The 72,089-nt window shown below is 43.5% G+C and overlaps 1 long non-coding RNA gene across 1 annotated transcript; it reads left to right on the top strand.

Annotated features, from left to right (window-relative positions):
• The first annotated feature begins 4,452 nt into the window (after positions 1-4,452).
• Positions 4,453-51,607, top strand: LOC129838237 (uncharacterized). Its single transcript, XR_008756840.1, has 5 exons — positions 4,453-5,068; positions 6,065-6,163; positions 33,422-33,557; positions 37,784-43,706; positions 49,128-51,607. It is a non-coding gene; the product is annotated as an uncharacterized LOC129838237 (long non-coding RNA).
• Positions 51,608-72,089: the final 20,482 nt, after the last annotated feature.

Raw genomic sequence — 72,089 nt, forward strand, 5'->3', positions numbered from 1 at the left:
TCCCCACATCATAAGTCCTCTTTGTGGCATTGAGGCAATGGGAGAAGAAGGCGCAGGGATGTCACTTGAGGTCCAGGGCAGAACCCTGGGACAGGACAGCTCCCAATATGACATCCGAAGCATTGGCCTTCACCACGAACTGGCGGGACAGGTCAGGATGAACCAAGATGGGAGCTGTGGTGAAACGAGTCAGCAGCTGGGGACCACATGAATGGAACCTTGGGAGAAGTGAGTGCAGACAGTGGGGAAGCCAGTTTACTGTAACCCAGGATAAAGCAGCGATAAAAGTTGGCGAATCCCAGGAAACGTTTCAGCTACACCCTGGACGTAGGCTGGGGCCAATCCATCACCACTCACCTTCCCGGGATCCGTCTGTACACTCCCTGCAGCGATGATGTAACCCAGGAAGGGGATGGTGGAGCGATGGAATTCGCACTTCTCCGCTTTCACAAAAAGCTGGTTCTCCAGGAGGCGTTGGAGAACCTGTTGGACGTGAAGCATGTGTTCTTGGGCGGAGCTGGAGAAGACGAGGATGTTGTCGAGGTAGATGAAGACGAACCGGTTCAACATGTCGCGGAGAACATCATTAACCAGAGCCTGGAAAACAGCTGGGGCATTAGTAAGGAGAAATGACATGACCAGATACTCGTGACTGCTGGCCGTGTTGAAGGCAGTCTTCCAATTGTCCCATTCCCGTATCTGCACCAGGTGGTAGGCGTTCTGTAGGTCCAGCTTGGAGAACACGGTTGCCTCCTGGAGTGGCTCGAAGGCTGAGTAGATGAGTGGTAGCGGGTAGCGGTTCTTCACCGTGATGTCGTTGATGCCCCGGTAGTCAATGCACGGGCAAAGGGTTTTGTCCTTCTTCTCCACAAAGAAGAACCCTGCGCCAGCGGGGAAGGCAGAAGGATGGATGAACCCTGCTGCTAGAGAGTCCTCAATGTAGGTCTCCATAGCCTTGGTCTCCGGACCAGACAGAGTACAGTGGTCCCCGGGGCGGAGTGGTGCCTGGGAGAAGGTCAATCTCGCAGTCATAGGGTCGTGTGGCGGAAGCGAAGTGGCCCGGGCCTTACTGAACACCTCCAGGAGGTCCTGGTACTCTGTGGGAGAGGTCCGGGGCAACTTCTGAGCCCACAGGAAGACGTCCTGGGGCAGGCTGCGCCGACTTCAGACAATAGGCATGGCAGAATGGGCTCCAGCCCATAATGGCACCAGCAGTCCAGTCTATGATGGGATTGTGTCGCTGGAGCCAAGAGAATCCCAATACCACGTGAACCTGAGGAGACTTAATCAGCATAAATTGGATTGCCTCGCTGTGGTGCCCTGACACTCGTAGGTTGATGGGAGTGGTATTGTAAGTGACCCGGCCTATAGAGCACCCGTCCAGCACTCTAACGTCCATGGGAATGGAGAGGGGCTGAGTGGGGATGCCCAGCTCGGATGTCATGGTAGCATCCAAAAAACTCTCATCGGCCCCAGAGTTAATGAGTACCCGAAGAGATTTCGACTGGTTCCCCCACAGCAGGATGGCATGGAAAGGGGTGCAAGTAAGGAGACAGGAAAAGTTCTCCATAAGGCCCACCAGAGTACTCACCCCTTCTTGATGAGCCTGTTTTTTTAATGGGCAGGTAGCTACGAAATGTCCCATAGCCCCACAATATAGACAGCTCTAGCTGTAGAGTCAGCATAAGCGCTCAACCGGAGTCAATCTAGACATGCCCAGGTGCCTGGACTCCGAAGGAGGCGAGTCAGCAGCCCTCTGTGATTCCCTAGAGTACTCGGGTGACTTCGGGTTCACTCGGACATGTAGACTTCGGGTGTCTCCGGGATTCTTCGGAGGCGAGGTGGGAATCGAGGGTGAACGAGGGCGACAGGGCACAAATTCTCTCTCCCTCCTACGTTTACAAAGCTGACCATCGATCCGGATGGTCAAGGCTATGACGGAGTCAAGGTCCATGGGCAGCTCCCGGGCTTTAAGCTCATCTTTGACCACCTCCAATAATCTGTGGATTATAAGGAACATGTCGAACAATGCTTCCGGGTTCTAGGCACTCTCAGCCGCCAACATGCAAAAATCCACTGCGTAGTCTGCCACACTACGGGAGTTTTGATGTAGCTGGAGCAACTTACGAGCAGCCTTTCTCCCGGACAATGGAGAATCAAACACCTTCCGAACTTCCGCCATGAACTCCTCTAGACTGAGACAGATGGCGGACTGTTGCTCCCAAACCGCCGTAGCCTAGGCGAGTGCCCTCCCGGACATCAGCGTTATGATGTACACTATCCTCGAGCGGTCCGAGGGGAATGAAGAAGGCTGCAACTCGAAAATGAGGGAGCACTGGGAGAGAAAAGCCCGGCAGGTTCCGGAATCTCCAGCGTAGCGCTCCAGCAAGTCTTGAAATCCTGGTCATTGCGTTCTGCCAGGGTATGGAATCCCTCCATAAGACATTGCAGTAACACCTTATGTCGTCCAATGGTGGCTCCTTGCAGGGAGACAGTATTGTGGAGCTGGTCTAAGTCTGCTGGGTCTGTCAGGGCCAGTTCGTACTATCACGTTTTAGGGAAGACCCAGATGCAGACTGTGTCAAAGTAACAAAAGTTTAATACTAGAACAGGGGCAGGCAAAACGACAGGTCAAGGGCAGGCAGAGGTCAATAATCCAGTGTGGTGGGGCAAGGTACAGGATGGCAGGCAGGCAGAATGGTCAAAACTGGGAAAACTAGAAAACAGGAAATATAGAAAAGACAGGAGCATGGGGAAAAACGCTGGTAGGCTTGGCGAACAAAACTAACTGGCAACAGATAGAGAACACAGGTATAAATACACAGGGGATAATGAGGGGAGATGGGAGACACCTGGTGGGGGGTGGAGGCAAGCACAAAGACAGGTGAAACAGATCAGGGTGTGACAGTTTGGGATGAGTTGGACCGCAGAGTAAAGGAAAAGCAGCCAACAACTGCTCAGCATATGTGGGAACTCCTTCAAGACTGTTGGAAAAGCATTCCAGGTGAAACTGGTTGAGAGAATGTACATCTACTTGAAAATATATGTCAAGACCTGAAAGTGGTTGTATAGCAATGAACAACAACCAATTTTACAGAGCTTGAAGAATTTTCAAAAGGATAATGGGAAAATGTTGCACAATCCAGGTGTGGAAAGCTCTTAGAGACTTACTTCGAAAGACTCAGCTGTAATCGCTGCCAACGGTGCTTTTGCAAAGTATTGACTCAGGGGTGTGAATACTTATGTAAATGAGATATTTTTGTATTTCAATTTCAATAAATTTGCAAAAAAATCTTAAAACATGTTTTCACTTCGTCATTATGGGGCACTTTGTGTAGATGGGTGAGAAAAAAATAGTTTTAATCCATTTTGAATTCAGGTTGTACCACAACAAAATGCGGAATAAGTCAAGGGGTATGGATACTTTATGAAGGCAGTGAATCTCATAATAATCACCCACTGTCTCATAAATTGTAGTCAGATTTTTTGAGGGAGTGGCTGGAACTGGCTTCCATAGAATTTGGAATAAGTATGAGTAAAACTTTATGTAGGCCCTATCATATATTTTTTAGCATTCTAAAACCAAATACATTTATATAAACTTTTTTCCTGAACTGCGGGCCTATGGGAGCCCTGTTATCCAAATTAAATAACGGGAGCACTGTAGCCTATAGCCTGTAAAGTCACCCGAGTGTGTTATAGCCATAGGCTAATTATGGGGAAAAGTGTCTTCTAGTCTTGCACCATGATCCTTTACAATACCTTTAGTATACCACAAATTAGCTACCACTTATCTATAATTCCTATAAACATACAGTATAACAGAATACAATAGCTAAATCATATCTGTTGACATGGAATAATATAGCCAAATCAAATCCAGGCATGATATCACCTGACACTGAATGCATGGAGGAAGAAGAATAACTTTATTCCAGTTGACACAGGTAGGCTAAACAGGTGCATTGGGCCTAGGCCTATAGCCTACTCGTTTTTTTGGGTGCCTATTTGGCTAAGCAATTTCGGGAGAATAGGCTAGGCCTACATGCCTGGAAATTATTATGAAATTGTTATGATGGCCTACATTGACAGAATGTGTTTTAGACCTAGACCTATGCCTCTCATTTGCATTGAATTGAAACTGTCTCGGTAAAATGACCAAATATGCTGACAGTAGGCAAGGCTAGCCTATATGAACACGAGTCTCAAATCTATTCTCGTAAGTATACATTGACAGTTCAGGACTCAATTTAACACTTGGATAGGCCGAACGAATTCTGATTGCGTTATTGAAAGGCAATGTTTTCCATGTTTTCTTACGGAACAACTACACGTGTAATAAAAACGAGTGTAATAAATACATTAACAGGAGTAGCCTAAACGTGGTGCCTCGAGTTTTTCAGAGCAATATTAATTCGGATGCGTGTGCATTGTTGTTTGTTCGCAGTAGGCTAATGCTCCACACTAACGACTATCTCTTATCTTTTGTAAATATGTAATTGTAGTGGGCCTATGCTAGGTACAGTGTGTTTCATAGCTGAGATAGTGCAGCGAATCACATTTCACCTTAGCTGAACTTGTCAAATCTATTTGAGCTATAGCAGAGGGGAACACAGTGAGTCTGTCTGCTCTACTGATAGTCCGGCCCCGCCGCGGATGTGGCGAGCGAGGAAATGCTGGTAGCCTAGTCTTTATGAATATTTCTAAAAGAGCCGGCGAACGTAACACAGCTCTTTTTGCTATGGATGCTTCTTTGCCGAAGTTGACATAGGCCTACTTTGCTACACTGTTACAATGTATCGCCTCAAGAGCGCGGATCACTACGTAGCCTCGTCGTCTTTTCTCACACTCGCGTCATTGTTGCCGCGGTGCAGCGAGGACACGACAGTTACAGAGACAGACAAACACAGCGGTGACTGCTCGGGACTTGAACTTGAACTTCATTTTGAAATTGGCGTCGAGGTTAGTCTTCTTTTTCCCACAAGCAATACTCATTTTCCGTGATTCAATGACAAACTACGAGGAGAAATGAGGAAAACACAGATGTTTTGAAGACAATAAACTAAACGTAAGTTAACGTGCTCCATAAAAATACTAAATAAACCGCATTTATTGTAGGGAATAGCCGTTCCAAATCGTGTGTTATCTTGCCGGTGGATAGCATGTATTTTCAGTGGGGTGGATGACACGATTCAGAGACTGAGATGTTCTACAGTCGTAGGCAAGAATGAATTAAGTTTTCGCGGGTAGTTATTTCAACCGCAAACTTAAATCGCCCCCAAATTGTTTATGTTGATCATTACAATGACATAAAACAAAACAAACCAAGATCAATGTATAATGTATTTCTATTTTGATTAAAGGAGGATGATAGGCTATAGCCTTAAATTCACAATTGCAGTTAAATAAAGAAAGATGTCAGTTTTAGTGCATGGTTTATATGATACCTTTTCTCTTTGTTGTTCTTAACAGAGAGCTGAAATACAATGCTTATAGCCTTACCATCTCTACTAATCCACCATAAAGACGACACATCATTTTAAAATGTGCATTTGTGTCATTTGAACAACCGTGCATTTAAGAAAACAAATGTTATTTCGCCAATTTGAGCTGTTTATTCGTAAATTATCCGACTCTGGGGTCAGATTTGATTGTGTCGTTTTGTTTCCATGTGGTTTTCCCTCAAATATGTTTTAAAATGGATTATAGCCTATTATACTGTCATTGAAAAGTGATATTTGGGCATCAAGCCTCTATAGGTCTAAACCTTTTTTTTTTTATGAAAAAGGGAACTATTGAAAGTTGGGAGACAATTGCCTTCTTTGAGGAGTTGAAATGAGTTGGAGTTTTGGTATGATGTTGATAATAATCTCAGCAAAGCTTCCTGTGTGTATGTGGAAGAAAATGGCCTACTATAGCCTAAAATTATTTAGCTGTAAGTCATCCTCAGAATATTTTTACTATTTGCCTTTTTTTGCTGGTGATCATTTGTCATTTTCAGATGCAAAGATACAAGGGTGTTCCTGTTAAAGTGCTAAAATGTGCTGTGATTTCTGTGTTTCAGTGCTGGCTGCTCCACCTCCGACACTGAAGAAGTGGACATTTCAGATCAACAGAAAGTAAAAGAATTGAAGAATGCATATTATAGATGTTGTTATAACAGGTAGGTTTTATTTTTTTATTATGTAACTATTCAGTGACACAATAACAGTTTAAATCGTAATGAGGAACCTTCCAAAATATGATTTAAATGTACTGTAGTTTCTGTGTGAAACATATTGTAATATGATTCAGTGCATAATGCATTACATTTTAGATCTGCATTACAAATGAAAACATTGAGTGAAACTTGTATTTCTTATTTATAATGATTGTCAAGTAATGGTTATTAGTTCTATAGAGAATGAATAAGCTTATCATTTCTAAATCAAATATGCAGTGGGAAAACTTGTTCATGTGAAAAAGATCACATACTCTGTCTATATGCCCTGACCAATCTTCATCTATCTGAAAAGGCCCATGTTTAGAGACATTGATCCGAAATATCTCCTGTAAACGTGGCAGAAAATGTTGATTACGTCTTCATTTGAGCCTTGAGCCTTAAACCTTGTCAGTCACAGCACTGGGGTCGGTACTCAGAGTAGGCCCTACATGACAGGTTTACTCTCACAGCCAAAGCTGTCACCTGCACAATTCAACTGAGAGAGAGATGATGTATTTATGTATATATTTATATATACTGTATATATATTCTTTAAAGAATTATCAATATTTAGAACTATGCCCCATCTTAATTTACATTAACAGCTTCAAATCAAACATTTTCTAATTGACAGTATTAAGGGAGAGTTTTACTCTCTGACAACTCTTGGGAAATCAATCGGTCGCCCTGAGACTTTATTTCCATTTGTTTAATAGTTGTCTCTCACTGCTCTCCTGCTTCTGCCAAAGATAACATTCAATTTGCTCCTCCTGTCATTCGGTTGGCAAGCTTTTTTTTATTTTACACAATCAAAGTTATAAGTGTCATGGCCTGGGCCGGGCCGGTCGGGCCTAATAAGACAGTCGTAGGTTTTCTTTCTGCACATCTGGCTATTTTAGTGCTGCGTCTGCAACTGGAAGCTTATTTTGTTGCCTGGCCTAGTGCTCTGGTACTCTGGTGATGCCGAACCCAGCCTGTCAATCGCACTGAAGCGATGTTTCCCAAAATTCTGGGAGCCGCAGCAACGGATGACAGAAACTTGGCATTTGTCGCCGGCCACATTCTCTCCTCTCCTTGCTGCTCTCTGGAAAGAGGAGCAGACAGGGGCCAAGTATGTAACAGATCATCATGACCCTGTGACCCCTGATGGCTCAGGGTGATAGGCATCTTTAATGTGATATATTAATAACCAGTATATTGTACGTTTATAAAACACACTTGTGGCTATAAACAGGAAAGCCATTGTGCTCTGGGGAAAACGAGGCAACGAGGCAAACACAGGTGGCTGGAGACAATGGACAAGGGCTGGTTTCTCAGATCCTAAGCAGTAAAGAAAGAGAGAGAGCCTGTGGACTTGTGATTTGCATGACTTTGTCAGTGGCATGATTTACCCTCAGTTTACTCTAGAACAGAATAACAAAAAAAGTGCAGAAGTAGTTAGTTTCGACTTGTGACAGGAGTTTTAAATGTTACAAAGCCCCCTGTACCAGTGTGAAGCTAAAGTAGGGATAATCAAATCAAAATGTATTTGTCACATGCGCCGAATACAACAGGTGTAGACCTTACAGTAAACTGCTTACTTACAGGCTCTGACCAACAGTGCAAAAAAAGGTATTAAGTGAACAATTGGTAAGTAAAGAAATAAAAACAACAGTAAAAAAGAGAGTGAAAAATACAGTAGCAAGGCTATATACAGTAGCGAGGCTATATACAGGCACTGGTTAGTCGGGCTGATTGAGATAGTATGTACATGTAGATATGGTTAAAGTGACTATGCATATATGATAAACAGAGAGTAGCAGTAGCGTAAAAGAGGGGTTGGTGGGTGGTGGGACACAATGCAGATAGCCCGGTTAGCCAATGAGCGGGGGCACTGGTTGGTCGGGCCAATTTAATTTTATTTATTTATTTTACCGTTATTTTACCAGGTAAGTTGACTGAGAACACGTTCTCATTTGCAGCAACGACCTGGGGAATAGTTACAGGGGAGAGGAGGGGGATGAATAAGCCAATTGTAAACTGGGGATTATTAGGTGACCATGATGGTTTGAGGGCCAGATTGGGAATTTAGCCAGGACACCAGGGTTAACACCCCTACTCTTACGATAAGTGCCATGGGATCTTTAATGACCTCAGAGAGTCAGGACACCCGTTTAACGTCCCATCCGAAAGACGGCACCCTATACAGGGCAGTGTCCCCAATCACTGCCCTGGGGCATTGGGGTATTTTTTTAGACCAGAGGAAAGAGTGCCTCCTACTGGCCCTCCAACACCACTTCCAGCAGCATCTGGTCTCCCATCCAGGGACTGACCAGGACCAACCCTGCTTAGCTTCAGAAGCAAGCCAGCAGTGGTATGCAGGGTGGTATGCTGCTGGCAATTGAGGTAGTATGTACATGAATGTATAGTTAAAGTGACTATGCATACAGTGGGGCAAATAAGTATTTAGTCAGCCACCAATTGTGCAAGTTCTCCCACTTAAAAAGATGAGAGAGGCCTGTAAATTTCATCATAGATACACTTCAACTATGACAGACAAAATGAGAAAAAAAATCCAGAAAATCACATTGTAGGATTTTTAATGAATTTATTTGCAAATTATGGTGGAAAATAAGTATTTGGTCACCTACAAACAAGCAAGATTTCTGGCTCTCACAGACCTGTAACTTCTTCTTTAAGAGGCTCCTCTGTCCTCCACTCATTACCTGTATTAATGGCACCTGTTTGAACTTGTTATCAGTATAAAAGACACCTGTCCACAACCTCAAACAGTCACACTCCAAACTCCACTATGGCCAAGACCAAAGTGCTGTCAAAGGACACCAGAAACAAAATTGTAGACCTGCACCAGGCTGGGAAGACTGAATCTGCAATAGGTAAGCAGCTTGGTTTGAAGAAATCAACTGTGGGAGCAATTATTAGGAAATGGAAGACATACAAGACCACTGATAATCTCCCTCGATCTGGGGCTCCACGCAAGATCTGACCCCGTGGGTTCAAAATAATCACAAGAACGGTGAGCAAAAATCCCAGAATCACACGGGGGGACCTAGTGAATGACCTGCAGAGAGCTGGGACCAAAGTAACAAAGCCTACCATCAGTAACACACTACGCCGCCAGGGACTCAAATCCTGCAGTGCCAGACATGTCCCCCTGCTTAAGCCAGTACATGTCCAGGCCCGTCTGAAGTTTGCTAGAGAGCATTTGGATGATCCAGAAGAAGATTGGGAGAATGTCATATGGTCAGATGAAACCAAAATATAACTTTTTGGTAAAAACTCAACTCGTCGTGTTTGGAGGACAAAGAATGCTGAGTTGCATCCAAAGAACACCATACCTACTGTGAAGCATGGGGGTGGAAACATCATGCTTTGGGGCTGTTTTTCTGCAAAGGGACCAGGACGACTGATCCGTGTAAAGGAAAGAATGAATGGGGCCATGTATCGTGAGATTTTGAGTGAAAACCTCCTTCCATCAGCAAGGGCATTGAAGATGAAACATGGCTGGGTCTTTCAGCATGACAATGATCCCAAACACACCGCCTGGGCAATGAAGGAGTGGCTTCGTAAGAAGCATTTCAAGGTCCTGGAGTGGCCTAGACAGTCTCCAGATCTCAACCCCATAGAAAATCTTTGGAGGGAGTTGAAAGTCCGTGTTGCCCAGAAACAGCCCCAAAACATCACTGCTCTAGAGGAGATCTGCATGGAGGAATGGGCCAAAATACCAGCAACAGTGTGTGAAAACCTTGTGAAGACTTACAGAAAACGTTTGACCTCTGTCATTGCCAACAATGGGTATATAACAAAGTATTGAGATAAACTTTTGTTATTGACCAAATACTTATTTTCCACCATATTTTGCAAATAAATTCATTAAAAATCTTACAATGTGATTTTCTGGATTTTTTTTCTCATTTTGTCTGTCATAGTTGACGTGTACCTATGATGAAAATTACAGGCCTCTCTCATCTTTTTAAGTGGGAGAACTTGCACAATTGGTGTCTGACTAAATACTTCTTTGCCCCACTGTATATGATAAACAGAGAGTAGCAGCAGCGTAAAAGAGTGGTTGGGGGGGGGCACACAATACAAATAGTCTGGGTATCCATTTCATTTCTTGTTCAGGAGTCTTGTGGCTTGGGGGTAAAAACTTTTGAGAATCCTTTTTGTCCAAGACTTGGCACTCCGTACCGCTTGCCATGTGGTAGTAGAGAGAACTGTCTATGACTGGGGTCTTTGACAATTTTTAGGGCCTTCCTCTGACACCGCCTGGTGTAGAGGTCCTGGATGGCAGGCAACTTAGCCCCAGTGATGTACTGGGCCGTACGCACAACCATCTGTAGTGCCTTGCGGTCGGAGGCCGAGCAATTGCCGTTCAAGGCATTAATGCAACCAGTCAAGATGCTCTCGATGTTGCAGCTGTATAACCTTTTGTGGATCTGAGGACCCATGCCAAATCTTTTTAGTTTCCTGAGGGGGAATAGGCTTTGTCGGGCCCTCTTTACGACTGTCTTGGTGTGTTTGGAGCATTCTAGTTTGTTGGTGATGTGGACACCAAGGAACTTGAAGCTCTCAACCTGCTCCACTACAGCCCTGTCGATGAGAATTGGAGCGTGCTCGATCCTCCTTTTCCTGTAGTTCACAATCATCTCCTTAATCTTTGTTACGTTGAGGGATAGGTTGTTTTTCTGGCACCACCCGGCCAGGTCTCTGACCTGCTCCCTATAGGCTGTCTCGTCGTTGTCGGTGATCAGGCCTACACTGTTGTGTCGTCTGCGAACTTAAGGATGGTGTTGGAGTCGTGCCTGGCCATGCAGTCGTGGTTGAACAGGAAGTAAAGGGGGGGACTGAGCACGCACCCCTGAGGGGCTCCAGTGTTGAGGATGAGTGTGGCAGATGTGTTGCAACCTACCCTCACCACATGGGGGCGGCCCGTCAGGAAGAGCAGGATCCAGTTGCAGAGGGAGGTGTTTAGTCCCAGGATCCTTAGCTTAGTGATGAGCTTTGAGGGTACTATGGTGTTGAACGCTGAGCTGTAGTCAATGAATATCATTCTCACGTAGGTGTTCCTTTTGTCCAGGTGGGAAAGGGCAGTGTGGAGTGCAATAGAGATTCCATCATCTTTGGATCTGTTTGGGCAGTATGCAAATTGGAGTGGGTCTAGGGTTTCTGGGATAATGGTGTTGATATGAGCCATTACCAGCCTTTCAAAGCACTTCATGGCTACAGACGTGAGTGCTACGGGGCTGTAGTCATTTAGGCAGGTTGCCTTCGTGTTCTTGGGCACAGGGACTATGGTGGTCTGCTTGATAATGTTGGTATTACAGATTCAATCAGGGACATGTTGAAAATGTCAATGAAGACACCTGCCAGTTGGTCAGCACATGCCTGGAGCACACGTCCTGGTAATCCGTCTGGCCCCACAGCCTTGTAAATGTTGACCTGTTTAAAGGTCTTACTCACGTTGGCTACGGAGAGCGTGATCACACAGTCATCCGGAACAGCTGATTCTCTCATGCATGCCTCAGTGTTGCTTACCTCGAAACGAGCACAGAAGTGATTTAGCTCGTATGGTAGGCTCGTGTCACTGGGCAGCTCGCGGCTGTGCTTCCCTTTGTAGTCTGTAATAGTTTGCAAGCCCTGACACACAAGACGAGCGTTGGAGCCGGTGTAGTACGATTCAATCTTAGCCCTGTATTGACTCTTTGCCTGTTTGATGGTTCATCGGAGGGCATAGCAGGATTTCTTATAAGCTTCCAGGTTAGAGTCCCGCAGCTAGAAAGCGGCAGCTCTACCCTTTAGCTCAGTGCGAATGTTGCCTGTAATCTATGGCTTTTGGTTCGGGTATGTACGAACAGTCACTGTGGGGACGACGTCCTCGATGCACTTATTGATAAAGCCAGTGACTGATATGGTGTACTCCTCAATGCCATCGGAAGAATCTTGTAACATGTTCCAGTCTGTGATAGCAAAACAGTCCTGTAGTTTAGTATCTGCTTCACCTGACCACTTTTTTATAGACCAAGTCACTGGTGCTTCCTGCTTTAATTTTTGCTTGTAAGCAGGAATCAGGAGGATAGAATCTTGGTTGAATTTACCAAATGGAGGGCAAGGGAGAGCTTTGTACGCGTCTCTGTGTGTGGAGTACAGGTGATCTAGAATTGTTTTCCCTATGGTTGCACATTTAACATGTTGATAGAAAGGAGGTAGAACTGATTTAAGTTTCCCTGCATTAAAGTCTCCGGCCACTAGGAGCGTTGCCTCTGGGTGAGCGGTTTCCTGTTTGCTTATTTCCTTATACAGCTGACTGAGTGCGGTCTTAGTGCCAGCATCTGTCTGTGGTGGTAAATAAACAGCCACGAAAAGTATAGCTGAAAACTCTCTCTAGGCAAATAGTGTGGTCTGCATTTTATCACGAGATACTCTACTTCAGGCGAGCAAAATCTTGAGACTTCCTTAGATTTCGTGCACCAGCTCTTGTTTACAAATATGCACAGACCGCCCCTCCTCGTCTCGGAGTGTGCTGTTCTATCTTGCCGGTGCAGCGTATATCCCGCTAGCTGAATATCCATGTCATCATTCAGCCACAATTCCATGAAACATAAGATATTACAGTTTTTGATGTCCCGTTGGTAGGATATTCGTGATCGTACCTCGTGTAATTTATTGTCCAAATGATTGCACGTTGACGAGTAATATTGCCGGTAACGGCATTTTTCCCACTCGCCTTCTGCAAATCCTTACGATGCATCCCGCTCTGTGTCCTCTGTACCTGCGTCTCTTCCTCTTGCAAATAACTGGGATTTTGGCCTTGTCACGTGTTCGGAGAATGTCCTGTGTGTCCTGCTTGTTGAAGAACAAACCTTTGTCTAATCCGAGGTGAGTGATCGCTGTCCTGATATCCAGAAGCTATTTTCTGCCGTAAGATACGGTTGCAGAAACATTATGTGCAAAACAAGTTACAAATAAAGCGAAAAAAACACGTAATAGCACAATTGGTTGGGCGCCCGTAAAACTGCTGCCATTTGTTCTGGCGCCATTTTACGCCCAGACGCGGTAAAATATATAATATAGCTAGTGTAGTCTATGGAGATTATATTTCACTGTTCCCCTGGTAATACGATTTCCCTGTGACACGGCTTGTATTTGTAGTTAGCTGCAGTGTGTGTGTGTGTGCGCGCATGTGTGTGTACATGTGCGTGTGCATGCTTGTGTGTGTGCATGTGTAGCACATGGGGATGTGTGAAACTTACTCCTCAGCCTGAAGTGTCCCCACTTGTGCCAGAGAGTAGCTAGCTTTTCGTGTGGTGCCGACTGGTAAGACACTTCAGTAGGGTGGTCACATGTGCTAGCAAGGCAGAGGTCCCGAGTTCGCACCAGGTATGGGCCGAATTGGTAGGAAGTGGTACTCGCAAAGCAAGCACCGTGACGTCATTTTACACATGCTTCTACTCTACAGTATGTGTGCATACTGTCTATAATGTCTTTGCATGGAACACTTAAAGATGGAATCTACAGTAAGGGGAAACAGCGCCACTGGCCGACCCCACAGTTGTTATTATTTTAGTTGCCAAGCTGTGGTTGCCTGGCTACCCCAACGCCACGCCACTCACATTAGTTTCCTCTCCGCAATGAGTCTGGAGCGTTTTGTAGAATATCAAACACATTCTAACTATTATGATTGGTTCCAGGAACCGATGGGTTGGGCCAGAACCAGAACACCTGTGGGTAAAGCAGCACCCCTCATTTTGACGTCATAACAAACAACTTCAACGATGGCAGTCTCAGACTGAAGTATGTAGCAAACATAGAGCAGCGTGCAATTCTCTTTTATCGCACGTGCAATGCAGTGACTTCTTTGTTGTCGTAATATCGCAAACGGATTCCAGCTTTGACCTAATTTCTCAGGCGTTCGGTGAAGAGTTCAGGAAGTAGCGAGAGAGGGTAGGGAGAGAGAAAGAGATCCTTGGCATGTTAGTTTTCTTCCAGGGAGGGGGCGAGACACAGAAGGCCTGCCTCTGTCAACCAGTGTGACTGAGCTCTCTGCTCTCTCTCCGCTCTGTTCAGCTTTGGGTCGTATTTATAGTGGACACCGTAGCGAAAGGTTTTGCAACAGAAAACAAAAACAAGCGTTTCATTTTGAGTCAGTTTTCTTCTGTTTGGTGGCTAGTGAATATGACCCTGCTCTCTGCCTCTCTCTGCTCTCTCTCTGCTCTGGGTGTTTCCTCCTCCCAGCCTATAACAGGAAGCTCATGTTCAAGTTCATGTGAGGACAGGGAAAAGGGCTTTTCTTTCCACTGTGAATCATTTGGGAAAGAGAGGAGGAAGAAAAAGAAGAAAAACCCAAAGCCCTTGCTGCCTTGCACTGAATCAACCCTCTTGCAATCTGCCATGTTTTTCTCCTCTCCCCTATACTGCTTTATTGTCTATTTTGGCTGAGTTTGCTAAGTTTTTCTCACCCTATTCGTGCCAATATTTTTTTTTTATAGGATAGGACGTAGTGAGTGAGAGCAGAGTTGAGTTCCTGAGTTAAAAGCAGAGTTCATGAATCCTGTAAGCAAATTAAACAAATCTCTGTGGGGAGCTCCACAGGTTCTTCCGGTTTGGTTCTAAATTCCAGAGAGAACTTTGACCCATAGTTACACACTCTGGAAAAAACAACACGCTCTCTGCATGACTTTATACATGTTTGTGATATCTAGACTGTGTGGTCAATGTTTAGAGAATGTCTTTGTGCATATACAAAGACCTGTAAAATAAGGAATCTGACATGGATGAAAATCTGGCATGTGATAACACTATAGTACATGGAGGCGTACATTAAATACTCTGACATTTTTCGTTTTTCTCTCCAAGCCAGAGGTGGCTCAGCTTTGGAAACAGTGGAGATGAGGGATACAGTGCTAGAAATGTGTATAGTCAAATGCAGTAGGGTTTAGATGTTTTGATATTTTCCCTGTACATGGTATTTCTCAGCACAACATAGGCCTTTTATGGAGACAGACCAGACCACAAGGAAGACATACCCACTCCAGTGCTTTGCAGGTATACCAATATACCACCATGTATGCATTGAAGGTTGGCCACCTTCAACCTTCACCTTCAACCTTCAATGGACAAGACTGTCCATTCCCCGGTACTGAAGCAACTTTATAGCTTCAACATCAACTTCAGCTTCAGCGTTTCACTCCCCCCCCCCCCCCCCCTTTACTACTACAGAGTGTACAAAACATTAGGAACAACTGCCTAATATTGAGTTGCACCCCCTTTTGCCCTCAGAACAGCCTCATTTCGTCGGAGCATGGACTCTACAAGGTGTCGAAAGCGTTCCACGGGAAAGCTGGCCCATGTTGACGCCAATGCTTCCCACAGTTGTGCCAAGAGTGGTTTTTGACTTTCTCTGAATGTATCATTGGCATTTTGTACTTGGGAACCAAAGCTTAAGGGATTTCAGTTATGAGCTGCACACTGGAATTATATTAGAGGGAACAAAATGGGGTTTCGGTTGGACCCAGTTGAATGACATCAAGGACAAGTCAGTATATTATAACATTTATAATATGAAAGTGAGCATGCTCCTCTTGAAGGACAGACGAAAGTCAGTCATGGCATATTTTTTTTTAGGCTTTTGAGTCCCCATGAGTTCCCATCATCCATCTCTCTCTCCCTCTCTCCCTCTCTCCCTCTCTCCCTCTCTCCCTCTCTCCCTCTCTCCCTCTCTCCCTCTCTCCCTCTCTCCCTCTCTCCCTCCCTCCCTCCCTCCCTCTCAATTCAATTCAATGGGGCTTTATTGGTATGGGAAAAATATGTTTACATTGCCAAAGCAAGTAAAATAAACAATGAACAAAAGTGAGAAGAAACAAAACAATGTACAGTAAAATTTGCACTCATTAAGATTTCAAAAGGATAAAGAAGTTGCAAATGTTACATTATCAGCGTTGTACAGTGTTTTTAACAATATGTTAATAGTTGTAGCATGAAAAGTAGGGGAAGATAAGTAAACAGATAAAAATGGGATGTATTTAACAGTGTTGTTTGTGTTCCACCGGTTGCCCTGTTTTCATGACAACGGGTCACAAATCTTTCTGCTGTGATTTCACATTGTGTTATTTCGCTAAACACATATGGGAGTTTATCAATGTTTGATTTGTTTTCAAATTATTTTTGGGTCTGTGTGATCTGTGAGAAATACAGTGACAGCCTTATTCTAAAATGGATTAAATACTTCCCCCCCCCCCTCAGCAATCTACACACATTTTTAGAAAAATAAAATACATAAATACCTTATTTACAGAATAACTATTCAGACCCTTTGCTATGAGATTCAAAATTGAGCTCAGGTGCATCCTGTTTCCATTGATCATCCTTGAGATGTTTCAACAACTAGATTGGAGTCCACCTGTGGTAAATCCAATTGATTGGACATGATTTGGAAAGGCACACACCTGTCTATATAAGGTCCCACAGTTGACAGTGCATGTCAGAGCAAAAATCAAGCCACGAGGTCGAAGGAATTGTTCGTAGAGCTCCGAGACAAGATTGTGTCGAGGTACAAATCTGGGGAAGGGTACCAAAACATTTCTGCAGCATTGAAGAACCCCAAGAACACAGTGGTCTCTATCATTCTTAAATGGAAGAAGTTTGAAACCACCAAGACTTCCTAGAGCTGGCCGCCCGGCCAAACTGAGCAATCGGGGGGAGAAGGGCATTGGTCAGGAAGGTGACCAAGAACCCGATGGTCATTCTGACAGCGCTCTAGAGTTCCTCTGTGGAGATGGATGAACCTTCCAGAAGGACAATCATCTCTGCAGAACTCTACCAATTAGGCCTTTATGGTAGAGTGGCCAGACAGAAGCCACTCCTCAGTGAAAAGCACATGACAGCCTGCTTGGAGTTTGCCAAAAGGCACCTAAAGACTCTCAGATTATGAGAAACAAGATTATCTGGTCTGATGAAATCAAGATTAAACTCTTTGGCCTGAATGCCAAGCGTCACATCTGGAGGAAACCTGGCACCATCCCTACGGTGAAGCATGGTGGTGGCAGCATCACGCTGTGGAGATGTTTTTCAGCAGCAGGGACTGGGAGACTACTATGAACGGAGCGAAGTACAGAGAGATCCTTGATGAAAACCTGCTCCAGAGCACTTAGGACCTCAGACTGAGGCGACGGTTCACCTCCCAACAGGACAACGACCCTAAGCACAGCCAAGACAACGCAGGAGTGTCTTCGGGACAAGTCTCTGAATGTCCTTGAGTGGCCCAGCCAAAGCCCGGATTTCAACCTGATCGAACATCTCTGGAGAGACCTGAAAATAGCTGTGCAGCAACGCTCCCCATCCAACCTGACAGAGCTTGAGAGGATCTGCAGAGAGGAATGGGAGAAACTCCCCAAATACTGGTGTGCCAAGCTTGTAGCGTCATACCCAAGAAGACTCGAAGCTGTAATCGATGCCAAAGGTGCTTTAACAAAGTACTGAGTAAAGAGTCTGAATACTTAATATAAATGTGATATTTCAGTTTCTTTTTTCTTCATTTGCAAAAAATTATACAAACCTGTTTTTGCTTTGTAATTATTTTATGTTATTTTAATCTTTTTGTAACTAGGTAAGTCAGTTAAGAACAAATTCTTATTTACAATGATGGCCTACTCCGAACGACGCTGGGCCAATTGTGCGCCGCCCTACGGGACTCTCAATCAAGGCCGGTTGTGATACAGCCTGGAATCGAACCAGGGTCTGTAGTGACACCTCTATCAATGAGATACAGTGCCTTAGACCGCTGCGCCACTTGGGAGACCATTATGGGGTATTGACGAGGGGAAAAAACAATTTAATACATTTTAGACTAAGGCTGTAAAGTAACAAAATGTGGAAAAAGTCAAGAGGTCTGAATACTTTCCGAATGCACTGTATGTCTCTTTAATATGGTCATACCTTTGGCAGGAGGTAAGGAAGTGCAGCTCAGTTTCCACCTCATTTTGTGGGCAATGGGCGCATAGCCTTTCTTCTCTCGAGAGCCAGGTCTGCCTATGGCGGCCTCTCTCAATAACAAGGCTATGCTCACTGAGTCTCTACATCTTGCTCTCTCGCTCTGTATCACTCTCTCTCCCCTATTTCTTGTCCCTCTCTTCTTTCTGTCTGAGACTCAGTCCTTATCGCCTCATCATCCTTTTTCTCCTTTCTCCCCTCTCTCGCCCCCCTCCTTTTCTTTCTCTCCTCCTTCCTCTCTCCCCCCTTGATGGTTCTATCAGGGTCATGTGGCTGTTTGTTGCAGGTGTTCTACAGATGTGACTGACTCAGCACTACAGATCCCTGTCCATCATTAAATCCCTACTGCTGGAAATGTACACATCATCACAAATGTGTTGGAAATGAACATCATTGTATTAACATTGTATTGTAATTTATACACATTTTCATCAAGTTTATGTAGTAAATACATTTTCAGTTTTCAGTTTATTGCAAGTTTTTTGAAACTAGCAGTTTGCAAGTTTATTACAATTATATTGAACATTTATTTGAAGTTGAAAACAGTGGAAGTAAATGAATTACATCAAATTTAAACTCTGTTTGCTAACTAAGAGAGAGTTCCTTAGACAGACTTAGCTGGTCAGATGGGTGTGTGTATATATAAAGTCATGGAGGAGAATTAATGAAAGTGGATGGTTCCTCTGTTCGGTGCCAGACGGCTGGAGCTTGAGCTGGAGGAGTGAACCATGTGACTGTGAACCAGCTCCTGGGCGGCTAGGTGTGTGTCCCAAATAGCACTATATTCCCTATTTAGTGCACTACTTTTGACCAGAGCACTATGGGCCCTGGACAAAAGTAGTGCACTATAGGGAATAGGGTGCCATTTGGGATACAGCCTGGGCCTTTGAGTCCCCAGTCTGGAGCTGCACTGCGGGCCGGGCACCAGCGTTGCTGCTGCATTGTTGGCAGGCCCTCGTTTGAATAGGCCTTTAGTGTTTCTGTGTGAGCAAGTCAGCGCCATTTGCATTTGTTCCAGTCACAAAGGTTTACAGGTCAATAGGGACTGCCTGGAAGAAAACTAACATGCCAAGGAACTCGTTGGGACTCTTTATATTCTTTTTTTACCCTCTGTGGTGTGTTCAGGCATGGCTCTTCTGCCCTTATTTTGTGTGTGTATTCTTTTTGTGTGTGTGTGAGAGAATTTACATATTTAGTGACATTTGCAATACGGGAATGGGAAGGGGGCCCATGGTAATCCTGAAGCAGTATTTACAAAAGTTAAATTAACATACATTTTACAGTGTTCTGTTTGTATAAGAGGCATATGAGCAGAGGGAGGGGCTCTGTGCATGGACATGTATGTGTTGTGTAGATAAGCATCTTAATACGTTTACCTACCACCACCACACCCTCCGTGGTATATGTGGAACTATTGATGCTGTAAACCTCATTTCCTGAGCCTGCGATTATTGTTTTATTACAATTTATAGAATAACAGCAAACAATGGACTCATTCCTCCAAAATGGATTTGCCACAACATGATGAATGTTATTATGCTTATTAAAGACTAGGAGGAACTTATTACAAAACAATTAGCTCAAATATCACCACTGACATTTAGACTTTTTAGTATGTTATAGCAATATCCCAGCAAAGTATGTAGTGAGAACATTAGCCTACTGTTGATTTTGGAAGCACTATCTGTGAAATAGACGTATTTTTGAATATACAACCCTTTTGAGGATATTTTACTAGTATGAATTAGGGTTAGAGTCATTATATTTTAAACCAGGAATACAAAGCTTAATCCATATCCGTAAATTGTTCCTTATGTGTTTTATGTGTGGCCACAGGAAGGCTGTGTGTGTGTGTGTGTGTGTGTGTGTGTGTGTGTGTGTGTGTGTGTGTGTGTGTGTGTGTGTGTGTGTGTGTGTGTGTGTGTGTGTGTGTGTGTGTGTGTGTGTGTGTGTCTGTGTGTCTGTGTGTCTGTGTGTGTGTGTGTCTGTTTCTCTGTTTCTCTGTTTCTCCAGTCAGAGGGGTAGACAGACAGACGCAGACCTGGCATGCATCCCATGGCCGACCTGCGTTATGTGAAATACAGCACACAAAGGAGGCTCCTTTATCTGTATGCGCCCAACATAGGGGACCTTTTGTTGCAGGTGGCGCGCACATGACTGTTAGCGTCTTAACTCCTTTGAGCCGCCCCACCTCATTGAAAAGACGGTGTAGACTGGTGTGTATTCATGGATGACAAGGGAAGTAAAGAGAAAACAGCATACTAAATAATTAATCTTTCGTCTCTCTGTTTCATACATTTTCTTCAATTTGCAAGAGGCTGCATGTCTCACCGGAGAAAGCATCGGAGTGATCGAAACAGCGCCCCTCTGTATGTGTAGCGGATCTATCTGATGCTGTCTGGTCAGAAAAAGTATGACATTGTTGCCGCCCATAGCATTGAATGCAAGGGAAGCCAGCGAGCATTTGGCCTCCCTTGATTAAAAAAAAGTATAAAATATTAGCCAATCAGCTAAACTGAATGAGCTCAGATGTGAATGGTTCTGGTGCACCAAAAAAAGTGTCAAGGGAAGACAGTTTGGATTTGGCTTCAGACCAATCACATCACAAGCCAAACTTGAATTGTTGCATCTCGTGGTGTTGTTGTCTTCCGGTGGCTAGCTAGCTAGCTAAAATCATCCCTTTCCTAAATTAGCCATCAATGGAGATAGGGATTTGGACTTGTGGTTTTACCTAATTCTCCATACTGGCCAATTATTTTAATGTATATTCTAATCTAACCATAAATTCATACATTGTGCCCCTGGCCTGAGGAAATAGTATGGAAATAGTATGCTAATGTTAACTAATGTTATGCTAAGGTTTACTAGCTGGCCTGGCGTATCGTTGCCCATGAAAGGAAGTTAGGCTAGCGAGCAATTATTTTAGCCAGGTAGTATAGAACAACAAAAACTAAAAGTGTGTTCTGTATGACATAGTTATAGAACATTTAGGCATGAAAGAGTAGGATGAAGTTGGTGTTTCTCTGCAAGTAGGGTGAGTCACGCATGCACGCACACACACACGCACACGCGCGCTCACACACGCACATGCGCGCACGCACACGCACACACACGCACACACACACACACACACACACACACACACACACACACACACACACACACACACACACACACACACACACACACACACACACACACACACACACACACACACACACACACACACATCAGTACCATTGACAGCTACATCATATTTAGCTTACGTTGATAGGACTAAATCGTTTTTGGTATCTTTTAGTTGTCGCTGTATTAGACTAAGCATAGGTGATTAGATGATGTTGAAGTTGAAATGGTGCTGGAATAGTGGATCGAGCTCCTGTTTTCTTTGTGACTTGCGGTAACACTCTGTGGTTCTAAATAAATAGTTGTTTAATAGTTTGCTGCATGCAATATGTTTTGTGAACTTCACAGGAAAGATGTTGCTCTCCGGTTTTGTAATGAAACAAATGTGTTGTTGAATTTATTCTGCCACTGTGTCTGTCTTCTTATTGTCTCAGCCTTAGGCCTATATATCACGGTGTCAAGCCATTAACAGGTTATAGAGCAAACAGTGCAATTATCACAACACATAGGTTGTAATATGTCTTTTTTCCCCCTGGATTTTTACCAACGCACCGCTAGTGGGTATAGACTACAGTTACATCATCAAAACAAATCATTTATGTAGAAAGTTCATTAGGATACTAATTTAAAGCAAAAACCAAGACCGTTTATATCTTATGTTTGTAAAAACGTGCTGAGCTACAATCAGAATCATGACTCCAACAGTATAGCGTTCTCAAAAACAAAACAAAAATGCTATATCATTATGCACCACTTCAGTAGGGAACATTTACATTTGAACATAATAGCAAGTAAACAACAAAACAAAACTATTCATTGTAGGCTATTGACTGTTTAATTTGGGGTTAAATTGGATCAGTATTGATTACATTTAATCAGAAGAAATTAAACAAAAACATTTAAATATTTGTATATATTTTAAATGCATATGTACGTTTATCCATGTGAATTGTATGTATACATTACACATATACTGTACAATAGATACAGAGGACCAGGTGGAATAAGTGAGATACTACAGAAAATAAAATAAATTAATCCTATCGTTTAATGTTTTAGCCATTCTAATTACAGTGTTAATTTGCCTCAAGCTAAAAGTATAACTATTAGAATTGCTTATTGGCAGAAATGAGATGCTTGATTCCCATAGGGTGATCTCTCACTAAAATACAATTATAGACAAATAACTAATATACTACAGAACGACTAGATGGTGTCCACAGACACTTTGACCTATTTGCACTCTTTCGTTTTTCAATTTTAGGATATGCCCTTGACTAGCTAGGTAAGTCATGATAATATTACACACTTTTAAAGAAATGGCAATGCTATTATGAGCAACACATTCATTGTGCTTGGCTGTATTTGTCTTGACAAACAAATATCATCAACCCATTATATAGAAAGTGACATTGAATGTACGCTTTGAGTACATCAAATCTATATACTCTTGTTACAACATATTACTCTCTCAAATATGGTTTACCACAATCCCATTTATTTATAATCTATACCCTTGAAGAATACTTAGCTGGGTCTTCAAACCCACTTTAGCAGCCACATATACATAGATTGACTATATCATATAATATACAGTATGTACATAAAGGAGAGAAAAGTTTCCATTGAAATTTGAATAGGTATATGAATTAGAGCCCTACGCTTCGGATTTGGCTACCCCAGAACGTGGGTGTGGGTCGAGTTTATATCTATTGGCCTATTTGAAAAATGCTTCCTTCCTTCCTTCTTTGAGGGAATCAATGACATAACACAAGTTGGATTAAGTGGGATAAATTCAAGTTAGGATACAGTTACTAGCTTTCACCAATCCAGTCATTGCCTTAGTCATGATGTAAGATCAGTTATTACTTCAAGGAAAATATGAAGGAAGGAAGGAAGGAAGGAAAGGAAAGGAGGGAAATAAAGATGCATTTTTTAAATGAGTCAATAAGGGCCCATGTCTCTCTCTGAGCTCCCCTGGGTAGTTCTGGTGTGTAGTACTGGTCGGGGGCGTAAGGTGTGGAGGGCTCGACTGGGTCGATTCCTCTCCTCACAGGCCTGTCCTCGCCGGAAGAGCCATGACGTGGCACCTGCCAGAACCAACGGCCGGCATGAGTCTTTAAGAGGGACAACCGAGAGAACTTCTCCCCTAGACCCGCCAGACTGCCTTGCACACAATGTACTAAAAGAGGAAGAAATCATTGCTGTTTTTCTGGTGCTTTTGTCGAGACTCGAGGTTGACCGAGAGAAGATATAAGCCCAGTAAGAATTGCAGGTAACAAAGATATGGGTTTCTGGGTGTATGTTTTCAGATTGTACAAGACTGATTAGTTCAAATTAGTTAAATTTGATGGAAGTGGGTTAAAACAATTCCCTTGTGTGGAGTTCGTTACTGTTTCTGCTATAATTGACAATGTATTAGCTATCCCTTTCGGTTAATCACAGGTTCCAAATACTATGAGTAACAATATATAACAAATCATGAATCTCTCAAGTGTTTTACCTTGACACAAGTAATTCAGAGGTAGTTCAGATAGAAATATATGTATATTTTATTCAAATCTATATTTCTTATAATTTTTGCTATCTTACAATATTATGCTTGTATCAACATGAAATATGGACTCATGATAATGAGCAATTTCAACTTAGGTCCTCCATGAAGCATTACTAAAAAATCAAAGCTGCACATCTTTGATGTGATGGGTAAGGTTTTTATTTTGTTCATGTCCGTGAGATAGACAATTTGCTTTCCTAATTTAAAAACGAATACGAGTGTAAGTGTTTTGTGCTAATGAAACACTAACTGGAAAATAATGTAAAATGGTAGTCACATGGTTAAATTGGAAAGTATTGGCCGAGATCTAAGAGACGATCTGCGAGGAGACCAATAGTAATGTTGTTTGGATCAGTCTGCCTGGTTAAAGTGTGGCAGTCCTGTGCTGGACACTTTCTGTATTTCCAGCTCAGAGCAGTTCAGTTCTGTCCCAGCCTCTACCGTAGCAGCTGAGTGAGCTTTTAAAGGTGAGTTGTTTAATGATTATCAAAGAGAGAGGACTGAATCACAAAGAAGTTATACCTTTCACTTTTTGTACTTACCTTTTTTAGTATGAGGTTTTAGTCTCAAGCTATTGTTTTCTTTCAAGATCATTTATTTCTTATTGCTAAAATCGCCTTTAAGTCATTCACCATAGATTTTTTTCATCATCGTCCATTGTTTGATCTTCAAAGTACAAAAAATAAATAAAACAACAGACACAACATTATTTATTTTAACTTGTAGTGAACAAAACATAATGCAACTATTTGATATTAGAATTGTGTTGCTTAAAAGTGATAAAATAGTACAAATTATTATAGAATGTACGTATATGGTATTCCGGCACCATCAAAACTCTTTTGGTCAGTGTTCACAGATTTTCAATTTACTATAGTAATGTTCAGTAAAAAACGAAGAGCAGAAGTTGACTCATAAGTTCTTGAAAGTGACATAAAAAATAAAACAGCAGTTTAGAAGATTTTGAAACCAAATAATTGAAAAGAATGTAATGAATAACTCTAGCATCTATGTAAGACGCTATATCATTTTTCATTTGAGTTCATTTTGTAAAAACTGTCAAATATACTTTTTTATTTATGTTGTTTATTCTTCTTCACTTCAAATAGTGCTAACAAAATGTATGAATTATACGTTTTATTAAACCCATTTACACACGGATGCCATTTTCTTTTGTCTCCACCTACTTACAACTTCTTTAACATGTGTGTATATCACATGTTTGTATATACCTTTTAAGTTATAAAATACATGTCTAATCTTGCATAATTAAATACATTCAAATAATAAAGATGTATAATATGGTATACATTTTTGTTCCTAAATGGTAGTTTACGTAAGCTATAGTGTTGAAAATAAGCCATTTAAGGTAATACAGTTATATTTGCCTCAAACATATTTGTATCTTTCTAATATCATGATCAGACTTAGATTTTTTTTTTCTGAAACCAATAAATGTAAGACTTTGTTTTCTCACGTAGGAAAAACAACATTAGTTAATTAAAAGTTAGCACTTCACCCCTGGTATAACAAGGGTAGACATCAGATCAATTTCACTTCACATTACAGAATGTGTTAAGGAAAAACTTTTAACCATTCACATTTCATGCATCATTTTCTGATCTTAGATTTTTCTATCTAAATTAAACCAAAACATCTTAGGTTGTATCAACCAACATATAGAGTAAATACTACAGCATTTTGGATATTTTTAAGTACACAAATTCATTATTGCTAAAAGCTTTTGGCAAATGAATATATATATATAAATATGATTCATATAATATCGTATTTCTTTATTTTTTATTTTCTAATAACTTGAACAAATAATGTTATTTAATTTGGTAATGTATTTCTGGAGAACAGCATATCCTCTTAGGCTATATTTAATCATATTTTTCTCTCTAATTTACCTCTAGCTTATCAGCCATCTAAATCCATAGGTGCCCATTTACCTCTCCAATCTGAATGAGTTATACAATATGTTTATCCGTGAAATAATCTTATGTTAATCATTATTCGTATTTGATATGATTCACCAACGTTAGGAGTGGAATTCTTTCAAGCCTTCCCTCTTATCACTCTTGAGACATAATAAAATGAATAATTTGACCTTTAAAGCAATACATGTCTTCATTCATCCTTAGCCTCTTGAAAAAGCAATACTAAAGGCAACAAATATATATATGTTAAAATTGTCATATTCTAGTTTATTTTCTTTCATATATTGATGTAAAATATTTGCATTCTTCCCCAGACAACTATTTTACATTGATTGCAAATAATATAATTATTAATATGTTAGTTAGAACTATTTGCCATTGACAGAGTTAACCTTAACCCTACTCAAACATGAGGAAACTGTAGAAAACTGATGTTCAGAAAATACTTAACTTCGTCTTTGGTATATTTGGTATATTTATAAAAAAAGATATCAGGATAGACTTCTTTAGATCTCTTATCTGAATTTGTTTAGGTGAATCAGCAATCTGTTGCTACTTCACTAGTATCCATGTTGTCTCTGTCCTCCATTTTGATTTTTCAGTTCTGTGTTCCACCTGTTGATAACGAGACTGTTTATATCGATGCCTGAACACTTCATAATCATAACATTTTGGTTTTTAATTCTGTTTAATCTAATGCATTTACTTTATAACATAACATTTTCAATAAGAATACAATTGAATTGGTTATATACCTGCCAATATCAAGGCTGTATTCTCTGATGGCTTTCTGTTCTCTGAGGTATAACATTTGGCATCTAATAATAATCTAATAATACAATTCAATTGATTAGGGGAACATGTCAATACACAAAAAAATACAGTTCTTAAATTCATGTTTTACAAATCTTGAATTTGTAAACAGTTCAATCAATCAATCAATCAAATGTGTTTATAAAGCCCTTTTTACATCAGCCAATGTCACAAAGTGCTATACAGAAACAGTTGAAAATATCAGCCATGTAGGATCAGCAGTCACACCGGCAAAGCCCTCTCTAGCCTCTTGTAAGTGACCTGTCGCCCCTAAATGGCTGCCGGAGGTCAGGGAGGTTAACAGAGACTGATGTTACTAGTCCCCTGAGTGACATCCCTGAGGAGATGGGCCCCTTACGGCCCCTTAATCCCTATTAGTCCCCTGTGTTAGTGATCTTTACCTTCTCTGAGCCAACACCATGCTACCTTGTCAATGGGGCCTGGCCGGCTCCCGGCTTAACACTTCTGACCTCAGGGGTCTCGCCCTTTGTTCCCGTAGCAACATCGGGTGACCCCAGGGGTCAGGGGTGTAATCGAGAAGTTGTATGGACACGTGTGCTTGAGGGGCCCCACCATAGACCACCAAGTAGAGGTGGTGGTTGGCGGGCAGTACTTCTGTCTAGTCAGTACTTCTGTCTGGGTAGCAGAGAGAAAGTATCTCTACATTGTATGAGGTAAATAGAAAGGGACAGCACTCCAATAAATACTCTTCAGTTAAATACTCTTCAATAATTTCTTTATTCATTCATTGCACTGCATATATGCGATTCACAGCCCATTCTCTTATGGAATACGCCAGGAGATGCCCATTCTCAAGACCCCCGATTACGTTTGGACCTGGCGAATTGTGGAAGCTATACTGTCCGCTAGGTGCAACGTGAGCGCCTATTACATCTAGTAGACTTGCTTCTTGCTAGGGCGCTGTGGATGGGGATGGTGGATGGTGGATGGGCTCCGAGGGTTGTGTGCGGGAATTTATGCATAAACTTAAGTTTAACCTTATCCATAACCATTTGGAATGAATGCCTAAACGTACGTTTTAGTTTCACTTTTGAGGCGTTTGAATGACAGTTAAGATACGGCACCAAATGGCGAAATTAAAACGTCAAGCCATGGTGTAATTCTGTTACTGCAGTTACGCCACAGGTTGGCGTTTTTTTTGGAGATTGGGTTGGCGATTCAGCCTCAGTCTTCTTCAGCGTGTGGTGTCAATGAGATGAATACATGACATTTGTCATGGACAAGTATACAATAAAGGGTATGGTCTTCTTTACCCTACAAATGAATTTGATATATATTATACGTGACACAAAGCAGTGTACTATGTATTTCCAGTGTTATTGTTACAGGTATTGGGTAGCTTACATACCCTGCAGCATAACTCCCATTCTCCAACTGTTTGTAATTACTTTGCCTCAGTGTATTTATTTAATTGTTAACTAGACACTACAGCTAATAAAAAGACAACATTACCTCTGGGACCCCCCCCAAAAAATATTTTAGTACTTTGATGTAATTTAAGCTTTAAAGCTCCGTTTGGCTCTTTGCAAAATAATATGCACATTCTAGCTGTCAAGTACAGTAGGATAAACTAAGCCAGATATATTTGTTCTGGTAAAGTCAGTCCCCAATCACCATAATGCCATAATCTTTGAATTACATTTTTTCTTTATTTGTGTGTTTCAATATCATAGTTATTTTTGTGAACTTTGGATATGGTACCCAAAACTGCTGTATTTGTCACTAAAAGTTTTTGTTTGATATATCAGGTACGTATTACTTACTTGTTACAAAAATTCCCAACAGTCTTTTTACATTAAGTTATTCTTATGCTGTGAATCATTTTTTGTTTTGTTCTCTTATGAGTGTCTGTGGTGATTGAGGTGATGATTGAAGAAGCAGCCATTTTTTTTTGTCATTAAATATTTTCCCTTACGAGTTGCCAAGTCATACTCTCTGGATAGTTGGGCAACAATATGATTTGTAGATGTGTGGGAAAGGATAATATAGCCTTACTTGATTAGTATTTTTTTTAATAAACAAGGAACCTTATTTTGGCATGCTTTGACAGATAGTAAAGCTCATCCGATGACATGTAACTCCATCAGAATGCTGAATTCTGATGGAGTTACATGTCTGGTCACAATTGAACAAAAAAGCATGCACTGTTTATAGACAACAAATATTCATTGTTTTACTAAATTGCTTTGAAAGTATGTGCATGATGAAACACACAATACAGCTTTGATTTAGAAATCTACAGCTAGATGAAGTGCGTCAATAAAGTTCCGTGCTACAGCTGACGGTTGTACAACTCCTAAAGAAGGTGTCATAAAGTTGTTAATATTGGAGTTTGATCAATGGCAGACTTACACAGGCAACTCAGAGCTCTCTGAGAGGGGTGAGGCCTTAGAGAGGCTTCACAGTGTCAGGTCTTGGCAGCCTACCCCAAAGCAGAACTGTATCCTCGAATGAACTTTCCACAACAGCCCTGCCAAGTTTTTTGAATTCCTGCTACATGTAAAATTGTAAACAACAGAAGTCTCTCTTCAGACTAGAGTAGTGAAATGGGCCTGATAGTCAGAATGGAACAAAACGAATAAGTGACAAAGAGTATACTTTTGCTTATCTTAGTATTTGATCTATGTACTTTGTGCAATGCGGTTTTTAGTCTTGAGGAGTAGCGATTGGCTAAAGAGGTGGCGAGATGTGACGTAGTAGGTTTAACCTCATGTTTGTACTGTAGATGCCCCATCAGCTTTTTTCATAAGAAAACATGGGAGAAATATAGTTTAATTTAGCATATTCAACTGTACCGACTCCATCTTTAATGTTTCTCGACAACTCCTATGTAAACTGGATTACACGCGTTTCTGAATATGGAAATATTTATATTTTTATTATATACTGGGTCATTGCAGAATGGGTAGAGTTAATGCTGAGAGTAGCCCAGATTTTAGTTCTGGGCTGGAGTGTGTTCTGTCTCCGTCCCACCTCCATGGCAGGCGCGCACACACGCACACACACACACACACACACACACACACACACACACACACACACACACACACACACACACACACACACACACACACTGGGATAGAGCCAAAGCAGCCATGTTAGCTCCATCTTCTTTTTTAATCACCATTTAAATATATATATATACACAAGGAGAAAACCAGGAAAAAATAGATCCCAAACCTTCATTTTAATGCATGCAATCCTTCTTAATCTCATGCAGCTAATGTACCAAAAAGGAGAGAAATTAAATTGCTTAGCGCTCCACTTTTTCTCTCATTTGTGCTCCTGCTACTTCAAGGAGAAGGGAGAGCTTCTGGGAGCTCTTGGTTTTTAACGAACGCGAGGGGGACGGTAGCCTAAAGAGACAGGAAGTTGTTATAAAATAGCCTATCTGTCACAGGCGTCCAAAGACCCTTGCTGTGGTTGCAAGCAGCCAGGCCAGAGAAAGTGTAGTAGTGTGTGTGTGTGCTAGTAGGGTTTGGGGAAACTGGCAATAATGTTTCATATTTAGATGATCTGTTACATGAATGATATGCCACATATTTGCGTGCGGCAACAAGGACTATCTCTTTACAGAGGGATTAAGACATGGTTTGTATGATAGATACTTATGGTTCAGTGAGATGAGATGTGTGGGTATGCGCAAGTGTGTGTAGGATGTGATCATCAGGAGAGTCCATTTTTATCATGCACCCCTAAATCGAAGACACCCGTCCGCCTCTTACCCTCCCTGTGGATCGGATTTACTAGTGCAGCCATCTGCATCGTCACTTTGAATGTGAGGAGGATCTCGCGGTGCACTAAGCTTTGTGTGTGCGTGTGTATGTTGTGTGTGTATATAAATCACAGCCAATGCTTTACTGCTTCTCCAGCCTGCAGCCTCGGTGAAGCAGTCTCACCCTAGAGGCTTATCTGGGTTTCGACTCCTTGTCAAAATACTTGCAGGGGCCGAGCGCTTTTTTAACTAAACAAAGTGCCCAATGTGGGGTGGATAGGGAGTCGACACTGCTGCAGTCCCACTCTAAGTTGTCTGTAAAGGTGTTAATAAATGTTTTTTCATTGTGGTCAGCCTCAAACCTCCCCCCATTTTTATAAGAATGGACTCGTCCGTCTCTGAAAAGGCTCCAAAACGTGCCTTTTGTCAGAGCTGTAGCTGCATGGTTGTGGAACAGATTTAGTATGAAGTTTGTTTTAATCATGCTCTAGATGTGTGTAGGGCCCTGGGATGATGATTGGCGACTGTGTGTGTGTGCTATGGGAGTAGTTTGTCATTCTTCCACCCTATTGATCGTCTCTCTTGCTCTCACACAAGCGTTGTGTCGAACGTGTGATAAAAATGCGTCTTCTTCACTTACTTCGATGCGTCCCTATTTCATCATCAGCTGAGCTCCAGCTCCATCTCCATTTATTTCTCTCTCTCTCTCTCTCTCTCTCTCTCTCTCTCTCTCTCTCTCTCTCTCTCTCTCTCTCTCTCTCTCTCTCTCTCTCTCTCTCTCCTCTCTCTCTCTCTCTCTCTCTCTCTCTCTCTCTCTCTCTCTCTCTCCTCTCTCTCCTCCTCTCTCTCTCTCTCTCTCTCTCTCTCTCTCTCTCTCTCTCTCTCTCTCTCTCTCTCTCTCTCTCTCTCTCCTCTCTCTCTCTCTCTCTCTCTCTCTCTCTCTCTCTCTCTCTCTCTCTCTCTCTCTCTCTCTCTCTCTCTCTCTCTCTCTCTCTCTCTCTCTCTCTCTCTCTCTCTCTCTCTCTCTCTCTCTCTCTCTCTCTCTCTCTCTCTCTCTCTCTCTCTCTCTCTCTCTCTCTCTCTCTCTCTCTCTCTCTCTCTCTCTCTCTCTCTCTCTCTATCTTCATCCGCCTCACTCTCCCAGTCCCAGCCACATGCAAGAGGGAGACTAGCGATATGAAAAAAGGGAAAAGCGTCTGCTGCTATTTCTAAAGCTAGATCCTCCCCTTCAGAGCGACTGTGCCAGGAGGAGGAGTGCTTTTACTACTCTGGGGAGTTTAACCCTCTGCCTCTATCTCTCAGCTCTGCCTCTATCTCTCAGCTCTGCAAGCAAGTCCAGCTATTAAATACCCTGCAACAAGTAGCTTTTGGGCCTCCGCCGTTTGACTTTAGGTTTGGTTTCCCTTTTGAAAACGTTTGTGGACTTTTTTCCTGCAGCAGATTCCATACTTTTGTATATTATTTTGAGTTATTGTACATTGCGCTTGGATAATTGTGTTGGTAGCTACTGCTTTTAACGTACTCCACGGTGTGTTGTAATGCCTGTTCGCCATATCGTCCCTCTTTGGAAGATCAGGATGTGCTTCTTCATGCTGAAGATGAAGATGGCTGTCACGTTCCTGACCTGTTTTCTTTTGTCTTGTATTTATTTAGTTGGTCAGGGCGTGAGTTGGGTGGGTTTGTCTATGTGTGATTTTCTATGTTGGGATTTTGTGTTCGGCCTGGTATGATTCTCAATCAGGGGCAGCTGTCAATCGTTGTCCCTGATTGAGAATCATACTAAGGCAGCCGGGGTTTCACGTGTGTTTTGTGGGTGTTTGTATCTCGTGTCAGTGTTCGTGCCACACGGTACTGTTTTCGGTTTTGTCACGTTTGTTGTTTTTTTGTATTTGTAAGTGTTCAGTTTCGTTTTGATTAAATCAATATGAGCACTAACAACTCTGCCTTTTGGTCCGACCCTTACTCCTTCTCCTCATTCGAGGAGGAGGAATTAGACAGCCGTTACAATGGCTGTGTTTTCGGCGACCACTGTGCATCTGTGGTGGCAATAGCTCGTTTAGTGTTTTGTTACGTCGCTTTGCTTTTTCTGCCTATTTTGTTTCTCACGAAGAAAAAAAATCACACACACACATACTCCTAGACTTTTTCACCCCTCTTACCATTTATTTCCCCCTCTCCCTTTCTCTCCCAATTCCTCTTTCTTTCGTCCTTTCCAACTTTCTCTCTCTAGCTCTCCCAGTCTCTCTCTCTCCCTCTCTTCCTCTCCCCTTCCTGTGAAAGGGGAGTAGGAGGGCGGTGCAGCAGTGGCGGAGGGTTTTTTGGGACAGTTGCCAATTTCAAACAAAAGACATAAAAAGGCAATGAGTGAGAGGCCTCCAACGAAATAAAAAAACACAAGAAGTGATTTGTAGTGATCGTGTACTGTATGCGCGTCTGTGTGTGTGTGTGTGTACGTGCATGTGTGTGTGTGTGTGTGTGTGTGTGTGTGTGTGTGTGTGTGTGTGTGTGTGTGTGTGTGCAAAAACAAACTCTTGCAGGATTTCCTGAGCACCCGATTGAGTGAGCGAGCGGAGATTTAGAATTCTCTCTCTCACTGTCTTGTGGAGGCATTTGAGTTTCGGACTCGGAGGGAGGGGTGGTGGGTGAAAAGGGAAGGGGTCCTCCTTTTTGGTTGCTGTTGAATTATTCACATTCCTGGGCCAACCAACCCAAGGCAGAGACGGGACTGGCTGACTGGCTGTAGTTGCTGCTTTTAGCAATCATCCGACATGCAGCTTGTCTGTTTGCTAACATTCCTCATTCAAATACTTTTTAACTGCCAGACGGGGATGACCATGCGCCTCCCAGGCACGGACATGGCCTCTTGTGGCGCAGCCCGGTGATAGACCGAGACAGACTAAGGGGTGGCAGACAGGAAGACAGCCCAGATATGATTCACTTAGCTGGGGTAAAGGCAGCTCCCTGTCACCCTTCTCTGGTTCTCACCGGGAGTCTGAATCTAACTAACTAACTGGCTGACTGACTGTGGCTGCCCTCTGTCTTGTCCCTCTCTACAGGATAACTACATTATGGTTCTGGATCTACTACCCTGGTGGAAAATAAGGCCTGTCTGGATTTCAACATCCTGGATTTCTGCTGACTGTCTACTGTCTCTGACTGTGCTGCTGACTGTCTACCCATGTCCGATTTGAGGTAAGTGGTACATTTCTAAGTGTGCTTCCTTGCGTGAATGTGTGTAAACTAGTCTGTTTAAACCACACGTGGAAGTGCACATTATTTTAATATTGTTTATTTTTAGTTTAAGGATCTCAGACTCATGCAATGCAGAGATTGACTTCTCAATAATACACTATATAGATAAACATCAGTAACAATAACATACCACGTCCCCAAACAATCCAGCATTTTGATGTTGCCAATTTGTACTTCGCTGAAGAAACTGCCAATGTAGTTTCCGATGTAGTTATAGTTCCTGCTTCCCTCATGGCTGTGTTTGCAATGGTCAGTGTTTGGGGTCAAAAGCGGGGAACAGTTTTTGAGGGACCAGAGCTGAGTGTGTTTGCTGTAGTTTTGGGAGACATGCCAAAGCATGGTAGCTGGGCTGTGACTCTCTCCCAGAGTGGCTTTTCAGTTAACCACTGCAGCTAAGAGAAAGCCATCAGAACGTGTAAATCCAAAAGATTGTTGTCTTATTCTTAATTCAAGCGCTTACAGATATTGGTCGATTTTATTTTGTTTTTCATCCGTAAATGCGGAAGATAATCAAAACAGTCACATGACGGTTTAATTGTTTATATCAATGTCTTTTTATACTGTGCAAGTCAGTTTCCATTTTTCAACAAATGTTTAATTTAACTTTAATCGACAAACAATATATTATTTTATCAAGTGTATTTGCTCAAGTGGTCTGCCATGTGACACATTTAATATAGCAACATTTATATGTATAAAATTCGGTTTATATAATTTCTTAGAAAATATGTCCCTTTCAATGTTTTCTCCTATTAAATGGAAGAACAAATTCTGCTGTATGAGTATAGGCTTGAAAAAATAATAGGCCCAAAAATCCATCGATAGTAGTTGTGGTATGTCCAGTGTTGACGCAGATTCTGATAGACCTTCACCAATAGCAGGAGGGTATTTTGATTTAGCCAATAGCAGTTGACTTAGAAGTAGGTGAGTCATCACAGATAAAACACACGAGAACCAACATACATTAGATGTCCAATACTCTATTCTTCACCACATAACACTGGAACACTATAAGACTTACAGAACACCGAAATAGATTATGTTTAGGCCTATAACATTTAGCTTTCTTTAACAAATAGAAATGATCCTTCATACGGTAAGATACTAACTCTTATTTTATTATTGTAATGTAGCCCCTCGTAATAAATTGTTGTTTCAATGCCATTAAAAGCAATCATACATTGTCTCGGAATATACCATATTAAAAACTTTATCATAGGTGTTAACTATGGCAAGATGAGGGACAGTTTGTTGGACTAGAGAAGGGTGATGAAGATATGCACGTGTAGGCACAGGGCGTACCCCCTCTGTCTCAGGCTTTTAGAGGCCTAGTGGGAAGGAACGAGCCGAAACCTAGGATCGCAATGTGTTTCCAGAATGTTCTAGAATTTGGCGAGGTGTTCTAGAAACTGGTGAGGCATTCTAGAACGTGTTATAGTTGTCATTGTACCTTCACCATGACATATCATCCAACACCTAAATACAGGAATATGATTTTAGGCACGTGTCTACTGTAGCATTTCTTACTTCATTTCATCAGCGGGATGTATAGTTTCAGGGTATAGAAAGGAAAGATCGTAAAAGAGGACACAGTGGATCGGCCCTCCAATGTTAGTAATGGCTGGGTATTTATAGTTGTATTGAAGCGCACGTAAGCATAAGATACATTTCAGACATACTGAGCCCATTTCTGGGGTATGCCAAAGGGACTGCTTGTGTAAGCAGACACACACACACACACACACACACACACACACACACACACACACACACACACACACACACACACACACACACACACACACACATACTGTCACGTAGAGGCAGCAAACACCCAGACACACTCGATGCCATGTGCTCCACAATGGACCCTGGGTTTAACGATGAATGGAGTTCCCACGCCTCTGTAAAGGACAGGAGGGCACAAACCCCTCCTTTTAGCGTTCACATACACAAAAGCAAAATAAATTACACATTTACACGCAAACATACACACTATTTACACACACACACTTATACACTTACATGCGATCACACTCAAACACAAACACACTCCACACACTCAGAATGTGAAAGATGTGTAAGAAGAGACACTTAATGACCATATTCTGATTTTAGAACCCTACGTTTGTTAATAGTCATAAGCAAAATACAATTTAAACATGGACAGAGAGAATTTTGAAGATGTGATTGCGAGGTTGGGTAAGTGTTTGGGCGCACGTTTGTGTGTGAGAGAGAGAGGGACAGACGGAGGGAGGGAGAGAGAGCCAGAGGGAGGTAGAGAGGGGGAGAGGGAGAAATAAATGGTAATAAAGCTGGTTTTGTGGAGGGAATCTAAATGAAGCATTGAAACAAAAGATCTGTCTGCGCTTGGGTTTATGGGAAAATCGAACAGCTTATTCAAGTCCAAAGACTGTGTGTGTTTGTGTGTGTGTGTGTGTGTGTGTGTGTGTGTGTGTGTGTGTGTGTGTGTGTGTGTGTGTGTGTGTGTGTGTGTGTGTGTGTGTGTGTGTGTGTGTGTGTGTGTGTGTGTGTGTGTGTGTGTGTGTGTGTGACTGAGCCAATAATAATTGTTAAGTCCATTTTTGCATTATTTACATCAATATTTACATTATTCACAGTTATTTAGTTATGGGGGTTTGCATGAAAAAATGTCTTATCAATTGTAATGTTTGGGTCAAAATGACAAAAAGTATTGTACTTACAGTTGTTGCCATTATTACATTGGTATAAACATATCCAGACTTCAATCAGTATTTTAAAACAAATGGACATTTGCATGAAATTCTGGAAGTAAATATATTTTTTAAATTGAGCAATAAAAAAATTGTATAATATTATATTATAATATTATAATTTTGAAGTGTTAGCCTTTGCACATTTACGTTTACTTACTCACACATAGTTTACAATTGACTTGTTATAAACAAACTGTTTACACTTTACGACATAACTGTGTATTGTATTGGATGGTCAACATTTGATATAGGTGCAACATTTCAGGTGTGTGTGTGTGTGCATACACATTCCAGCTCTATCCTAATGAACTGTTAATTTATTAACATTTAGACGTTCTAATTTGAAGATGCAGAATATAAAAACAACTTTAGTGTGACAATTTTTTTAACATTTATTTGATCTTTATTTAACTAGGCAAGTCAGTTAAGAACAAATTCTGATTTACAATGTCGGCCTACACCGGCCAAACCCAGATGGCGCTGGGCCAATTGTGCGCCGCCCTATGGGACCAATCACAGCCGGTTGTGATACAGCCTGGATTTGAACCAGGGTGTCTGTAGTGATGCCTCAAGCACTGAGATGCAGTGCCTTAGACCTCTGCGCCACTCGGGAGTCTGAGTTAAACTCATTATATATAATTTAAACCATGCGTTTCTGGTTTGTTTAAAGACATTATGTTGACTTTTATACATCTATATAGATTTGTTTTATGTTTTCCTGCTATAGTGATCTAATAAAAGTTTTCCCCTGTAATTTTTACGATTAAAAATAACCTCAGTGATGAAGGTCATAGATAAGCAAATGAGGACATAAATCAGGATCCACCCGAAGGAAAGAGAGAATAACAGACATATTTCTATTCAAGTTTTAAATAGACATTTACAGCAATAACCCATACGATCTGTGAACTTCGGCATGTGGGCCAAAATAGCAATGCTCAATACAGAAAGTTATTTTATGGACAGAGACACCAGATAGAGAGTGAGCGTTTACTTTGCGCAACCGCTTGCATTTGATGCCACTCGGGCAAGTAACTGTCCAATACTGTAGTCCATTTTGGTACAGTATTCTGAGTCCTGATCACTTCAGCATATGGGAATTCAGTCTTAATTATACATTTGAGCAGAGGTTCAGGGAAAGCATAGGCCTGGGAGTGCTCCTGTACCAGTCAATGTGAAGTGAACTTGCACTGGGCAGACAAACTATATACAAACTATATGCCAGTTTTTACTAAATCAAACAGCAATAAATGTTCTCTGTATTTGACCTATGTTGCTCTTATTTAGTTGAATTTCTGTGCCAAGTTCTATTTGCTACATTACTGAAGCATTTGTTTCTGTGTTTGTGGTTTGCTTGACGGGCGTTATTGTACTTCCAGACTTTTAGATGAATTTAAGTTGTTTAAATGTGTTGTTTTATTTTTGCAGGCTGATTGGATCTGGGGGTGATGTATAGAGACAGAACAGACCCTGGATTAAAGGTGAAATTAGGTTTAATTTAAATATTCTTGGTTCTTAAGCTTATTAAGGTACTGTTTATATTGGTTTGGTATTCGGTTTGCTTTTCATTGTGTGATTTTCATTGTACACTAAGTAAAATCAATGGCACTATGTAGCTGTTGGGTTTAACCTGAAATGAAAAGCGTCTCGCCTCATTTTTCAGTAGCCTGCAGTTACACAAAGTTAGTCAAATGTTTATGATGCAGTTGTTTGCTTTGAATGCACCCTCGCACTCACAGTATAAGAGAAAAAATCTCATCTAGTAGACTGTGGTTACAGTAATGTTAGTGATATGTACAGTACAGTAAAAGCTGCTCATACTCTGAAGCCGCCAAAGAAATCAGTGAAAGAGGGAAAGTAAATCCAATACCTCAAAGGTCAGATGAAGATGAAGAGACAGTGGACTGCGGTTGGCTCCCTGAGAAGTGCAACCCACAGTGGGTTGGCACCCTGAACTACACAAAGTCCCTATTGTCAGTGGGTGCACTGCAAACAGCACTCAATAGACCTATAAGGCCTACGGCTCCAGTCCTGGGGTAAAAGCACCACCTGTTGGCCATTTGGTAATATACTGCAGATTGACTAGGCAAGTTCTAGAATCATGCTTGTGTGATGAGTAACCTTGCCTGAAACCTGTAGACTTATGCTCCCTTAGTGAATGCTCAGCCTTTAGCTCAGTGGGATAACATAGTCTTTTGGCCTGCTGGAGACCCAGGTTCAAACCCCGGCCATTCAATATTAGTGTCACATGTTCAAAACATTTCCACTAAAAATGGCCTGCCCTTCAGCGCCCCGATGAATGATGTCTGTGAAGGGAAGTTGATGATGTGCCATTCGAAATAGAACAATATTTTGTCTGTGAGTTTTGTGAGAGTGTCCTTTACCCTCAGTGGAGTTGTGAAGTTCAGCCATGGTTCAGCTCCTCTTCTCTACAATGGAGAATGAATCCGCTCCATTCATATAAAGCAAAATGAAAGCCACTGACTGTGCGGGACGTTTCACAAAGCTAGAGGCAGAGCCAGGGTATTGAAGTGGGACACCTACAGTTACACTTCCACGTGTTATTATAACCCTGTTAGTATAATATAATACACAGCTTCCTGGACACAGACCAAGCCTACTACTGAACTAAAAAGCATTCTCAATGGAGAATCTCTATTGAAAGATTTTTTGGGGTTCAGGACTGTGCTTAATGTGTCCAGGAAACGGAACCAATGTAACCAAATACAAATACATATTATAACCTATTAATATAATAGTACAACCCTATTCGTTAATATGGTCTCACCCATCCAGGTTGGAATAGGAGGATTAGCATTGAACTGACAGTGCATTGCTATGGAGGGATACACTGTGACTGTGCCCAGACAATGTAGAAACAGTGATGCAGTCTATTTACTTCAATTGCCATGTGGTTGTGTGTGTCCTAACATTAGATTGGCTAAAGAGGGCATCTCTGGACACTGGCTGAATGTGACAATGTGATTTCTCTTCTCAGTCAAAGCCCTGTGGTCAGTTACATTGATAACATATACACTGAGTGTGTATATGAAGAACACCTTCCTAATATTGAGTTGAGTTACACCCCCAACCCCCCTTTTGCCCTTCGAACAGCCTCAATTTGTCAGACATGGACTCTACAAGGTGTCTTAAGCGTTCCACAGGGATGCTGGCCCATGTTGACTCCAATGCTTCCCACAGTTGTCAAGTTTGCTGGATGTCCTTGCTGGATGTCCTTTAAGTGGTGGACCATTCTTGATACACACGGGAAACTGTTGAGTGTGAAAAACCCAGCAGCGTTGCAGTTCTTGACACAAACTGGTGCACCTGGCACCTACTACCATACTCCATTCAAAGACACTTAAATATTTTGTCTCGCCCATTCACCCTCTGAATGGCACATATACACAATCCATGTCTCAATTGTCTCAAGGCTTAAAAATCCTTATTTAACCTGTTTCCTCCCCTTCATTTACACTGATTGAAGTGGATTTAACAGGTGACATCATCAAGGGATCATAACTTTCACCTGGATTCACCTGCTCAGTCTATGTCATTTAAAGGTGATCTTAATGTTTTGTATACTCAGTGTACATTGATACAGACTGTTAAGATACATTGACACAAATAATTCAACTACACGCAACAATGTTTCACCCCCACTCCTGTGTAAAATGGGCCACGGTTTACATGACAAAGAGACATGGATCCGCGTAATGGGAATTGTTTCAGCAACACATCAGTCACTTATTCAAGTGATTTCGTTTTGATTTAAATAACCTATTCTCAGTGACTGGGAGTACTGGATTTCTGTGGCATTTATGTGATCCCCATCCTTCTATAAAGTAGCCACAAGCTGATGTGAGATAATGTTTGTGTGTGTGTGTGTGTGTGTGTGTGTGTGTGTGTGTGTGTGTGTGTGTGTGTGTGTGTGTGTGTGTGTGTAATTCGCGACTGTGCGTCAATCTCACTCCTCCTGAGGCCTGTGACTCACCTTTGTGGTTGTGACTCCCCCGTCTCCCCCATTCTGAGGTAAACCACAGTGCTGCCCACAGCCTATGTTACAGAGAAAACTCCCAGCGTTAACTACAACCTTTCACCTCTTGTCTCACCCCCTCCACAACCCCAACACTAAACCACCAGATGTAAAACCTCCCTACTTGAGTCACTTGATAGTCTCCTAATAGTAACTCTCTAATATGGCCTTGATTTGTCAGTGTTACCTTTATAAACCTTTATAATATAGACAAACTCTTGATTTGAGTCTTGGCTGTAACACACTTGCTTTTCGGCTTCACAGTGAAATCAACAACATAGAAAAAACAGAGATCCTAATGGCTCTAATATGTAATTATATGTAATCCTATGATTGAAAACATCAACAACATTTAATGTTAATTGTATTACATGTGCCAACATGTGAGGCTTGAGTAACTTAGTTGTGTGGAACAAATATATCTGACCCTGGTCTGATCTGCCTGGCTAAACTATAATCAAGGGTAGTTAATAATGTAGCAAGACAGCAACAACACAGCAGGTTTAATCCTAGCTGTCCACTCAAGTAGCTGTTGTTAACACACTCCTCTTTTGAGTCTTACAGATGGTGTGAACCTGAGATGGGTCAAGGAGGAACAGGAGTCAAAATATGAGGTTGACACATTGCATGCTTCTACACCTGCATTGCTTGCTGTTTGGGGTTTTAGGCTGGGTTTCTGTACAGCACTTTGTGACATCAGCTGATGTCAGAAGGGCTTTATAAATAAATGGGATTGATTGATTGCATGCAATTCACCTTTTCATGTCTGAGCTCTCACACGAGGATCACTTTTAAGGACCACTGGGACTGTTCGTCAGAGACAAACCAACTGTCCTTTGGTGTGAGGTAGTAGGTTGTATAGTTTTAGGGTCACACCCAAGCTGTTGGATGACTATACAACATACTGTCTTTCCTGAAGTGGCTGTAATATCATCACAGAGCAGACTCTCCACATGAAGAACCCTCGTCAAAAGCTGCAATGAAAATGTACCTTTCGTACCTACGTTATTACCATTATTACAATATTATTACATCATTGTATTATTAGTCATTTTATATTTGAACAGGAAATGAGATTTCACATTTTCTGGTTGGACTCCATCTCTAACCAACTAGTCAATCGGATTGTGACCGGTCGATGGTTCAAGGTGTTCGCACAGGGTGAGGTAGTAGGTTGTGTGGTTTCAGGGTTGTTATTTTGCCCCATCAGGAGTTAACTGTACAACCTACTGCCTTCCCTGAAGGGCAGCAACACAACGCGACGAGCATGGCCACAATGGAGCTCACTGTCTACTGTGCTGTTTTTGAAGTGGAGCGAAAAGTAAAGAAGGTAAGCTATCTCAAATCATTGCCTTGGTACTTTTTATTTATCTTAACTAGGCAAGTCAGCTAAGAAACAAATTCTTATTTTCAACGACAGCCTAGGAACAGTACATTAACTGCCTTGGTCGGGGGCAGAACAACAGATTTTCACCTTGTCAGCTCAGGGATTCGATCTCACAACCTTTTGGTTACTAGTCCAATGCTCTAACCACCTAGGCTACCTGCCACACAACATGTGCTAAACAGAGTATTTTATGTATTGGAATTTGCAAATAGGCCTATTGTTTATATACCTTAAATTTTGTAATAATGCGTACTGTACTAAAAGTCATAATAAAAAGTGAGTAGTCTTAGTCACATGTGTGTCGACTCCTTTTTGATGTCAAGAATTAGAAGTATATAGTTATGCATCTTCCTAGAAATACTGTATGCGGCCATTTCTTATCCTGGACATGAAGCCTGAAACATCTGCTGGGAGAATGGATCAATCGATACATAAAGAAGAATACATGTCAGGATACAAATAAATGTAAAACAAGATCAACATTTTGTAACGTTGTGTTTGAAATCTACAACGTTTGTGTCCCCACTCTCTTCCCAGCCAGATTCCATGTCATTTATAGCTTGTATGGGAAATAAAATATGCACACAGCCAGCCCGGACAGCCATTAGCCAGTGTATAGGGCAGACGGGCCCTCAGTCACAGATGCCCATGTCACTGCTCCAGAATTTATGACTGTCGGCTGGCATAGGCACACACAGTCCCAGACCGACAGAAGGAAACACGGCGGCAGGGGTAAAGGAGGGTTTGAAGACTGCATTTTCTATACAAGGAAACGACATCTCAAACAGCATTTTGAGCGATTTGTTCATTGACAATTGCATAGTTGAAAGGCTATTAATTAGGTAACAACACCAGGTGGCGCCATAGATCATTGTGTTTTCTGCAGCCAGGCAAGTTTTCTTTCCGTAATGATTTTACAGACCGAATGAAAATATATTTGTAGAGATATATAGAAGTAGATTCAGCCTTTGCAGCCCAAAAGAGCCACCATAAAGATATAGTCAGGAAGCAAACTGTGGGTGCTTTTTTGGAATGACCAGACTACACCAACAAGCAATGGTTGAGAGAAAGTTAAAACGTGGACAGTCACTTTAGCCTACTGTCTACTCCTGTTCACTTATAGTAGGGTAGACTTGCCATCGTACAAATGATATATTTAGTTTATGTCCACATCTCAGTGGTTTTCTGTATTTTTTTCTTTAAAACTTATTTTAAGATTGACTGCCAGAGATGACAGTGAATGATTTACAGTCTAAAAACATGTTGGCCTATTCATGGAACATTTGTAAATGTCATACAGACACTTCACATTCATACATACACTGACTCCTCTTTCATTTGCTATCATGTGTTGTATGTGGCTTGATGGCTACTTGGCCTTCATCTGTCATTGTGCTTTTAAATTGAACAAGACAAATTCCCTATTGTAATTATTTTCTATTCAATTGCATTTTGAACAGTGTTTTGCAATGCATTTAGTAGTTGGCGAAGGATTCTTTCTGTCATCTGGGGTTGATGAAACTGTAGGATAAATGAAAAGCTTTGGCATGGCTCTGTGGAGCTGGCCAGTGGGCATTCTCAAATCTCAATAATTTTGGTTTAACAACAGGCTTTTAATCAAATGGAAATCTCAACTGTGTGGACCTCTGATTTCACTGAGACCTCTGATTTCCTATTCGCTGAAACCACAGGTTTCGTCAGGAGGTGTGTGCTTCTCCGGAGCTGTATTACTACATCATTTCCGAAAGGGAGTGTGACGGTTTTGATAGAGGGTACAGTAGTTTTGACAGAGTCAGTGGTGAACAGCGCGGGCTTGTTTGTATCAAAGGGACTATATGCACCTGCCCCCTCCGATTTCACCTCTGACAGTCGTATTCAGCACGCTTTGCAACCATATGGTGACTTTGGATTGGACAGTCATTGTTGAGGTATAAACCCTCTCTCTTACTAAACAATGTTGTTATGTAATATTGTGATAACAGCCTATGCATTATATACTGTTTGGATGAAGGAATTAAAAAGGGCATGCTTTTAACCTCATTCTGATTGATTTAGATCAATATTTGCCTTTAGTATTGAGTTGAGTTCAATTGGAAAGTAGAGAAGGCAAAAATGAGAAACTTAATACAAACAATTGACTTTCCCTTTAAAAAGTATTTCTGTGTTCTGTGTTGTATAATTCCCCATCTAATAGGCTACAAAGGATCAGTTCTGCTTAAGATGTACATTTTGTCACATACACCGGAGAGGTGCAGTGAAATGTGTTGTTTTACAGGGTCAACCATAGTAGTATGGCGCCACTGGGGCAAATAAGGGTTAAGTGGATAACTGAGCCGACAAGATTTATAATCTTGTCGGCTCAGTTATTCAAACCAGCGACCTCTTGGTTAATGGCCAAACACTCTAACCGCTAGACTACCTGTCACCCTCTTAGAGTTGGGCATTTGGGTGGATTTCTGGTTACAATAACCTACATACAGTACAGTAGCCTAGGCTAACTATATTCCTATCCAAAGTTGGCCTAATGCAAATGGTATTTACTGTATAAAGCATGCATTCATACATTGTTCTCAGAAGGCCAGTAGTGTGACAGGAAACATTCCCAACCACTTCCTTTCGTACACCTGTTTTTCTCATAGTCTGGTAGCAGGCAGCCTTGCAGGCTCAATGTTTATGTTTTGAGTACAAGGCTACACAGACTTCTTTCTTAGGTGGAGCTAAGAGATGAAGGGGGTAAGTACGGTTACCGTATACAAGACTTGACCTAAAAGAAAGGTAATTGGTTTTAGCATACCTGATTCAGTTCATCTCGATCCTGATGACTATGAGCCAACCAAATGAGCTACACATGAACATGGTTCACATTATCCAGAGCAACTTACAGTAGTGAGTGCATATATTAACATATTTTTTTGAGAACTGGTCCCCCATGGGAATTGAACCCACAACCCTGGCGTTGCAAGCACCATGCTCTACCAACTGAGCTACACGTGAACATGGCTACCTTCTGTTAAAACAGGAATTGTGTACAGATCCTTGCGACATGGGGCAGTGCATTATCATGCTGAAACATGAGGTGATGGCGGCGGATGAATGGCACGACAATGGTCCTCAGGAACTCGCATTCAAATTGCCATCGATAAAATGCAATAGTCTTATGCCTGCTTATACCATAACCCCACCAACACCATGGGTCACTCTGTTCACAACATTGACATCAGTAAACCGCTCGCCCACACCACGCCATCTGCCCACTGAAGTCGGTTACAACACCAAACTGCAGTCAGGTCAAGACTCTAGTATTTGTGATGATTAGGGATCCCCATTAGCTGCTGCCATCACACATAAAACAAAACATAAAACAGTACAGCATATAACATTATTACCCCACTATATATCTACAATACAAAGTGCATAATACTACCATACAACAATATAATAATGTACGTGTGTGTAGAGTGTGGGTATTAGCGTGTGTCTGTACCCGTGTGTGTGTCTCTTCACAGACCCATAAGGTGTATTTTTATCTGTTATTTAAATCGGATTTTACTGCTTGCATCACTTGTCCACAGAAGTGATCCTCTCTAAGCTTTACAAGAATGTGGTTCTGAATATAGACCGCAACACCGCCCCCATTGGCATTTCTGTCTTTTCTATAGATGTTATAACCATGTATTGCTACCACTGTATAAAGGTATTATCTAATTTAGTTTCAGAGATAATCAGAATATAAATGTAATCTGTTACTAGCAAGTTATTGACTTCATGAACCTTGTTTCTAAGGCTAAGATGGGCTAATTTTAGCACTTTCCTGGGATGTTTGATTGGTTAGATTTTTTTACTGGGAAGCGTATCGTAAGTAGACATGCACATGTCATTTTTGTTTGAGCTGATAGTGCAGTTTCTGCTGCACACAGTGGACTTCCTACTAGGACACACCGCTTCAGTGCTAACCGTATATCTCTGGTTCATAGGCACATGATTACTGCATACAATAGCTGTAGAATCAACAGAGGCATTCAGAACAGTTAGATGGACATAAATTAGGTTACTTAGATTGTGTCTGCCAACACCCCAGGGATAATGTACATTTCCTGCAGCATTATCATAATTTAGCGACACAATTGTAGGGATTATCTGAGCTGGGCTTGGGTCAAAATAAGTCATTGTCTCAACGCAGCCTTGAAATGCGTGGACAAAGTCCAGGAGCCAAGATGATTTGGATGAACTCCATCAATCCTGTAGAGCATTTTCTGTTTCAAGAAGGTGTCAAAGTTACCTATAAAAGTGATTCCAAAAGAGCGAGGATGACAAGAATGGAAATGAGCTTCCCTTAGATAGTTTCTGACAGTTTGGGCAGAAATTATTCAGTTGTGCAAACCCACACTTTCATCAGCTGTCCGGGAGGCTGGTCTCAGAAGATCCCGCAGGTGAAGATGTGGAGGTCCTGGGCTGGTGTGGGTACACGTGGTCTGCGGTTGTGAGGCCAGTTGGACCTAAAATGACGTTGGAGGCAGCTTATGGTAGAGAAATGAACATTCTCTGGCAACAGCTCTGGGGGACATTCCTGCTGTCAACATGCCAATTGCATGCTCCCTCAAAACTTGAGATATCTGTGGCATTGTGTTGTGTGACAAAACTGCACATTTTAGAGTGACCTTTTATTGTCCCGCGCACAAGGTGCACCTGTGTAATGATCATGCTGTTTAATCAGCTTCTTGATATACCACACCTGTTATATGGATGGATTATCTTGGCAAAGGAGAAATGCTCACCGGCAGGGATGTATACACATTTGTGCACAAAATTTGAGAGAAATAAGCTTTTTTTACATATGGAACATTTCTGGGATCTTTTATTTCAGCTCATGAATCATGGGACCAACACTTCACATGGAGCGTTTCTATTTTTGTTCAGTGTAAATACCCTGGTGGGGTTAGGGGTCAGAGTAGACAAGTTTGAATAGCAAAACATAGAATAAGCACAGTAACAGGTCAGAGGTCGGAGAGGTTTTGAGGGCCTCACAACATGCTAACAGCTCCTTAACAGTCACTTGAGGCTGTAAATATCGATTATTAGAGAGATACAGTTGACCTGAAGTAGGACTTCTTGACAATATCTCTGATGGCCAGCTATACTGTATAGTACCATGATATCATCTGTTTGATATCATCAGTCTATGATGTAACTGTAAGAATATTTTGAAGATAAATACACAACACAGAGTTTGAGAGTTTAAGAGTTTGAGAGGACTAAAAACTAGAGTACTAATGGTCAATAGTGAATTGTAAGTAGGAGTTGGGTTTCAGATCAACATCTGTTCAGAATCTGTGGAATGTCACTCCTGAACTCAGAGAGGCGTGTTCTACGTGGGCCACGTTTTCATTGGTCTATACATTGAGTCCGGGGTGGGATACTTGTTATTTGGCCATTGTCCAAGTTGTACTGCAAAGACTTCTAATTGGTCAACCCTAGGCCAGGGTGGGGGGTTATCAGTGGCATCCTGTCTTTTGTTCTGGGTGAAAAGCTGAGGACAGGGAGACTGAACATCTGACTCTTGATTTTTCCTCTCTGAATAAACCTATTTTTTCTCCCCCTGATTTGCTTTGGAGTTTGTGTTATTGAAGAATAACATAAATTGCTAACATAACTGACCAACTTTTTAATTGACAGGATGTGTTTTGTACCTGACAGTAGAATGTAAAGTCAGGTCCAACATTGGCACCCTTGATAAAGATGCGCAAAAACGACTGTATGAATAAATAATAGAAATACTGAGCTACAGTGCATTCGGAAAGTATTCAGACCCCTTCAGACCCCTTCACACATTTTGTTACGTTACAGCCTTATTCTAAAATGGATTAAAATAGTTTTTTCCCCTCATCAATCAATCTAAACAAAGGGGGGAATAGTAGCCCAGACACATGATGAGCCTCATCGAGGCCGGTGGGGGGTCGAGACTACGGACAACACCGTACGACGCCGCCAGAGCATAAATCAAACCTAGTTGTAAACTCCCCTATGAGAACAGTGAGGAGCAGACAGGCCCCTATATGGGGATTATCTTAGAACACAGCTAAGATAGTACTGAGGTGTACCACACTGGTCGTAAAGGAAGTCCAGTGGACTTGTCCATCACCAAAACAAATGGCAACAATAATCATTCCTTGCCATGTTGGTTCAACTACAATACAACTAGTAAAATGCTCTAATCATGTGTTCCGGTAGTATAATATTTCAGAATAAATCGGTAGAATAACTGGTCCCTTCGAGCACCAGTACCAATACAAGCAACAATCAGTCCAGCTCAATCAGTAAGAAGGTTAGAGATCTAACCAATCAAATTACCCTTGACAATAGCGACATAGGAGTCAATCAGAGTGCAACATGTGGAAGGGAATCTCCAGTGCACTCTTCCAATGGTTAACACACATGTCACTAATAAATAGAATCCTCCATTCAGGAGGAAAACTATTAGAAGTCATTAACCATGATCACACCACGTATGACTGGTCCAATACTTAAAGAGTACTTCCGTCGTGAGGTTAGCTCCTCCATGGATAACATAGCTATGAAATATACTTCATACCTATCACCACTACAATAGTGGAAGACACAGTGACTTGTAGTAAAAACTACTACAGACTCCCTCGACACCAATTCTGACTGACCTCCAGGCATTGACCTGAAAATTATCTGACTGCGTCAGACTCATTCTGAACAAGTTGTAATCTGCCAGGATACTTGGTTTTCTTCCCTTGACATGCGCGCTTGTGTAAGCATAAACGCACACGCACAACGGAACATCCAATTAGGATTTATGCTCGGATCACTTAAGGGTCCGAGCAAAATACCAACCTTAGTAAAGTTGAACATTTACTTCTAAGCCTTTGACTCTACAGCACTCACCAGTTTTCTTCCCAGAAGTCCATAGGTCATGCCTGTAGACTGCCCAAAACTAGTGCCTTACAGCTGTAGACTTATCATATAGTTATCAACTTAGGATAGTGCCTAAGCAACACACAAAGTAGGAAAACCCCAGATATGGCATTAGAGACAATGCCATGATAGTCATTTTTTGCCAGAACATTGGACGTATATAGAATACAGTCCAATTAGATGATTTTTGTGTGAGAACTATAATTTGTATATCTTTTGTTTATGCTTCCATTCCTTTTCGGTTCAGTTCCTTTGACACTTAGGAATTGATAGAGCCATAAACAAAGTCTGCATACAACCATCACTTAGTGCAACAATGCCGCTCATTGGGGAATTAATGTAATTATATATATTTCATGAGTGTATGTGCATTGTTAACATCTGCCTAAGTTACTGTCCATATCTTCCAGTCTGGACGACGACCAGGCGACGGGTCCGGAACGGCGACCCCAAATCCGGACACCCACGGCCCATCCTTGTGGCAGCATACCCCGTTGTCAGAGAGCCTACAAAGGTAAACCACCAGAGGGGGGGACCGCAACGGCGATCACCAACCAGGACATCCCCTGGCCCTTCCTGGGGTACTTTGCAGCTTCCAGGGAACCTACCAAGGTAAACCACTAGAGGGGACCGCAATGGCGATCACCAACCGACATCAACTGCCCATTCTTGTGGTGGACTGCTACGCTCTCAGAGAAGCCTACCAAGTTCAACCACCAGAGGGGACTGCAACGATGATCTATAAACAGGACACCATGTGGTCATGACTTTATGTTGATTTGTAACTTGCACGACAAACAAGATCCAAACCACCAGGGGGGGTATGTCATGATGTTGCCCTCTTTGGGTACAGCAAGCCCCATCCTCCTCTCCCTGTCTCCTACACACAGGCTGCTGTGGTCAGAGAGAGGTCGTAAATTACTGGAGGAGATTATCTCCTCATGGCCACAGTATAGAGAGAGTGAGTTTCATAGAGAGAATAAAGGAATTTCTTCCACCTCACAGAACTGGAGAACCGAACGACATTTATGTTCTGGAGAAGGTATAAAAGATCGGTGAAGAATCCAGCTACGAACTGGTCCGTTTGGTACAATTTGGTGAAACTCATGGGAGACAATACGACCACGTTACCATAACGCTGTTTACATAATAGCCTCAGATATGAGGTTTACATCTAATTGTTGTATAAAATGAATGAGTGAGGATGATACTGTTTGTAAAATTGTGTAATGTGACTTTGGACTGTTTAATGAAGGAAACTCCAATTCCCTTTTGAGTTTAAATAAATCAGAGGACCGCCCATGAGCTCAGTTAGGGTCGGGCATCCTGGGACAGGCCCTTTTCTGCAACTCCCGAATAAAACCCCCACTTTGAGAATTTCTCAGCAGACCATGTTTCCCTCAATCATCGAGAGGACAAAGGTTGCAGACCAGCTTACCTCGATAATGAGACGGCCAAGGTTTGAGTAGATGGCTGAATCTTTTAACCATACCACTTGGTTAAACTCTTAGACTATCGATACCGACAGAATAAGAACAAGTCTTTGATATTAATTACTAGTCTGCAGCTAGGAATTCGGTATCATTGAACGCGAAGACCGACAACCGCCGAAACATCTATCCATAACAACATGAATGAATGTCATTCTGAACTATCCATTCTAACTACGACAGAGAGGGCGGACAAACTCTCCAACAGAAACAAACTTTTCAACAGAGACCCCGACGACATACTGAGGGTAAATATATGTATTGATTGCAATTGTTCCCGAATGAGTAAGCGTTCATGTGCAAAGGATTAGCATTTCAATTGTTATAATTATCAACTGTGTGTTGTCTTATCTCAGTCGACCCCAAACTTCCCTTTTGTACAACAAGCCGCCATGCCGGTTTAGCCCACTAGGGCACAGTCCCCTATCATTTCTTGTAACCATATTTACTTTGTTTGTTTGTGTGTGCACTTCTGTGATTGTTTAGTTAGTTAGTAAATAAATGATTTAAGACAATTGATGTATGGATGACTCATAGTGAAGACTGGGTTCGTGCAGATAACCAACAATTTAAGACGTTTGGAATGAGACGAACATGAGGTAAAGAAGAATTCATTAATCAGAAGACTATTGATCAGATATGAAAATATCTGAAAAGTTATATTAGGAAAATTATAACTTGGTAATCTGAATATTTTCCTTGGTGCCCCGACTTCCTAGTTAATTACAGTTACATGATTAATCAGTTTAATCGCGTAATAATAATTACAGAGATTCTCTTAATAAAAACTAAGTCTTCAGTTAATGATAGTAAAGACACGACAGTATGCTCTTTGACATTTGTCGTAGAGATAATGTTATTAAGAAAAGGTTAAAGTTATTGATTATATGATGAATTATTACATGTCTGGATTTCCTGAAACATAAATGAATTGAGCTAAACTGTTGTTGTGATCTGTGCTTTTTTAAGGTTATCATGGAAGGTGACGTCAGATCGTGTCTTAATGCATGTTAGGAATGATTTGACCACAAACAGTATGTGTGAATCTCAAAACCCTCCCTAAGGAAAGAACGACAAGGAGTGTGTCACGCCCTGACCGTAGAGAGCTGTTTATGCCTCTATTTTGGTTTGGTCAGGGTGTGATTTGGGTGGGCATTCTATGTTAATTTTCTATGTTTTGTATTTCTTTGTGTTTGGCCGGGTGTGGTTCTCAATCAGAGGCAGCTGTCTATCGTTGTCTCTGATTGAGAACCATACTTAGGTAACTTTTTCCCACATGGTTTTTGTGGGTAGTTATTTTCTGTTTAGTGTTTTGCACCTTACAGGACTGTTTCGGTTTCATTTATTCTCTTGCTATTTTGTTATAGTGTTCTGTTCTAATAAAAAAACATGAACACTTACCCCGCTGCGCTTTGGTCCGACTACTCTTCTTCAGATGACAAAATCCGTTACAGCGTAAAAGGAGAGACAGTGACTTTTACTACTTCTATCTGAGTCTGAGCAATAATCCGTGGCCGTAGTGCTGAGAGTGCGTGTGGAGTGAACGTGGAGAGAGAGAACGGCTCAGGTGAGAGACTCGTGTATTTCGGAGAAACGGAGGTATCTACTTGGATATTTAAAAACAGGCAAAAGTAAAATTTGGTGGTCTACACACTGCGAACTATTTAGACTAAGGATGCATTGACATACTGATCTTTCATTACCAGGCCACTCGTGACAGGACAACAGGGACAAAGGGGGGCTGTAATGAGAAGAGTTATTACCGGCACTAAATGGTCGTTTAAAAGTGTATGTTCTAACAGGGATGATGTGTGCTAAATTGAGGAGCTGGAATTCAAGTCCTGTACTCAACGTAAGCACTAAGGACTGTCATTCTAAATTTGGGTTGGATCATTTATAAAATGTTTTAGTTATGATTGGGATACAGCGAGAGAGAGATGCTACAGAACGGTGAGGGGTGGGGTTGCTGCTAAAATTTATTTGGCAGAGAGAGTCTCCGGAAACCTTATCTCTAAGTGTCATCCTAAAGGGAGGTGGTTTGTTAGGGTAATCACTGGATGATAGCTTGGGACAACCATGAAAGTGTTTTGTTCTCTTTTGTTTTACCATGTACTCCGAATTTTTATGTTAAATCGCATCAATGGGTGGTGCTAAGTTATTAAACATGTACTTTTTCTCTTTCCTTTTCAAGTCAATATGTTTTTAGGTTTCATCATTGTTCCAGATGAGGGACTGATGTATATTGACTAATTGATTTGAGAATATTTTAGAATGTTTATAACTGGAAATGCATTAGGAGTAGTGACTAGTGTGTTATGGGTTCGATTTAATGATAGAGGAGTATATAGAGACTGTATATTGTTACAGGAGATAGCTCATAGGAGAGGGAGGACAGCTAACTGTACACAATATGGGGATTTAACTGAACATTACACATACCCAAATCATGGTGAGAGTAGAAGAGATAGTGATGGCATTTCAGACACTATGGTAAACTTTCAGGAAATCTGTGACTCAGAGTTTTGTTCGGTTGGATATTTTCCCCAAATCATTAATATTTTTCCCAATTTCTAACAGTCAAATAAACATTTGACAGATTACATGCAGGAGTTATTCTTACGGCAATCGCAGTAGGGACAGTAACTGAAGGAGCAGTACTAGTAGCGAAGTATGCTATTTTGACTGCATGGAATTGGACTACTGAGCAAATGTGGGCTATTGTGAGACTATCGTCGTGGGCCGTGTTAGTAGTAGCAGGGGTTACTTTAGTAGCATTGTTGGGATATGTAACGGCAGTCTAGCTCTTCCTCCTCCTCGGACGAGGAGAGGCGAGAAGGATCGGAGGACCAATGTGCAGCGTGGTAAGTTTCCATGATTTAATATACACGAAAACAAGACACTATACAAAATAACAAACAAACTAACCGTCACAGTCCCGTGTGGCACAAACACTGACACAGGAAACAACCACCCACAAATCCCCAACACAAAACAAGCCACCTATATATGATTCTCAATCAGGGACAACGATTGACAGCTGCCTCTGATTGAGAACCATATTAGGCTGAACACAGAAACAGACAAACTAGACACACAACATAGAATTCCCACCCAGCTCACGTCCTGACCAACACTAAACAAGCAAAACACATAAGAACTCTGGTCAGGACGTGACAGTACCCCCTAAAACTCACGGGGAGGGTCTGGGTGGGCATCTGTCCGTGGTGGCGCAGGACGAGGACACCACTCCAACATTGTCTTTGTCCCCCTCGTTAGCGTCCTTTGAGTGGCGACCCTCGCCCCCGACCTTGACCTAGGAATCTTCACCAAGGTCCCCACATGATTTAAGAGACAGCTCAGGCCAGAGAGGTAGCTCAGGACAGAGAGGTAGCTCAGGACAGAGAGGTAGCTCAGGACAGAGGGGCAGCTCAGGACAGAGAGGTAGCTCAGGACAGAGGGGCAGCTCAGGACAGAGGGGCAGCTCAGGACAGAGGGGCAACTCAGGACAGAGGGGCAACTCAGGACAGAGGGGCAGCTCTGGACTGTAGGGCAGCTCTGGACTGTAGGGCAGCTCCGGACTAATGGCAGCTCCGGGCTGAGGGGCAGCTCATGACTGGAGGGCAGCTCATGACTGGAGGGAAGCTCATGACTGGAAGGCAGCTCATGACTGGAAGGCAGCTCATGCCTGGAGGGCAGCTCATGACTGGAGGGCGGCTCATGACTGGAGGGTGGCTCTGGCGGCTCCTGACTGGCTGGCGGCTCTGGCGGCTCCTGACTGGCTGGCGGCTCTGGCGGCTCCTGACTGGCTGGCGGCTCTGGCGGCTCCTGACTGGCTGGCGGCTCTGGCGGCTCCTGACTGGCTGGCGGCTCTGGCGGCTCCTGACTGGCTGGCGGCTCTGGCGGCTCCTGACTGGCTGGCGGCTCTGGCGGCTCGGGACAGATGGGCGGCTCAGATGGCGCTGGGCAGACGGATGGCTCAGATGACGCTGGGCCGACGGATGGCTCAGATGATGCTGGGCAGACGGATGGCTCAGATGGCGCTGGACAGGCAGGCAGCTCAGACGGCGCTGGGCAGACGGATGGCTCAGGTGACGCTGGGCCGACGGATGGCTCAGATGACGCTGGGCAGACGGATTGCTCAGATGGCGCTGGACAGGCAGGCAGCTCAGACGGCGCTGGGCAGGCGAGCAGTGCAGGCGGCGTTGGGCAGACATGCAGCTCAGACGGCGCTGGGCAGACGGCCGACTCTGACCTGCTGAGGCACACAGTAGGCCTGGTGCGTGGTGCCGGAACTGGTGGTACCGGACTGGAGACACGCACCTCAAGGCTAGTGCGGGGAGCAGGAACAGGGCACACTGGACTCTCGAAGTGCACTATAGGCCTGGTGCGTGGTACCGGAACTGGAGGTACCGGGCTGAGGGCACGCACCACAGGGAGAGTGCGTGGAGAAGGAACAGGGCTCTGGAGACGCACTGGAAGCCTGGTGCGTAGTGTAGGCATTGATGGTACTGGGCTGGGGTGGGAAGGTGGCGCCGGATATACCGGACCGTGAAGGAGTACACGAGCTCGTGAACAACGAGCCTGCCCAACCTTACCTGGTTTAATGTTCCCCGTAGCCAGGCCAGTGTGGCGAGGTGGAATAGCCCGCACTGGGCTGTGCTGGCGAACCGGGGACACCATACGTAAGGCTGGTGCCATGTACACCGGCCCGAGGAGACGTACTGGAGGCCAGATGTGTTGAGCCGGCTTCATGGCACCTGGCTCTATGCCCACTCTAGCCCGGCCAGTGCGGCGAGGTGGAATAGCCCGCACTGGGCTAAGCACGCGTACTGGGGACACCGTGCGCTCCACCGCATAACTCGGTTTCTGACCAGTACGACGCCCTCTCACTCCACGGTAAGCCCGGGAAGTTGGCGCAGGTCTCCTACCTGACTTCGCCACACTCCCCTTTACCCCCCCCCCCCCCAAGAAATTTTTGGGTGAGCCTCTCGGGCTTCCAGCCGCTATGCCTTGCTAGCGCCTCATAATGCCGCCTCTCCGCTTTCGCTGCCTCCAGCTCCGTTTTGGGGCGGCGACACTCCTCTGGCTCTGCCCAGGGTCCTTTACCGTCTAGGATTTCCTCCCATGTCCATTCCTCCTGGTACCGCTGCTGCTGTCGCTGCTGCCCGTTTCCACGCTGCTTGGTCCGGGTTAGGTGGGTGGTTCTGTAACGACAGTCTAGCTCCTCCTCCTCCTCGGACGAGGAGAGGCGAGAAGGATCGGAGGACCAATGTGCAGCGTGGTAAGTTTCCATGATTTAATATACACGAAAACAAGACACTATACAAAATAACAAACAAACTAACCGTCACAGTCCCGTGTGGCACAAACACTGACACAGGAAACAACCACCCACAAATCCCCAACACAAAACAAGCCACCTGTATATGATTCTCAATCAGGGACAACGATTGACAGCTGCCTCTGATTGAGAACCATATTAGTGTTAAGGTTGTCGTAGTCGTTCTCCTCCTCAGACGAGGAGGAGCATGGATTGGACCAAGATGCGGAGTAGTAGGTATTCATGCTTTAATGAACAAACAACAAACACTACAAATTACGAAACTCTACAAACGTGACTAACCTGAAAACAGTCCTGTGTGGCCCAAACACTGACACAGGAACAAACACCCACAAAACACCAGTGAAACCCTGGCTGCCTTAGTATGACTCTCAATCAGGGACAAACGATACACACCTGTCTCTGATTGAGAATCATACCAGGCCAAACACAAAATCCCAACATAGAAAAACAAACCTAGACCAACCCACCCAACTCACGCCCTGACCAACTAAAACAAATACATAACAAAGGAAAACAGGTCAGGAACGTGACAATTAGGCTGAACACAGAAACAGACAAACTAGACACACAACATAGAATTCCCACCCAGCTCACGTCCTGACCAACACTAAACAAGCAAAACACATAAGAACTCTGGTCAGGACGTGACAGGATATCAGTTCATGAGGACTCGTGCCACATGGATTGGTAACTGGGAGACCGATGGGAGTACAGGGGAGGCTGTTATTCAAATGTCACAAGTTAGTGATTTTTTCATAAGAGCAGAGTATATGTTGTCAGGAAATGACCCATGTGTTGCAGTGTGTATGTCCTCAGGTGAAAGCTGACATAAACCAAGGGCACGGGCTGAATTCTGGAGATTGAGTGTACATCACGATGCACCAGGCGGGGGTGTTAGAACAGTGTTGGTTTGGTACACACACACACAGTACTCCTTACAGCACCTGCAGCGGTAAAGATCGTCATGTCTCTCCTTGGGGGGGTGCATAGTTCTCACGTGAAGTGAGGTCCAGCTGCATAATAGGTGAGCTTGAAGACACCATGACAGAGGAGGCGGAGCGAGAGAGAGAGAGAGACTAGATTTTACTGTAAGACATGCAGATGGGTTGGGTCTGGGAGCTACTTTAAACATCATAGTTGGGTTGGGGTTAGCTGTTTTATTGGTTAATGCATCATATGATAGAGGATAGATGTTGGGGTAATTGTACTCTGAACAAAATGTTGAAGGCATTGATGCGAAAGCATATACAGTGCTGAGTTACCTCAAGAGGATGTAGCGTTGATTAGGGAGACGCACTTGCATATCAGGTGATGTGCCAATCAGGAAAAATGGAGGAAATGGGGAACAAAGTGAAAACAACATGACTTGGGAACACCTCTCGGAACCTGGGGCCGAAAGGGGAAGACTGGGTGAACGCATGAGGAGGCTTTTTTAGGGCTTTCATTTTTGTGGAATCCAACAGAAAGTATCCTGGTGGCATAGTGTCAGGTGAAGAGAGAGTGGGGATTGTCATGGTCTCAAACTTTGGTTTTCATGCATATATAATTATGCATACTTTATCACATTGTTAATACTGTTATGTTTTGTGTGTATCATGACAAGGCGAGACCCAGATGCAGACACAGGAGGCAGATGGTTGGAGTCTTACAGTGTTTATTAATCCAAAAGGAGTAGGCAAGAGACCCAGATGAGACCCAGATGCAGACACAGGAGGCAGATGGTTGGAGTCTTACAATGTTTATTAATCCAAAAGGAGTAGGCAAGAGAATGGTCAGGCAAAAGGTCAAAACCAGATCAGAGTCCAGGAGGTACAGAGTGGCAGACAGGGTTGTGGTCAAGGCAGGCAGAAAGGTCAGGCAGGCGGGTACAGAGTCCAGAAACAGACATGGGTCAAAACCGGGAGGACTAGAAAAAGGAGAATAGCAAAAAGTAGGAGAACGGGAAAAACGCTGGTTGACTTGGAAAACATACAAGACGAACTGGCACAGAGGGACAGGAAACAAAGGGATAAATACACTGGGGAAAATAAGCAACACCTGGAGGGGGTGGAGACAATCATTGGGACAGGTGAAACAGATCAGGGTGTGACAGTGTGTCTTTTTGTTGCTTTCCAAGTCTTATGCTATCACTCTCTTAGGAACCAGAAGGAGAAAGTGAAAAAACAAAAAGCATTCCATCTGACATGGAACAAGACAGCAGATTCAGGTGGAATGGCATTTTGTTGTGTGATGAGAGATGGAAATAAAATTGTGTATGGTGTGATCATAGAACAGAGGCCATAAGTCTGAGTTTGTAAACCTCACAGTCTGTTATCATTGTTTGTTCATTTATAATAATTTGTTAGTTTTTTTAAATTCATGTTTTATTATCATTGTGTGTCCATTTAGAAGTAATTTCCAAGTTTATATAAATTGAACATTAGGACACTATTGTTCAAGAGGGGGGACTGTTGGATTCAGGGTAAACTTTGAACATTGAGATTTTAATAAAGACATGATAGATCAGACGCATCGTATATTTTTTTATTTAATATTATTAATTTTTTTCACCTTTATTTAACCAGGTAGGCCAGTTGAGAACAAGTTCTCATTTACAACTGCAACCTGGCCAAGATAAAGCAAAGCAGTGCGACACAAACAACAACACAGAGTTATGCATGGAATAAACAAACATACAGTCAATAACACAATAGAAGAAAATCTACATACAGTGTGTGCAAATGAGGTAAGATTTGGGAGGTAAGGCAATAAATAGGCCGTAGTGGCGAAGTAATTACAATTTAGCAATTAAACACTGGAGTGATAGATGTGCAGAAGATGAATGTGCAAGTAGAGATACTGGGTGTTGCAAAGGAGCAAAAAAAATATATATACTATATGGGGATGAGGTAGTTGGATGGGCTATTTACAGATGGTCTATGTACAGATGCAATGATCTGTGAGCTACTCTGACAGCTGATGCTGAAAGTTAGTGAGGGAGATATGAGTCTCCAGCTTCAGTGATTTTTGCAATTCGTTCCAGTCATTGGCAGCAGAGAACTGGAAGGAATGGCAGCCAAAGGAGGAATAGGCTTTGGGGGTGACCAGTGAAATATACCTGCTGGAGCGCGTGCTATGGGTGGGTGCTGCTATGGTGACCAGTGAGCTGAGATAAGGCGGGGCTTTACCTAGCAAAGACTTATAGATGACCTTGAGCCAGTGGGTTTGGCGGCGAATATGAAGCGAGGGCCAGCCAACAAGAGCATACAGGTCGCAGTGGTGGGTAGTATATGGGGCTTTGGTGACAAAACGGATGGCACTGTGACAGACTGCATCCAATTTGCTGAGTAGAGTGTTGGAGGCTATTTTGTAAATTACATCGCCGAAGTCAAGGATCGGTAGGATAGTCAGTTTTACGAGGGTATGTTTGGCAGCATGAGTGAAGGATGCTTTGTTGTGAAATAGGAAGCCGATTTTAGATTTCATTTTGGATTGTAGATGCTTAATGTGAGTCTGGAAGGAGAGTTTACAGTCTAACCAGACACCTAGGTATTTGTAATTGTCCACATATTCTAAGTCAGAACCGTCCAGAGTAGTGATGCTGGATGGGCGTGCAGGTGCGGCCAGCTCGGTTGAAGAGCATGCATTTAGTTTTACTTGCATTTAAGAGCAGTTGGAGGCCAAGGAAGGAGAATTGTATGGCATTGAAGCTCGTCTGGAGGTTAGTTAACCTCTCTTGGGTATGTGGGACGTTAGCGTCCAAGGTGTCAGATTAAAAAAAATCTTTACAGCGATAGCATACCTTACGATTATTTGAGAACATAGCCCACTAGACAATTCATTACAAACAGTAACCAGCCAAGTAGAACAGAGTCAGAGTCAGAAATAGAGATAAAATGAATCCCTTACCTTTGATGATCTTCATATGGTTGACTCAGCAGACATTCATTTACTCAATAAATGTTTATTTTGTTCGATAAAGTCTCTTTATATACAAAAACCTCAGTTTTGTTTGCGCGTTTTCTTCAGTAATCCACAGGCTCAAACGCAGTCAAAACAGAAAGACAAAAAAAATCAAAATTGTATCCGTAAAGTTAATAGAAACATGTCAAACGATGTTTATATTCAATCCTCAGGTTGTTTTTAGCCTAAATAATTGATAATATTTCAACCGGACAATAACGTCGTCAATTTAAAAGGTAAACAAGAATTGCTCTCTCTCTGTCGAGCGCATGAAAAAGCTCTGCGACACTTTAGCGTCCAGTCATTCCGAATGCTCTTATTCCCTAATTTTTCAGAATACAAGCCTGAAACTATTTCTAAAGACTGTTGACATCTAGTGGAAGGCATAGAAACTGCAGTTTGAGTCCTACGTCAATGGATACTGTTATGGCATTGAATAGAAAACTACAAAACCCCCCAAAAAACTACTTCCTGAATGGATGTTTCTCAGATTTTCGCCTGCCAAATCAGTTCTGTTATACTCACGGACACTATTTTAACAGTTTTGGAAACTTTAGAGTGTTTTCTATCCAAATCTACCAGTTATATGCATTTCATATCTTCTGGGCCCGAGAAGCAGGCAGTTTAAATTGGGCATGCATTTCATCCAAAATTCCGAATGCTGCCCCCTACCCTAGTGAAGTTAACACAGTGTCCAAAGAAGAGCCAGAAGTATACAGAATGGTGTCGTCTGTGTAGAGGTGGATCAGAGAATCACCAGCAGCAAGAGCGACATCATTGATGTCATTCCATATAAAGGAGTGAGAAGTTTATGGTTCTCTGTAGAAAGACAGAGTGGCAGTGGAATGTGCTGGGTGGATGGTAGGGAGTATCGGGAGTGCAATAGGGGATATGAGAGGACATCTGTGGATTAGGCGAAGGAGGGGTTGAGGTTAGAAGGTCAGGAGGTCAGGTCAGATCACCTGAAGGGAGAAATAATGGTTTATTATCCTGTTACCCTCTTCCTGTTGAACCATAATATGTAAGGATTGGAGAGAAGGAAGGGTGTCTAAAGTGGAGTATATATACTTGTGATGGTGGGAACATGTCTTTGTCTGAATTACAGCTGTAACGACCCTTTGGGAAGAATTAAACTTGGTTAAGCTTCTCTCGTGTCTGTGAGTTATTTACTCTAAAAAGTTAGAACCTAACACAAGTAATATAAAATAATTTCCACAATTTTTGGAGCATACTATGTATTTGTTTTATTTATTTCATACAGTCTTGTAACGCTTGTCGTCTGGAGAAGGAGAGGAGGACCAAGGTGCAGCGTGGTAAGTGGTCATATTTTTTAAATAAAATACGAAAACACTTGACAAACAACAAAAACGACAAACGAACAGTCCTGAAAGGTGAAACAAAACACTAAACAGGAAACAACCACCCACAAACAAAAGTGGGAAAACAGGCTACCTAAATATGGCTCCCAATCAGAGACAACGATAGACAGTTGCCTCAAATTGGGAACCACACCAGGCCAAACACACAGAAACAGAAAACCTAGACCTACAACATAGAATACCCAGACATAGAATACCCACCCACATCACACCCTGACCAAACTAAAAATAGAAACATACAAAGCAATCTACGGTCAGGGCGTGACAAGTCTTTTTTACTTCTTTATCAAATATGTCAATAATTTTTGACCTGACTGTATTTATTTTTGCCTATAGCTGTAAGTGATAAATATCAATTGTTTGAGATACATAGTAGACCAAGTCAACTTCTTGTCAATATCTGATTGTTAGCTATACTACTTACGTGCCATGCTTGCTGTTATTTGCCATGTTGTACTTTAGGCTATCCTTTGACATGGTCTGTTTTATTGATTTCACCTTATGATCTCAATGAACTTTGGTAACCAATGTTATTGTCGTGCCGAATTGTCTAGTTTATAGAGGTATATTATCTGTTAATAACATTTATTGCTTTGCCTTGTTGAGCTTGGCTCAGAGATGTTTCTTCACCTACTGTGATCCAAAAATATACCTCCAGGCAGTCTGGATTATGGACCCCTAGGGAATAGCCTAACTGAAGGCATAATGACCTCTGAAGTGATCGGGAGATACGATAGACTGGTGTTTATAGGTTCTCCTGTGTCTCATGTCATGTCTGATCCTCTCTGCATCTCTCAGGCCGCACCACGTAGGCCTGACTGGCAGTTATCGGGAGTTGGAGTGTGGTATATGACTGGGTGGAAGATGGTTCAACAGAGTAGCTACCTACAGCTGTCTTATACTGCTGAAAACAATGAGAAGTGCATCAGGTCTGTCTGTGATTACTCCCAAATACGTAGCCGAACACACACATACACGCACATACACACTCACACATGGACTCGGTACAGGGGTGGGGAAACGTTTTGGCTCGAGGGCCACATCGGGATTTTGAAATTCAACGGAGGGCCGCATTTTGTGAAAATCATTTACGTGTCGGTCAGTGCTCAAAGGTTGAGGACGCTGCCAACTGGCCACAGACGTCAATTCAACGTTTATTCCAAGTTGGTTCAACGTCATATCATTGAAATTATCGCTCCACAGGTAGTATTACATTTCATTTAATTTCATTACAGTACAACGGTTTGATTTGTTTGATCTTAGCTAGCTACATAGCCGTCTTTGTATCAAAGATAATTGTGTAGTTTAGAGCAATTATCGAGGTTAGCTAGCCAGCTATTTTCGTCCTTCTAACGTAGTCAACACTGCTAGCTAGCCAGCTAGCCAACTTCTACCGAATAGCACTTCGCTTCACTCCACAGGTAGTATTACATTTCATTTAATTTCATTACAGTACAACGGTTTGATTTGTTTGATCTTAGCTAGCTACATAGCCGTCTTTGTATCAAAGATAATTGTGTAGTTTAGAGTAACTATCGAGGTTAGCTAGCCAGCTATTTTCGTCCTTCTAACGTAGTCAACACTGCTAGCTAGCCAGCTAGCCAACTTCCACCGAATAGCAGCACTGTAGAAACTATTACATTGCAACGGAACGACTTGATTAGTGTAGTGTTAGCTAGCTACATAGTTGTCTTTGCTGTCTTTGTATCTAAGATAATTGTGTAGTTTAGAGTAATTATCGAGGTTAGCTAGCCAGCTATTTTCGTCCGCCGCGCCGCCGTTCTCCTACCTAGTCAACACTGCTAGCTAGCCAGCTAGCCAACTTCTACCGAATAGCAGCACTGTAGAAACTATTACATTACAACGGAACGACTTGATTAGTGTAGTGTTAGCTAGCTACATAGTTGTCTTTGCTGTCTTTGTATCCAAGATAATTGTGTAGTTTAGAGTAATTATCGAGGTTATCGAGGTTACCTAGCCAGTTATCGAGGTTACCTAGCCAGCTACACATTCAAACAAAGTCAACAACGCAGCCACTGCTAGCTAGCCTACTTCACCAGCCAGCAGTACTGTACCATTTTAATCATCTTAGTCAATAAGATTTTTGCAACATAAGCTTAACTTTCTGAACATTCGAGACGTGTAGTCCACTTGTCATTCCAATCTCCTTTGCATTAGCGTAGCCTCTTCTGTAGCCTGTCAACTATGTGTCTGTCTATCCCTCTTCTCTCCTCTCTGCACAGACCATACAAACACTTCACACCGCGCGTCCGCTGCCACTCTAACCTGGTGGTCCCAGCGCGCACGACCCACGTGGAGTTCCAGGTCTCCGGCGGCCTCTGGAACTGCCGATCTGCGGCCAACAAGGCAGAGTTCATCTCAGCCTATGCTTCCCTCCAGTCCCTCGACTTCTTGGCACTGACGGAAACATGGATTACCACAGATAACACTGCCACTCCTACTGCTCTCTCCTCGTCTGCCCACGTGTTCTCGCACACCCCGAGAGCTTCTGGTCAGCGGGGTGGTGGCACTGGGATCCTCATCTCTCCCAAGTGGACATTCTCTCTTTCTCCCCTGACCCATCTGTCTATCGCCTCCTTTGAATTCCATGCTGTCACAGTTACCAGCCCTTTCAAGCTTAACATCCTTATCATTTATCGCCCTCCAGGTTCCCTTGGAGAGTTCATCAATGAGCTTGACGCCTTGATAAGTTCCTTTCCTGAGGATGGCTCACCTCTCACAGTTCTGGGTGACTTTAACCTCCCCACGTCTACCTTTGACTCATTCCTCTCTGCCTCCTTCTTTCCACTCCTCTCCTCTTTTGACCTCACCCTCTCACCTTCCCCCCCTACTCACAAGGCAGGCAATACGCTTGACCTCATCTTTACTAGATGCTGTTCTTCCACTAATCTCATTGCAACTCCCCTCCAAGTCTCCGACCACTACCTTGTATCCTTTTCCCTCTCGCTCTCATCCAACACTTCCCACACTGCCCCTACTCGGATGGTATCGCGCCGTCCCAACCTTCGCTCTCTCTCCCCCGCTACTCTCTCCTCTTCCATCCTATCATCTCTTCCCTCTGCTCAAACCTTCTCCAACCTATCTCCTGATTCTGCCTCCTCAACCCTCCTCTCCTCCCTTTCTGCATCCTTTGACTCTCTATGTCCCCTATCCTCCAGGCCGGCTCGGTCCTCCCCTCCTGCTCCGTGGCTCGACGACTCATTGCGAGCTCACAGAACAGGGCTCCGGGCAGCCGAGCGGAAATGGAGGAAAACTCGCCTCCCTGCGGACCTGGCATCCTTTCACTCCCTCCTCTCTACATTCTCCTCTTCTGTCTCTGCTGCTAAAGCCACTTTCTACCACTCTAAATTCCAAGCATCTGCCTCTAACCCTAGGGAGCTCTTTGCCACCTTCTCCTCCCTCCTGAATCCCCCCCCCCCCCTCCTCCCTCTCTGCGGATGACTTCGTCAACCATTTTGAAAAGAAGGTCGACGACATCCGATCCTCGTTTGCTAAGTCAAACGACACCGCTGGTTCTGCTCACACTGCCCTACCCTGTGCTTTGACCTCTTTCTCCCCTCTCTCTCCAGATGAAATCTCGCGTCTTGTGACGGCCGGCCGCCCAACAACCTGCCCGCTTGACCCTATCCCCTCCTCTCTTCTCCAGACCATTTCTGGAGACCTTCTCCCTTACCTCACCTCGCTCATCAACTCATCCTTGACCGCTGGCTACGTCCCTTCCGTCTTCAAGAGAGCGAGAGTTGCACCCCTTCTGAAAAAACCTACACTCGATCCCTCCGATGTCAACAACTACAGACCAGTATCCCTTCTTTCTTTTCTCTCCAAAACTCTTGAACGTGCCGTCCTTGGCCAGCTCTCCTGCTATCTCTCTCAGAATGACCTTCTTGATCCAAATCAGTCAGTTTTCAAGACTAGTCATTCAACTGAGACTGCTCTCCTCTGTGTCACGGAGGCGCTCCGCACTGCTAAAGCTAACTCTCTCTCCTCTGCTCTCATCCTTCTAGACCTATCGGCTGCCTTTGATACTGTGAACCATCAGATCCTCCTCCACCCTCTCCGAGCTGGGCATCTCCGGCGCGGCCCACGCTTGGATTGCGTCCTACCTGACAGGTCGCTCCTACCAGGTGGCGTGGCGAGAATCTGTCTCCGCACCACGTGCTCTCACCACTGGTGTCCCCCAGGGCTCTGTTCTAGGCCCTCTCCTATTCTCGCTATACACCAAGTCACTTGGCTCTGTCATATCCTCACATGGTCTCTCCTATCATTGCTATGCAGACGACACACAATTAATCTTCTCCTTTCCCCCTTCTGATAACCAGGTGGTGAATCGCATTTCTGCATGTCTGGCAGACATATCAGTGTGGATGACGGATCACCACCTCAAGCTGAACCTCGGCAAGACGGAGCTGCTCTTCCTCCCGGGGAAGGACTGCCCGTTCCATGATCTCGCCATCACGGTTGACAACTCCATTGTGTCCTCCTCCCAGAGTGCTAAGAACCTTGGCGTGATCCTGGACAACACCCTGTCGTTCTCAACTAACATCAAGGCGGTGACCCGTTCCTGTGGGTTCATGCTCTACAACATTCGCAGAGTACGACCCTGCCTCACACAGGAAGCGGCGCAGGTCCTAATCCAGGCTCTTGTCATCTCCCGTCTGGATTACTGCAACTCGCTGTTGGCTGGGCTCCCTGCCTGTGCCATTAAACCCCTACAACTCATCCAGAACGCCGCAGCCCGTCTGGTGTTCAACCTTCCCAAGTTCTCTCACGTCACCCCGCTCCTCCGCTCTCTCCACTGGCTTCCAGTTGAAGCTCGCATCCGCTACAAGACCATGGTGCTTGCCTACGGCGCTGTGAGGGGAACGGCACCTCCATACCTTCAGGCTCTGATCAGGCCCTACACCCAAACAAGGGCACTGCGTTCATCCACCTCTGGCCTGCTCGCCTCCCTACCTCTGAGGAAGTACAGTTCCCGCTCAGCCCAGTCAAAACTGTTCGCTGCTCTGGCACCCCAATGGTGGAACAAACTCCCTCACGACGCCAGGACAGCGGAGTCAATCACCACCTTCAGGAAACACCTGAAACACCACCTCTTTAAGGAATACCTAGGATAGGATAAAGTAATCCTTCTAACCCCCCCCCCCCCTTAAAATAGTTAGATGCACTATTGTAAAGTGGTTGTTCCACTGGATATCATAAGGTGAATGCACCAATTTGTAAGTCGCTCTGGATAAGAGCGTCTGCTAAATGACTTAAATGTAAATGTAAATTAAATATAAATGTTTATATTAGTTGAAAAGGGTCTTAACTTCAACATGATTGTGTTTTGATGTATTTCTAATTCCTTTAAAACCATTCTCTGGTGGACGTTTCCTAAGAGGACAGATGTGAACAGCTGGTTAATTGTCTTCAGTCTCAGTTTTGGATGGAGCTCAGATGAAATCGGTAAAGAGTCTGGGATTGAGCGTCTTGGTAGATTTACTTGGAAATGTGCTGCTGCTGGGAACCTCTGTGTATGTCTGAATCAATCAGTGTTTGGAAAGATCATTAGTCATACTGTGATCTACAATCATTGGTGGTAGCAAGAAAGTGGATGCTGTAGCAGTAGCTTTATCTAAAGTGTCTATAGCTAACAAATAACAAGACTTAGATACAACTGCCTCTTGTGATCAACATCTGACAGCTGATCAATAACGATGAACAAAAGAACCCTAGACAGTCGATTGTATGTCCAGAATATACCAACAGCTGCCTGCATACCTTCAAGGGTCATTGCAGGACTAAGTGTTAGCTACAGAGGGGGGATATTCACCCACAGTGCTACAATGTCTCCGGCAGATGTTTCCAACCACAGAGTGAGAAGAGAGGCAGCTGTGTGTGTTTTAGTTAGTCAGATCTAGTCCCACACAGTGGAACCACACAGAGATCCATAGATAGACATCTCTCTCTGTACAGAGTAATGGGCCATGGGGTATAGAGTTACCAACTCCCCATGATAGAACTTCACTGAACTTCACTAGGCTACATAACAGAACCTGGAGGTGTGTTAGCCAGTGAGTGTGTGTATGTGTGTGTTTATACAGTATGTGTGTTGCGTTGCTTGCGTGTTAGTTTGTTAGGATTTTGGGGTGGAACATCACTGGAACTAGGGCTGTAGGCATTCCCTGAAGATGTTTTGGTCTGTGATCGTGTGTGTCTTTGTCTGTGTCCGTGTGTCAATGGATCATTGTGTGCAGATTATGTAAAATGCATTCTCGCGAAGATGAAGAAAAGAGGAGGATTGAGAGGAAGATGAGAAGAGGAAAGCACTTAAAGTTATAGTTTCACGTCATTGTCCTTCACTAACAACAGCATCACACCCGAATCCATGGACTGTAATGCATCCTATCTGGGAATGTGCACTTTGGTAGCCTTGTTGAGTCAGTGAGTAATAAGGTGATAAGACCTAGTCCAGTATTGACTTAGTGGGCACGGACGGTTTGCTCTCCCTCACAGTAAACACACTGAAGCAAATGACCTGACCTTTTCTTCCTTGTTCTGAGTGAGTCTGAACATCACTAGAGCTGTATGTAACATTCTTTATCTCAGGAAGTGAGGTAGTTATACACTACCTAGAAAAGATGACTCAATATTCCCTCCCTTGTTTCATACATGCTCTCTCTTTCTCACTCTCCCTCTCTCCCTCCTCTCCTCCTCCCCTCCTGTTCTCTCTCTCCCTTTCTATACAGCCATCTGATGTGTGATCTGGATCCTGGTCCACCAGTACCATGGTACCATGTCTCAGCCTCCAGTATTTACGCTGCAGTAGTTTATGTGTCGGGGGGCTAGGGTCAGTCTGCAGTCTGTTATATCTGGAGTATTTCTCCTGTCTTATCCGGTGCCCTGTGTGAATTTAAGTATGCTCTCTCTAATTCTCTCTCTCTCTCTCTCTCTCTCTCTCTCTCTCTCTCTCTCTCTCTCTCTCTCTCTCTCTCTCTCTTTCTCTCTCTCTCACTCTCTCAGAGGACCTGAGCAATAGGACCATGCCTCAGGACTACCTGGCCTGATGACTCCTTGCTGTCCCCAGTCCACCTGGCCGTGCTGCTGCTCCAGTTTCAACTGTTCTGCCTGCGGCTATGGAACTCTGACCTGTTCACCGGAAGTGCTACCTGTCCCAGACCTGCTGTTTTCAACTCTCTAGAGACAGCAGGAGCGGTAGAGATGCTCTGAATGTGATCAGCTACGAAAAGACAACTGACATTTACTCCTGAGGTGCTGACCTGTTGCACCCTCAACAACCACTGTGATTATTATTATTTGACCCTGTTGGTCATCTATGAACATTTGAACATCTTGGCCATGTTCTGTTATAATCTCCACCCGGCACAGCCAGAAGAGGACTGGCCACCCCTCATAGCCTGGTTCCTCTCTAGGTTTCTTCCTAGGTTCTGGCCTTTCTAGGGATTTTTTACCTAGCCACTGTGCTTCTACACCTGCATTGTTTGGGGTTTTAGGCTGGGTTTCTGTACAGCACTTTGAGACATCAGCTGATGTAAGAAGGGCTTTATAAATACATTTGATTTGATTTGATTTAGACATGCCAGGCTCATACAGCCCTCCGTCCCCTTTGGTAGAGTCCCTTCTGGGCAGACCGCTGTGTGGAGACCTGATCACAGACATGGAAGACACAAGGACTGAATGTCATGTTTTGGCTTTGATCATCATGTCTTGTTCCTGTGCTTCCCTCTGCTGGTCTTGTTAGGTTCTTTCCCTCTTTCTATTCCTCTCTCTCCTCCTCCCTCTTTCCCTCTCCCGCTCTCTCTCTCTATCGTTCCGTTCTTGCTTCCAGCTGTTTCTCATTCTCTTAACGACCTTATTTACTCTTTCACACCTGTCCCCTATTTTGCCCTCTGATTTGAGTCCCTATTTCTCCCTCTGTTTTCCGCTTCTGTCTTTGTCGGATTCTTGTTTGAGGTTAGCTGCTCTGTGTCCTTGTTCCGCCCTGTTGTGTTTTTGCATTTGTCAGATGCTGCGTGTGTGCAGGTGTCTATGTCAGCTACGGTCTGTGCCTTCCTGAAGCGACCTGCAGTCTGTGGTCGCGTCTCCAGTCGTTCCTCTCTACTGACAAGAGGTTTCCAGTTTCCTGTTTTGGATTACCTTTGATAATATCCAGGAACATCATTGTTTGTTTAAAACTGGAATAAAGACTCTGTTTCTATTACGTTGCTTTTGGGTCCTCCTTCATCAGCATAACAGAAGAATCCGACCAAGAATGGACCCAGCGACTATGGATTCTCTCAACACTACCGTCAAGTTCCAGGGAGCAATGCTCGGCAGACACGAGCAGGAATTGTCTGCTGCTCGTCATGCCGTTGAGACTCTGGCCGCTCAGGTCTCCGATCTCTCAGGACAGTTTCAGAGTCTTCGTCTCGTACCACAAGCTACTTCCTGGTCTTCCGAGTCTCCGGAACCCAGGGTTAATAATCCACCATGTTACTCTGGGCAGCCCACTGAGTGTCGCTCCTTTCTCACCCAGTGTGATATTGTGTTCTCTCTCCAGCCCAACACATACTCTGGAGAGAGAGCTCGGATCGCTTACGTCATATCACTCCTTACTGGGCGGGCTCGGGAGTGGGGCACAGCTATCTGGGAGGCAAGGGCTGAGTGTTCTAACGTTTATCAGAACTTTAAGGAGGAGATGATACGGGTCTTTGATCGTTCAGTTTTTGGGAAGGAGGCTTCCAGGGGTCTGGCTTCCCTATGTCAAGGTGATCGATCCATAACGGATTACTCTATAGAGTTTCGTACTCTTGCTGCATCCAGTGACTGGAACGAGCCGGCGTTGCTCGCTCGTTTTCTGGAGGGACTCCACGCTGAGGTTAAGGATGAGATTCTCTCCCGGGAGGTTCCTTCCAGCGTGGACTCTTTGATTGCACTCGCCATCCGCATAGAACGACGGGTAGATCTTCGTCACCGAGCTCGTGGAAGAGAGCTCGCGTTAACGGGGCTTCCCTTCTCCGCATCTCAACCATCTCCTTCCATCGGCTCAGAGACTGAGCCCATGCAGCTGGGAGGTATTCACATCTCGACTAAGGAGAGGGAACGGAGAATCACCAACCGCCTTTGCTTCTATTGCGGTTCTGCTGGACATTTTGTCATGTCATGTCCAGTTAAAGGCCAGAGCTCATCAGTAAGCGGAGGGCTACTGGTGAGCGCTACTACTCAGGTCTCTCCATCAAGATCCTGTACTACCTTGTCGGTCCATCTACGCTGGACCGGGTCGGCTGCTTCCTGCAGTGCCTTGATAGACTCTGGGGCTGAGGGTTGTTTTATGGACGAAGCATGGGCTCGGAAACATGACATTCCTCTCAGAGAGTTAGGGAGGATCACACCCATGTTCGCCTTAGATGGTAGTCCTCTCCCCAGTATTAGATATGAGACACTACCTTTAACCCTCACAGTATCTGGTAACCACAGTGAGACCATTTCTTTTTTGATTTTTTGTTCACCTGTTACACCTGTTGTTTTGGGTCATCCCTGGCTAGTATGTCATAATCCTTCTATTAATTGGTCTAGTAATTCTATCCTATCCTGGAACGTTTCTTGTCATGTGAAGTGTTTAATGTCTGCTATCCCTCCTGTTTCTTCTGTCCCCTCTACTCAGGAGGAGCCTGGTGATGTGACAGGAGTGCCGGAGGAATATCATGATCTACGCACGGTCTTCAGTCGGTCCAGAGCCAACTCTCTTCCTCCTCACCGGTCGTATGATTGTTGTATTGATCTCCTTCCGGGGACCACTCCCCCTCGGGGTAGATTATTCTCTCTGTCGGCTCCCGAACGTAAGGCTCTCGATGATTATCTGTCTGCTGAAGGCATTCAGATGGATCCCGCTAAGGTCCAGGATGTCAGCGATTGGTCCGTTCCTAAGTCACGTGTCGAGTTACAGCGCTTTCTCGGTTTCGCTAATTTCTATCGGCGTTTCATTCGTAATTTCGGTCAAGTGGCTGCCCCTCTCACAGCTCTGACTTCTGTCAAGTCTTGCTTTAAGTGGTCCGGTTCCGCCCAGGGAGCTTTTGATCTCCTCAAGAAGCGTTTTACATCCGCCCCTATCCTTGTTACTCCTGACGTCACTAAACAATTCATTGTCGAGGTTGACGCTTCAGAGGTGGGCGTGGGAGCCATTCTGTCCCAGCGCTTCCAGTCTGACGATAAGGTCCATCCTTGCGCTTATTTTTTTCATCGCTTGTCGCCATCGGAACGCAACTATGATGTGGGTAACCGCGAACTGCTCGCCATCCGCTTAGCCTTAGGCGAATGGCGACAGTGGTTGGAGGGGGCGACCGTTCCCTTTGTCGTTTGGACTGACCATAAGAACCTTGAGTACATCCGTTCTGCCAAACGACTTAATGCACGTCAAGCTCGTTGGGCGTTGTTTTTCGCTCGTTTCGAGTTCGAGATTTCCTATCGTCCGGGAAATAAGAACACCAAGCCTGATGCTTTATCCCGTCTCTTTAGTTCTCCTGTGGTTTCTACCGAACCCGAGGGGATTTTCCCTGAAGGGCGTGTTGTCGGGTTGACTGTCTGGGGAATTGAGAGACAGGTAAAGCAAGCACTCACTCACACTGCGTCGCCGCGCGCTTGTCCTAGTAACTTTCTGTTCGTTCCTGTCTCTATTCGTCTGGCTGTTCTTCAGTGGGCTCATTCTGCCAAGTTAGCTGGTCACCCCGGCGTTCGGGGTACGCTTGCTTCTATTCGCCAGCGGTTTTGGTGGCCTACTCAGGAGCGGGACACGCGCCGTTTCGTGGCTGCTTGTTCGGACTGCGCGCAGACTAAGTCAGGTAACTCTCCTCCTGCCGGTCGTCTTAGACCGCTTCCCATTTCTTCTCGACCATGGTCTCAGATCGCCTTAGACTTTATTACCGGTCTGCCTTCGTCTGCGGGGAGGACTGTGAGAGCCGCCAATAAACGTAGGATTAAGAGTCCTAGGTATTGTCGCGGTCAGAGAGTGTGGCTTTCCACTCGTAACCTTTCCCTTACGACAGCTTCTCGCAAGTTGACTCCGCGGTTCATTGGTCCGTTCCGTGTCTCTCAGGTCGTTAATCCTGTCGCTGTGCGACTGCTTCTTCCGCGACATCTTCGTCGCGTCCACCCTGTCTTCCATGTCTCTTGTGTCAAGCCTTTTCTTCGCGCCCCCGTTCGTCTTCCCTCCCCCCCTCC

The sequence above is a fragment of the Salvelinus fontinalis genome, chromosome 39, assembly GCF_029448725.1.
Source record: "Salvelinus fontinalis isolate EN_2023a chromosome 39, ASM2944872v1, whole genome shotgun sequence".
In the NCBI taxonomy this organism is placed as follows: Eukaryota; Metazoa; Chordata; class Actinopteri; order Salmoniformes; family Salmonidae; genus Salvelinus; species Salvelinus fontinalis.